At 33.3% G+C, this 71,899-nt stretch overlaps 8 protein-coding genes and 1 pseudogene across 11 annotated transcripts in view; 6 read left to right on the top strand and 3 right to left on the bottom strand.

Moving 5' to 3' along the window:
- LOC125853208 (vacuolar protein sorting-associated protein 51 homolog) overlaps positions 1-6,656 on the bottom strand; it is a 19,758-nt gene extending 13,102 nt beyond the window's left edge. Inside the window, exons 1-7 of the mRNA XM_049532881.1 lie at positions 6,363-6,656; positions 3,046-3,185; positions 2,695-2,749; positions 2,452-2,559; positions 1,330-1,428; positions 1,163-1,240; positions 847-924 (exon numbers count right to left, since the gene is read on the bottom strand). Coding sequence (XP_049388838.1) covers positions 847-924; positions 1,163-1,240; positions 1,330-1,428; positions 2,452-2,559; positions 2,695-2,749; positions 3,046-3,185; positions 6,363-6,542 — 738 coding nt within the window. The 5' untranslated portion in view covers positions 6,543-6,656. The remainder of the gene's footprint in view (positions 1-846; positions 925-1,162; positions 1,241-1,329; positions 1,429-2,451; positions 2,560-2,694; positions 2,750-3,045; positions 3,186-6,362) is intronic.
- A 6,452-nt stretch (positions 6,657-13,108) lies between these two features.
- LOC125866587 (protein FAR1-RELATED SEQUENCE 5-like) lies at positions 13,109-14,295 on the top strand (annotated as a pseudogene).
- Positions 14,296-25,957: 11,662 nt separating this feature from the next.
- Positions 25,958-27,686, top strand: LOC125853204 (bZIP transcription factor 53-like). The gene is made up of 2 exons (XM_049532877.1): positions 25,958-26,092; positions 26,564-27,686. Exon 2 carries the CDS (start codon positions 26,931-26,933, stop codon positions 27,363-27,365), a length of 435 nt encoding a protein of 144 aa, XP_049388834.1. The 5' UTR covers positions 25,958-26,092; positions 26,564-26,930; the 3' UTR covers positions 27,366-27,686.
- A 1,190-nt stretch (positions 27,687-28,876) lies between these two features.
- LOC125853205 (calvin cycle protein CP12-1, chloroplastic-like) lies at positions 28,877-29,480 on the bottom strand. Its single transcript, XM_049532878.1, has one exon. The coding sequence runs from the start codon at positions 29,393-29,395 to the stop codon at positions 29,021-29,023; it is 375 nt and encodes a 124-aa protein (XP_049388835.1). The 5' UTR covers positions 29,396-29,480; the 3' UTR covers positions 28,877-29,020.
- Positions 29,481-39,540: 10,060 nt separating this feature from the next.
- On the top strand, positions 39,541-40,787 carry LOC125853201 (uncharacterized). The gene is made up of 2 exons (XM_049532874.1): positions 39,541-39,734; positions 40,112-40,787. The coding sequence occupies exons 1-2, from the start codon at positions 39,683-39,685 to the stop codon at positions 40,714-40,716; spliced, it is 657 nt and encodes a 218-aa protein (XP_049388831.1). The 5' UTR covers positions 39,541-39,682; the 3' UTR covers positions 40,717-40,787.
- Positions 40,788-41,687: 900 nt separating this feature from the next.
- On the top strand, positions 41,688-51,969 carry LOC125853186 (probable glutamyl endopeptidase, chloroplastic). Its single transcript, XM_049532857.1, has 15 exons — positions 41,688-42,058; positions 43,388-43,607; positions 43,895-44,005; positions 44,135-44,180; positions 44,375-44,484; positions 44,580-45,083; positions 45,756-45,884; positions 46,638-46,937; positions 47,013-47,471; positions 47,591-47,656; positions 49,789-49,849; positions 49,933-50,082; positions 50,206-50,343; positions 50,564-50,868; positions 51,636-51,969. Coding segments are annotated over exons 1-15 (2,934 nt in total). The 5' UTR covers positions 41,688-41,724; the 3' UTR covers positions 51,637-51,969.
- Positions 51,970-55,225: 3,256 nt separating this feature from the next.
- Positions 55,226-58,927, top strand: LOC125853195 (protein WHAT'S THIS FACTOR 1 homolog, chloroplastic). Of its 4 annotated transcripts, none has more exons than XR_007445141.1 (3): positions 55,226-55,567; positions 55,695-57,799; positions 58,718-58,927. XR_007445141.1 is itself a non-coding variant. In XM_049532867.1 (2 exons), the coding sequence occupies exon 2, from the start codon at positions 55,912-55,914 to the stop codon at positions 57,250-57,252; it is 1,341 nt and encodes a 446-aa protein (XP_049388824.1). In that variant the 5' UTR covers positions 55,226-55,551; positions 55,695-55,911; the 3' UTR covers positions 57,253-58,211. The 4 variants fall into 4 exon arrangements, 1 of the variants encoding a protein (XP_049388824.1); XR_007445142.1 differs by having other exon boundaries at positions 55,695-57,962; XR_007445143.1 differs by having other exon boundaries at positions 55,695-57,967.
- Positions 58,928-59,626: 699 nt separating this feature from the next.
- LOC125853207 (cytochrome c oxidase subunit 5C-2) lies at positions 59,627-62,938 on the bottom strand. The gene is made up of 2 exons (XM_049532880.1): positions 62,842-62,938; positions 59,627-60,137 (listed from the first exon to the last, which is right to left on the bottom strand). The coding sequence occupies exon 2, from the start codon at positions 60,112-60,114 to the stop codon at positions 59,923-59,925; it is 192 nt and encodes a 63-aa protein (XP_049388837.1). The 5' UTR covers positions 60,115-60,137; positions 62,842-62,938; the 3' UTR covers positions 59,627-59,922.
- A 3,653-nt stretch (positions 62,939-66,591) lies between these two features.
- LOC125853198 (uncharacterized) overlaps positions 66,592-71,899 on the top strand; it is a 6,290-nt gene continuing 982 nt past the window's right edge. Inside the window, exon 1 of the mRNA XM_049532871.1 lies at positions 66,592-67,045. Coding sequence (XP_049388828.1) covers positions 66,610-67,045 — 436 coding nt within the window. The 5' untranslated portion in view covers positions 66,592-66,609. The remainder of the gene's footprint in view (positions 67,046-71,899) is intronic.

Here is a 71,899-nt window from a genome sequence, read left to right as displayed (position 1 = left end):
ATAAGAGAGCAAAGAGAAAACCCATATGGCAGGTAAAAAGGACTAGAAAATATGTCTCAGAATATCATATTGTAAAGAGCTCTTCTGAGATACTGTTCAAGAACACAAGAAAATAGAACTTTTCCACTTGGTTACTTCTTGTTTTTTCCCAGTCAACCATTCTTATATCAGTGTATAATGTGTCAAGTTGACGCATGCTACAAGTTTTCCACGATTGAGCACTTTTTGTTGATCGATAGTGAAACTAGGAAAAGAAGTTTTATGAAATTATGACAATTCGACACCACATAATTTACTCCATCTATCCTACATAATCTAACATAGGTACTTTAGGCGTTCAATTTGACCAATTTCTGCATGAAAAGACAACATTGATCTAACAAATGATTGTAGCAATACTGCAATATGATCTTAAATGTCATGATCAAAGAAATTAAATTTTCGAAAAAGGTAAAGGGACTGTGGCATATAGGGGGAACGAGGAAACTTTACAGTTACCCACTCAAAATTGAAAAATTCGTCTCAAATCAGTTAAAGACCAAATTGAACTATGCAAAAAAAGTAGATGGACCAAGAAGGAAGGGGTGATGCATGACAAGACCCAAAAATTTGTTTGTAGAGTATTGGAAGATGTTCGTGATTATCATGATCAAAGTAATTAAATTTTTGAAAAGATAAAGTGCCTCTGACAAAATGGGAATGAGGGAACATTTTACAATACATATTTGCTTCAATAGAAGGAGATGGAGAGTCTTGTGAAAAATCAAAGGATTTATCTCAAATCTGTTCAAGACAGAAGACAATAAGTAGATGAATCTGGGAGAAAGGGGGAGGCGTGATACAGACCGGAAAATCCAATTGCTTAAGGAGCATAACAGCCTCTGCCCTGGCTTGTATGGATTCAGAATCTGAGAATACCTTGCCCTGAAAAGCAAACGAAAAGTAATATGCATCATAAAGTCCAATTCACTAATTTCTTGACAGCAAATCTAAAGAAGCAGGATCTATGTCCAGAAAATTGCATTCCCTACTTATTTTTCCTCTGCTGCTTTAAAAGTAGTCACAAGGATCTACGTGGTGCGTAGAAATTATACAAACACTATAACTTCCTCCACCAAATAAAGTGTCCACCCCCAATCAAGTAATCGGAGCACTTACAGACCTGCAAGGCTTTGATAATGATAGCAATTGCTTCCTCTGAGGCTCGTTTGCAGTCTAGGAATGAAGAGTCCCCATATATCTAGCACAGATAAATACTGTCAGCAAAATTTATAGACGCAATTATATCATGAAAAGGGAAAAGGTGTGGACCCAAGGATACCTACAAACCTTGAAAATGGGCATGGCTCCTATATAGTATTTTACTGCATCAGCATAGGCTTCTGATTTGATGCACTTTGCTAACGTAGCAGGTAGATCGTATATGAACTGTTCTTCTCCAAAGAAGAGGGAATATGTGTCACTCAATCATGGAAAGGAAGTATACTTACATTGCACATAGCAGCATAAACATAAAACTGAATTTTATCTTGTCAGCAAAGCAAGTGATGTGACGAGACTGAATCAAAAGACTATACTGCTGCCAAATAATAATGCATTCTCTCCATCCCTATTTATATGATATTCTTGTAATTTTGGGGCATCCCAATGAAAAGATTGATGAAGTTGTAAACTGTACCTGATGGTCAGTAAATATGAATGGTCGATTATTGTGTTCCACTTTCTCAGCAGATACGAAATGGCATATTACTTTATTTTTTGCATACTTAAGGAAATGGACCTTGAAACAAACTGAACCACAAAAGCTAGCTAATAAGGTTAAAATTGTCCAAAACTATATAAGGAGACAACAACCCATTCCCCCAAATAATGTGGGAACATTCCCTTGCCCTCCCTGTACACGACATGCCCAGATCTGGCAAAACTAGAACGTGGATAACATGGGGAAAAAGACTTCTAGTTTAGTGGTATTAGTAGGATCTCCCATAAAATAGGGTGGGTTCGATTCTCACTACCCTTTCCTTGATCCCCTATGTAATTGGAAAAAAAAATATTAACAAAAGCATGTGGGTCCAACAATGGAAACACGACAACATGAATGTAGCTGCTTTGGTACCATGTTAAAAAAATGCACATTTAGTCTAACTCAACCGCAAAGCTAGATCATGAAGTGAGGAACTGAGGATTGACCAAGAGCATATGAGAAGGCACCAGTCCAATCTCTCAACCAATGTGGGAGACTCTATCATACAATTCACTGCCAGTCACCATCTAATGCCCTTCAATCATAAATATTCCATAATTAACCAGCCCAAATCAGTAGGGTAGAAATGGAAATGACTTCTTTCTTTTTTTCCATATTCAAAAAACAGCAAGATTCATTCAGTTCTGAAAAGTGCTTTAGAGATGCAGCGAATTAATTTTTTTTAGCTTAATACCTCACTTTAGTACCTGAACTTTCCGTAGAAGATTGCGGGTCCGATGCAATTTCTCAATGTGCTCTCTCTTCTCAAAAAGAGATGTATTAACCCCATCACTTCTAGATTGAACAGACATTATCTGCAAGTAATTAAAAGAAATCTAACACTTCCCACACAGTTCCTTTTCATCTTTTACTTCTTGGGTCAAAATTAAAACCAAATAAAGCAAATAACTTTTCGGACGACTAAACGATGAAAGAAAAAGACTACTAACCTTTTCAAGAAGCTGTTCCATACTTGTTTCCATGCCAACAATATTGTTCTTCATCCTGAAAAAGCAATCAGTAAGTGAGTTCGGAATCAACATGCCAAAGGAGAATACGACAAAATAAAACCCTGGCAAACGTGAAAGCAACATATGATCTGAAGCCAAGCATAACAAGTGCAAGAAACTGACAATGTTACTTCATTTCTTCTGAATTATTCAGGATCTATGAAACGTCTAATAATGTCATAACAAGCTCGCACACTAAGTTAGAATTTAGCTTCAATTGTACCCAAGTGTCTGCCACTAACTGGATGAAATAGCTCATATTTTACAGTTACTTTCAAAGAAAAGGTTTACCTTTTAATAGCATCTGTGGCACTTACAAACTTGTTGTAATTCTCATATACCAACATCTGCAGGTCGGTATCCAGATTCTTTATCTCAGCAGCCATATCAACATGCCTCTGAAGCAGACCTTCCAAATTGGACTTCTGCACCTATATATTCAGAAATATTATGCTGTCTAGTCAATCTTTTCAAAGACTTTAGCATCATTAAAAAGAATAGCTCACTCCAGGACAAAAAGGTAAGATTAGTGATAATCTTTCTGATAAATATTACGTAAGCATGAGGTGTGCACACCAGAAGTCTTTCAGAAGAGCACATAAAGTGAAAGGCAAATAACCATGCTATTCACATAAGGCTCTGTGAAGGAGCTTAGCAAGTGTGTTTCTGTACCTTGAGGTACAATCACAAGCAACAGCTTCCATTAGTTAGTTGTTTAGTGGTTAGGGAGCTAATTATTTCATAATTGTAATTAATTGTTAGGCTAAATTACCAAGAAACCTTATCACCAGCGGTCAAAAGGGCCACAGTCAGAGCAGTCATTTCAATTGTTACAGCTAAGCAATGGAAGTTCTACCAAATTGATGTTTACAATGTCTTCTTGCAAGGGAACTTGTATGAAGAAGTGTACATGACTGCCTTAGAAGGTTTTTGTGACAAGGGTGGCAAAAATGCACAAGGTTGCAGGCTATTGAAGTCGTAATATTGCTTAAAGCAAGCTTCCAGGCAATGGAATATCAAGCTTACTGCAGTCTTGACATCATAATGTTTTCACCAGAGCACAAGAGACTATTCTTTGTTCACAAAGAGGGAGGGTGACAAAACTGCCATAATTTTGGTGTATGTAGATGACTTGTTACTGACAAGGGATGATCATGCCATGACCCCTATGCCACAAAATCGAAAATTAAGGAAGCTTTACAAACAACTTTCAAGATCAAGGATATGAGAGAGCTCAGATACTTTCTTGGCATTGAATTTGCCAGAAGCAAGGATGGGATTTTGATGCACCAAAGAAAATATGATTTGCAGTTAGTGGCAGACATGGGGCTTGCAGGTGCTAAACCTGTCACTACTCCTATGCCACAGAATCGAAAACTCACAACTGCTGAGTTTGATCAGCATATACCACCAGCTCATGAGGATCAGTCCTTGGGATATCCTGCTAGAGATTGGTTATGAGGCTACTCTATCTTACTACAACCAGACCAGACATTGCATTTGTTGTGCAAAGTCTCAGTCTATTCATGCATTCTCCTAAGAGGCCACATATGGAAGCAGCATTGAGACTAGTAACATATGTGAAGGCTAGAGATTAGTAACAATTCATGAAGGCTAGAGATTGGTTATGAGGCTACTCTATCTTACTACAACCAGACCAGTCATTGCATTTGTTGTGCAAAGTCTCAGTCAATTCATGCATTCTCCTAAGAGGTCACATATGGAAGCAGCATTGAGACTAGTAACATATGTGAAGGCTAGAGATTAGTAACAATTCATGAAGGCTAGAGATTGGTTATGAGGCTACTCTATCTTACTACAACCAGACCAGACATTGCATTTGTTGTGCAAAGTCTCAGTCAATTCATGCAGTCAATTCATGCATTCTCCTAAGAGGTCACATATGGAAGCAGCATTGAGACTAGTAACATATGTGAAGCATGCAACAGGTTTAGGAATATTGATGTCAGCAATTAGTGATGATCACTTGAAAGTGTGTTGTGATGTTGATTGGGGAACCTGAATCAATGGAAGGAGGTCTATTACTGGTTATCTAGTGCAGTATGGGTCTTCCCCCATTTCGTGGAAGTCCAAGAAGAAGGCTACTGTGTCCAGGAGTTCGGCAGAAGCTACTGGACAATGGCATCTTCAGATGCAGAAATAGCATCGCTGGATTGTTTCAGGAGCTTGGTGTGGAGATCAAAGTTTCTGTTTCTTTATTTTCTTGAGTGTGAATCAGAACTATAGATAGCTGAAAATCATGTCTTTCATGAGAGGACTAAGCATATAGACATAGACTATCATTTCACTAGGGAGAAAATTCACGAGGGCCTAGTTACTACTGCCTACTTACTTTCAGCAGATCAGCCAGCGGATTCGTTCACTAAGGGTCTTGGCAGAGCTTCACATGTTCATCTGATGTCCAAACTAGGAATCAAGAATATCTACATACCTCCTAGCTTGAGGAGGAGTGTGAAGAAGCTTAGCAAGTGTGCTGATGTACCTTGAGGTACAATCACAAGCAACAGCTTCCATTAGTTAGTTGATTAGTGGTTAGGGAGCTAATTATTTCATAACTGTAAATAGTTGTTAGGCTAAATACACAGGATTAGTTTGTTAGCAGTTTGCACATAGTCGGTTAGAAGGTCTTAGCTGTCATTCGTTGTCAACGTGTATGTATCCAGAATTCTGCATTCAGTTAGAACTAATGCAAGATATTTGCACAAACAATGTGTTCTCTCTTTCTCCCTACGCCCAATTCTTCTTCTTCTTCTTGCATTGTTCGCTGTTAATTGCAGAGATTCAATTACTTCACATGTTCTATGACATTTCTTTAAAGAGTTACAACAGTTGTATTTCCAGATAGATTTTTTTTTTCAAAAGTAAAAGTATGTTTCCGGGTAGATATATGTCACAGCCTCTTTCTTCCTTTTTTTATAAGGTTACATAAATGTGACATTTAAATGCAGATAAGTACATCAAAAGACATCTATTCAATCGTAATAAAGGGATTAAACATTAGATCATAGAATGGCCGCCTGTAGTGCAGAGAACAATACTATATATATTATGAAAAAAGGATACACATTATTGAGAAAGGGGTCACTATAACCACCTTTCTCGGTACTCTTTCCTTTCTAATTTATACAACAGTTGTCCACTTTTGCAAAGGTGTACTATGAATCACAATAAATGGACTAGACATGAGATCATAACATACGCACAAAGTAGTACAGAAAACTCTAACCCAAAATAGGACAGTATAATCTACCTCTCATAGTACTTGCTCTAATCCAACTTATGCCACACTCTTCCATTTCAGAAGACTCTTACTACATCGAAAGAAAGACTCATTATGTGAGAGGACTCAACATTGATATAACATGGTAACGCATTTATAGGGAACTTATGTCATTGTGATCTCAAAAAGGTGCCACTATACACAATCTGTCATAGTACTCCCTCCATTCCAATTTATTTATCACTCCTCCACTCTGGATGTTCTTAGACAGTTTACAATAAAATGCATACATCAAATTACCATCTAAACTCACTATAAATCAAACACAGTCATATGAGAAGCAAAAATATAGATGTGAGAGGCATACAAGAAGGTTCATGTATTGATCGACATCAAATGTGGTGGTGTTGATGGTGTCCAATGTAGCGAATCTGGAAGAAGCATTGGGCGTCTTTGAAGGAGAACTGGGATCAGGAGAATAGAAGCTTGATAACAGATCTCTCATTCTCTTAGCTTTATCGTCCATCGGCACATCATCAACACCCATTTTTGTTTCGAATGTTTCAGAAATTGACAGTGAAAATTTTCAAACGCAATGTCAGTGTTCTTCGTCTGCCAATTGTGATTTTCGACTGAGAACTCCTTGTTCTGAATGTGAATTGATGCTGAAACTGATAATCTCTGATTTCCTAATTCATCGCCCCTTTAATTTATAGTTTACACGCACCATCGTTTTTTAGTATTGAAGAAATTTCACAAATAGTCACGCTAATAAATTAATTAGACTTTTTAGTTATACTCCCTACATTCAATAATAGTTGTCTATTCTATTAAAAAATAATTATTCAATAATATTTGTCCCATTTAGAAAATCAAGAGATAATTTATCTTATGTGTCTATTTTACTCTTGTTATTAAACACTCCCTATTTATCATCTAACACATTTCTCAAAACATTAAACTTAATAAAGTCAAATGATAAACTAGTAACATTACCCCTATTATTTATTATTTTTTAAGGGGTGTGTCAAGTCAATAGTGGACAACTATTGTTGGACAGAGGGAGTAGTTTGTATATTGACGTGTTGTAGCTATAATTTAAGTTACTAGGAACAACCTCATTTGTATAATATGTGTGTATTTGTATAATTGAGCTATTTTCATCCGTATTTATATAAACTGGTTAGTATTAATTGATTTGTATTTATTTATATATAAATTATTTTCTATTGATTGAATCGATTGATCATTGTAATTTTGGTATAATAAGAGTTTGTATAAATGAGTTATTTTCGTCCATGGTTGTTTAAACAAAGTAGTAACAACTGATTTGTACTTATATATTTTGTATAAATAAATTATGTTGGTGATTTTTGTACTTATATGTTTTGTATAAGTAAAATATAGAAATATACAATTAGAATAACTGCGTACAATTACGAATTTATACAAATATGGGTACAACTATGGATCTAAATTGAATATGTTTTTTTAGAGTAATACGAATTCTGAAATTATGCAAATATGATAAAATTTGAAATAACGAATTTGTACAAACACAAACATCTTAACTTTAAACAGTTATGCAAATTATACTATACAAATTTCAAAAATTATGCGTTTATATAACTCGACTTAATTGATGTATTCCTATCAATATTGAAATGTTTCAAATGTCCATTACCTCTCTTTATCTCTGCTATTAATTTTATTTTATAAAAATATATTTATAGTCTTCAGTTTTTTAATTATGGACGAGATATCTACCTATGTTGCAAATTAAAACAGTAAAAAAAAAACACTCAGACACTCATATTTTTAGAAGAATCTTGTGTAAGAGACTGATATATGAATCTTGAAGTAATAACCTTAGCAATACTTTTTAATTACGATATACTGAAAAGGTGTATGAATTTTGTCTGAAATGTTGATAAACTTATTTTTGGATGCTTGCATTAGTAATTAACTGTAACACCCTAGAAATTTTTTGAATTAAGACTCGAACCATTTTTCGTGGTGAGTAGGATTTTTTTGAGGAATTAAAAATTTCTTAAGTGTTAAGGTCACTAGATATAGCACCTTGAATTCCAAAAAGAATTAAATTCGAAATAGCAAAATCTGAAATTTTGCAAGTTAAGCTAAGCATGAGTTTTGGGTCTACTTCAAAAGACCATAACTCATAGCTCAGGATGAGTTAGGTGTGCTACCACATACTGTAGGAAAGATCTTTGCATTATCTTTCCAACGCCACCGAGTTTTCTCAGTTTTGAGTTCGTATGAGGAATATATGTCCATTCGAAGTTGGGTTGTCTAGATAAGGAAAGTCAAAACCGAATTTTAGAGGGGTATTTTAGTCTTTTCCTTACCCAATCAGATTTAATTCGTTTTTAGTAATATTTTAGGGGTCTAATCTGATTAGGTTCAGTTTTATAATCTTAGTTTACGCCTAGGGTTTTAGTTGAGAGTTCAAGAAGAAAAGAAGAAGAGAGAAGAGGAGAAAAGAGGAAAGGATGAAGGCGTTCGTCCACGTTCTTGAGAGTTGTTGCGGATTGTCGCCATGGGTTTGATCCCTAAGAGGTATGTAAACTTCCATAGTGTTGGGTTTGTTCACCCACACGCCAAACATATTATTTTCAGCGAAATTTCATTCTCAAAAAGTTGAAGGATTTAAGTTCTTGATAGGTGTTCTTGAAGTTCATTCTAAATCTTGTTTTGTTGGTATTTTGATGATTTCTTGAGATGAAAGTGATTGTTTTGAGTGGATTAGTGTGTACACTTAGGTTGGGTAATTGAATCTAAGGAAAATTTGAAAAAAGAAAGCGATTAAAAGCGATTTAGGATCAGAAAACGAGAGGCGAAATTCGTCGAAACTTTGCCTGGGGAGAGGCTGACACGATTTAGGATCGTTCTTCCGATCATTTTGAGAGAGTCCCTTTGAGTTCTTTTGAGGAGTCTTCTACAATTTCTAGTAACTTGTTTCAAGACTCAAGTAAGTGAGCATGAGAGTGAGGAAAATGTATTCATGAGTTTATACTATCACTTAGATCCTTCATATAATGAACCATAACTCTTGAATTCATAATTCACATTCAAGAGAGAGTTAAGAGTAGAGTTCAAGAAAGTCTTTGAGTTCGATTGTGAACCCTTTGAGATCAACTATTGATTTGAACTAAGTTATAAGGAAGTAAGTAAGAGAATGAGAAGAGTAGTATACATGAGTTCCATAATGTTATGTAGACCTACAAGTCAAGTCGTTCATTGCCCATAAATTCCGCACGAACTCCAGAAGTTAAGTATCTATAAGAGGAGCAATATCTTTATGTCCTAAGTCTTAAGTATTGAGTTTCTAACCCATTTGAGGTTATATTCCTAATCATGAGACTATTATATGTTACCCATGAAGTCCTTGAGTTGGGTTATTCATGTCCATAATTCTGCATGAACCCTATCAGTCGAGCAATCTTGAGATGAAAAATATCTTTGAGTCCTTGAGTTGAGTAGTTCATGTTCATAATTCCGCATGAACCCTCTGAGTTGAGCATTCTTGAAGTGAGTAGTATCATTGAAGTTCTTGAGTTCCAAGTATTGAGTTTTATCTATGGTTACTGAAAACCTTGCATTGAGTCGTTCACGTCCATAATTCGGCATGAACCACATTTTAAGAAGTCTTTTACAAATGTTTTAACTTTGTTTTAAGACTTAAGTTTTGAGTTCAGTAAAGAGTAAAGTTAAAGTTCTTTTCTTCAAAAAGTATATGGGGACTATGTATTCCCAAGGAGATTTAACATGTTTTCACATTTAAATAAGAAAGGAAACTGAGATTTCCAAAGAGCCTTCGGGCTAGTTTTCAAAAAAGAGTAATCGCTTTCTAAATGAAGCAAGAGAGGAAACTGAGATTTCCAAGATAGCTTTTGAGCTAAGTTTTTTAGCACTAATCTCAAATCACAGAGAAATATGTTTTTTACAAACATATGAGCTAAGTATATTTTGGGAGTAGTATTGAGCACCGATATGGGGATGCGAGTTCAAATAACTCAAGTCTCCATAAACCATGTAGCCATCATGGGCAAAAAAAGGATCATACTTTTTAGATGATTCTTTAGTGCTTTTTAGCATAGACTAGTGGATCCACTTACTAGTTCAAGTTCTATATCGATGGCAAGGTATAGGACGATCATTGGCAACGTGAGGTAAAATATTGTACCATCACTTAGTCTCATAGTGATGGTTGTCGGTTAGAGAATCTCCCACGTAAGTTATTGTATTCTTATATACAGAGTTAATTGTATTTTTACATACATTTTAGAGTTATGTTGTATCATTGCATACACACAGAGTTGACAATATGTTTTTAAACAATTTGTTTCTTTATATTGCTCTTGTTTTAAATTGTTTTATATTGAAATGAGTTCAGTCATAATGAGTTGAGTATCCAGAGTTGAGTACCCAGAGTCGAATATCATATCTTTGAGTTAAGTATCTAATCTTTAAGTTGAGTATCTTATCCTTGAATACTTCTGAGTTGAGTAAGTTGAGTAGTTTTGAATTCCTTGAGTTGAGTAAGTTTGAGAAGAGGTAAGTATGTTTCCTTTTTATCAAGGTTCAAGCTTATGTTTATGCTTTAGAATTCCTCTTACATTACATTACACGTACTGAGCCATTTGGCCTGCATCTTCTCATGATGCAGACACAGGTATTCAAAATCATCAACATGAGCTTCGTTGATACATTCGAGAGTTTGAGTTAGCTATAGTGAGCACCCTTGCTTTTGGAGGATTTCATTTACCTTTCAGTTATATCAGTTGTTAGAATGTCGTGGGTCTTGTCCCGACTTCCATCTTTATCAGTTAGAGACTTCATATATAGTCAGTATAGTTGAGAAGTCTGTATTATTCATTTATAGTCTTTAAATGTTTTAAAGACTTAAGTGTCTATTTATGGCGAGTTGAATATATTATTTTTATTCTAAGTTGTTCATTTGAGTTAAAGTTTTGAAAAATTGAGTTTATTTGAATTTTATTCAGTTTTAAGCTTTTGCATGCTTAAGTTAGTCTTTCGCTTGTAGTCAGCCAGGATGAGGGTTCGCTTGGGGACCAGCAATGGTTCTTAAGTGTCGGCCACGTCGTCCAGGGTGTAGACTTGGGTCGTGACATTAACTGGTTCATAGATAATGATTTTGATTGGATACTTGCAAAATGCAAAATTATTGGCTAGATTTGAGAGATTTTCGATGTGACAAGTCCTTGTTCGAAGGCAACATTTGAATTGATTTGAAGTCTTGTAAATGGGCTTCTTCAACGAAAATATAGTCAAGTGTCTTGATTTTACATGAACATTTCACTTTTTTTATTTTATATTAAAAGTTTCACGAGGAATTGAAATCTTTCGATTAGGTTGTTAGTATCTTTACTATAGAAGGTAAAGTATATATATCTGAAATTTGATAGTGGCATTGGAAAAAAAACACAAAAATTTGTGATTGAACTTTAAACTTATATAATATATGTAAGTATATCATTAAATTGCCTCCTGAACTTGACTGCAAAACTTACTTTAATACTTTAACTACACGGGCGTTCAAATACCCCCCTAAACAACTTTCAAGTGAATTAAATACCCCTTAATAGCTGATGTGGCAAATAAAAAAAAAGAATAGCGCATTAAAAATTAAAAATTAAAAATTAAAGAAAAAAAAATAATTGGGCTACTTTTATTTTCTCTTCAGCCAATAAGAATTTTTCTCTTCATCTTCCTCACACCCCACCACCCCTATCCACCAACAACCCTAGTCATTTTTCTTCCTCACACCCCACCACCCGTTGCCATCCTTAGCCACCACCTGCACCACTTCCTCATTTTCTTTTTCGAACTCTTCACTTTCGTTTTCTTTCTTCGAAATTCTTCACCCCCACCCTATTTCTCCTTCTTCGAACCCTCCATCCACACCCTTCTTTCTCTTTTTTCCGAACTCCACTATCTCAGCCACCACCTATCTCATCCCTTTCTTCTTCTTCGATGATGAACTTCTTTCTCCTTCTTCGGACTACTCATACACTCATTTATTTTTCATCACTAAATGAAAATAATTTCAAATTATTCTCACTTATTCTTTAGATGTGACGAACAACGAAAAAAATGAAAAAAAAAACCAACAACTTATTCTTGCTTCAAGATCACTACTTATGAAGGTGTTTATTGATTTGATGAACTTAAAACTCTTTTTAGTGAAAAAATTATAATTTTTTCATCTCAAATTAAATTTTTAGTTGTAATGAATTTTTTTATCATGGTAGAGGCCCAACCAACCAAAGTTGTGTGAGGCTCCATTCATTTTTTGACACGTGAATTGTGGGCCAATATGTGTACTTTGCAAATGAAATCAAATGAAACAAAATTAAAATAAAGATAAACTTTTATATAGTACAACAAAAATGGAGGGAAAGAGAGTACTATTTTCCCTCCTTAATTAGAATCTTTGCCTATCATATCTAAACCAAACAAAGTAAAAGCTCTAAAACAAAAATACACCATTATTGCTCTAAAACAAAAATACACCATTGTTGATCTTTTACTCTTCAGAGACATTCAAATTTTATTCAAGTAAAGTTACAAAATATATAGATCTATGAATTTGTTTCTTTTACTCTCTTTGTTTCTCAATATTCATTATATTTGTACAATGATATTTTCTTACTAAAATTTTAAATAAAATGAGAAGTTGTTTATTAATAATCCTCATTATACATATATATAAATATATTTTATACACATCTTGAAAGCAAAATATTGCATTAGTTGTGCAAAATGCTCAAGATTGTGTGACATAATTATCTATGTAAACTTTTGTGTATCATTCATTGTTGTCATAAATGATCTTTATGCTTGGTAGAAAGTTCCTGCCAATATAAGATATTACTTAGTATTGATAATTTCAAGAAATTTTGCATTCAAATTTAATGGTGATCACATATTTTAAATTAAATCTGAAATAAATTGTATAGTAAAACAAAAGGCATGTATTAATATTTTTATGTGCTAAGGTAATATTTGAAAAATACAATTTTTAATGATATAATTTGTTTCTTTTGCAGATTCTGCTTCAAAATTTAAAAAATGGAGGACGTACATGTTGATAAAGAGCCCGAGGATGCACATGTTGATAAAGGGTCTTCTCTTCAAGAAGGTAATACATTTCATTTGTATGATACTTTCTTAATTCGAGTATGAAGGTTCTCTATTAAATAAATTCTATCTATATTTTTTTTTATCTATTTCTTAAGTTTTGATACTCAGAAATTAAAATTATTATTGTAGATTCCAACGTTAACAATAACAAATATTCTACAAGAGCAAATAATGTTTATAACATTAGTAAGAACTTTGCTTTGGAGATTGGTATGAAATTTAATTCTGAAGAAGAATCATACAATGCATATAATTCATATGCTCTGGCAAAAGGTTTCGGTAGTCGAAAAAGTGCAAAGACTTACAACATAAATAAAGAAGTAACAAGACGGTTATTTCTTTGTTCTTGTGAAGGAAAATCTGATAAGCTTTCCTTTTTTCAAGAAAAAAAGCGACAAAGATTAGAATATAGATGTGGTTGTACGGCTCATATAAAATTTTAAAATTTCAAATGAGATATGAGAAGTATGTGATTCAATGATATGCATAGTCATCCCATGATAGAAGATAATTTGAAATATTTCATACAATTGGGTCGTAAGCTTACAAGTGCTACGAAAAGTATTCTTGGTTCTATGGTGGATGCCCGTATTCGTACAAAAAAAGTGGTTTGATACCTTCATAATGAAGCTGATGGAATTGAAAATGCGGGATTTATTGAACAAGATGCTCATAACTTTATACAAGCACATAAGAGGAATATGATTAGTAGTGGAGATGCTCAAACCATGATAAATCATTTTATGCATTTACAATCAGAGGATTCAAACTTCATTTATTCTTTTCAAGTTGATGAAGATGGTAGATTGTGTAATTTCTTTTGGAGAGATAGTATATCTAAATTGCACTACGAGCGTTTTGGGGATGTGATGATTTTTGACACTACTTATCGTACAAATATATATGACATGATTTGTGCTCTATTTGTTGGTGTGAATAACCATTGGAAAAATACTTTCTTTGGATGTGCATTTTTATGCAATGAAATAAGTTGTTCTTTTGTTTGGCTTTTTCAAACATTTTTGAAAGCAATGGGAGGAAAAACACCAAAAACAATCTTTACTGATCAAACTCTTGACATAGCTTTTGCTATTAAGGAATTGAACATGTCATAGATTGTGTGAATGGCACATTGATAGAAATGCTCAAAAAAATATACCACAACTTTACTTAAATCAGGATTTCGATACTGCTTTGATACTCTCTTGTGGAGGTGCAATTTAGAATCAGAATTTGAGTTAGTATGGAAAAAAATGATAGATGATTGGAATTGTGCAAGTAATATTTGGCTTTAAAAGTTGTATGATCTGAAAAAAAAATGATGTCATGTATTTAACCATTCTACTTTCTCAACAGATATCAAATCGACCCAAAGAAGTGAGAGCACAAATAGAGTCTTCACTGAAATGTCATGCAAGACAATGAGTATAACGGAGTTTGTAAAGAATTGTGAGCAACGGACAATTGAAATGCGTCATATTAAAGCTATAGAGAATTATAAATCTCGGGGTGATCCTTAAATTTTCATTAAAGATTGTGGGATATTAAAGCATGCTGCTAGGGTGTACACCAGGAGAATTTACACAAGATTTCAACATGAATTTCTATAAGGGACAACCAAAAGAGTAATCAATGTTGAAACTGAATGGAGTCTAACAAAATATACAATTTTAAAGGGTGAAAGTGAGACTAAAATTGTCCAGTTCAATGCTCTTGACAATTCTATTATTTGTAGTTGTCATATGTTTGATTCCATGGGTTGGTTATGTTGTCACGCACTAAAAATTTTGTTCTTTGACTTAAATTTTTCTTCTATTCCTGAGAAATACATTTTGAAAAGATGGTCTAAGAATGCTAAGTATGATAATGAATTTGCAGAGTACACCAAAAAGAAGGGAACAACAAAATCTTCTATGGCAATTCGTTTGAACGGATTAATGAAAGAAGCATTTATTGTCATGACTTTAGCTGCAAATGATATAGATTCGGAAGAAATTGCTAGAAGGTATTTGTACCAAGCAAGAGTTTAGATTACTAAGCATTAAAGTGAATTGTATGGTGGAAATTGTGACAAAAACAGACACAAATTTGATTCATATGTTGATCCTTTTATTGGGGCTAAAGATCGAATTTTGGATCCAATTAAGAAAAAAAAGAAGGAAAATGGATATTCAAGAATGAAGCCAAAAGGGTGAGAAGAAAAAGAAAAAGACATCACAGGTGACATTCAAAAGCAAAGCAGGACAAAAACATGTACATGAAAAAACAATGAATTTTGACATACGATTGCTTCAATGCAACAAATACAACATGAATCTATGGGATTGAGTTTTGAGGTTTGTTCTCTCTTTAACAAATTAAATAATTTTTTCATTGTTTGTTATTATATTCATACATTTACTAATCTTGATATGTTTTTTTTTTATATCAAATATGCAGTTACATGGAGATTCATCCAATATTTTTCCTCAATTTTTGACTCAAAATCTGAATTCACAATCTAAAGCTTGCAATTTGCATGCAGAGTCAACAATCAAACAAACAGATATTTGAAGAAAATTCAATTTGTTCTTCGGTGCAGATCTTAATTTTTGATATTTGAAGCATTAAAAATCAATGCAACAAATATTTTTTTTGTATTTTGACATTACAAGTGACATGCAAATCAAGAAAATTCATAGAGATCTATTGTCAAACATATATATATGTAATATGTTTTTGTTAATTTAATTGTGTTGATAGTATTAAAAAGTTCAAGAAAGATGAAGAATTCGTACATGAAAATCATATATAGATAAAAATCGTAGAAGAAGCTTTAAGGATAATCATCCATATCTTCACCCATTTTAAAAATCGTAGAAGAAGCTTTAAGGATAATCATCCATATCTTCACCCATTTTTTTTAATTCTCCTTTAGCATCAACGATAGTGTCAAGCAGCAATAATTTTTTGAGATCAACAACATTGTCTCAAAAAATTGAACACTAAATCTTCAATATAACTTGATATTAATGAAATTTCCGATCTAGAAGAAAGAACAAGAAGAAATTATTTGAATGTTAATCTTCTTTCTCCTTTGAAGAAGAGAAAAATAAACCCAGCTTGAATGCTAAACTTCTTTCTCCCTTGAAGAAGAGAAAAATAAACCCAGAACCTTGTCTCATCTTCTCTCTCTTAGATTTAAATGAACATTTAATATATGTAGACCCCACTATTTACTTTTGATATTTTTAGGCCTTTATTTTAAGAAAGGGTCCACAATCCACGTGTCAAAAAATAGATAGAGCCTCACACAACTCTGGTTGATTGGGCCTCTACCATGATACAAATTTTCAATTGTAACTATGTATTTACTTTGATAATGTGCCTTAAAGATTGAATGTTTTTAGTGAAAATGGTCTTGAGAATTTTGGATATGTGGAACTGATCTTTCTTGAGAATTTTTTACTTTTTATTTTTCTTTTTTTATAATCTTGGGATTAATTTCTTTTCTTTTTTCCTTTCTAAAATTGTGAATTAAGAAAACAAAAAAAGAATAAAAAATTCAAAATTTAAATAATTATCAATGTGGCACTGATGTGATAGTGATGTGATACTGACATGTTGATGACATGACGCGTGTGGAATGCACTTGCCATTGTGAGACTGGTCTTATAAGCTTAGAGTGGATTTAAATTCACTTGAAATGAAATTAGGGGGGTAAATATTTATTATTTTAATTACTTTGTGGAATGAGTGCTATATATTTCTTGCCGCTATGTATTGACATTTTAGATTTGATGTGTGTTATCCCAAATTTTATTCTTTAGTTCTTTGGTAAATCTAAGTACTAAACATTTTCCTCAAGTCATATCTCATGATTTTCCGATGATCAGAAACTCAACTAATAGTTATCATTAGGAGCGGATCTATGTGTACGGATAGGGTGCTACAACACCCAGTAACCTCGATTAAAACTTTGTATATATATGCGTGGTATGACAAATCTATTATATATTATGCTTGCCACTCACTAACCCAAATGGCAAATGGTGTAATTGGCCAAAGACTTTATGTTGTTAAAGACCCTTGAAAACTTTAAGAAACTTTGCTTTGACTTGCTTCATTAACTTTTAGACTTTGACTTTTAACTTTTTTGACTTTGAACTTAACTTTCCTTGAATTGAATTATGGATTCAAGGTTCATGATTTCATGTTTATGGATGATTTCATGGTGTTTAGATGTACTTTAGAGTGTTGGAATTGACTAGGAAACATAGGTACATCACTTAGAAACTAGTACGAAAAGATGGGGGAAGAATGAGGTGAACTGGCGTCCTTGGCGCTCTGAGAGGCGTGGGGAGCCAGAGCACAAACTTCAGAGTTGAAGTTGTGGCGCGTCGCCCCAGAGGCCAAACTTCAGACTCTGAAGTGGGGCGCTCTGAGAGGCGCGTCGCCCCAACCCCTTGCCTAGCAAACTCCGACTTTTCTCCTTCGTTTTTCATCTCTAAACCCTCTAAACTTCTATGGTTCTTTCCCCAAACACTTGGGATCATTAGTTCCCTCAATACCCAATAGATTTAACTCGAAAAACAACCCGGAAACACAAATCAAATCAACACTGGGCATTCAACAATCAACCAACAAGAATTTAACAATGTTCTTCAAGAACTTCACTTCTTAACATGTAAACAACTCCAAATCGCTGAATTGAAACAAGTTGGTGTGTGGTTGAACTAACCCAACACGAAAAGATCTCACATACCTTAATAGGGATCACCCCGACAAATTCCACTCCAAACGTTTGACGTTCTTGGCGAAATCTTGGTTTTTCTCCCTTTATTTCTTTTTTCCTCTTTTCTCCAAGCCCTAGTGTGTGAATTTAATTTTTCTAATCTGACAAAAATAAGTTTTTACCCCAATAAATCCCTAAAACGAATTAGGAAATAAATTAGAGAAAAGACTACTTTGCCCTTCCTTAATTCCGGATTGGGACTTTCCTCAATCTAACAACCCAACTTCCGAAAGGCATATCTCACTCATATGATGTCGAAATTGCGCAAACTTGGCGGCGTTGGAAAGATATCTCCAAGGTCTTTCCAACCATATAAAGAGCTGCTTCTAAATCATCCTGAGCTAGGATTTATGGCCATTTGAAAATGGCCAAAACTCACTTTATTAACTTAGACAAAATTTCCAGATTTCCTTATTCTTTCCAAAAATCAATATTTTCATATTTTAAACTCTTTATAGTCGTTTCTAGGTGCGAGATGACAATTGAAAAGATTCTGGCAATATATGAGAACGATTCATCACCATCTTCGCGTATTAAAACAAGAATTTACACTATGCTTGCTCTTTCTGCGTATTCAACATCACCCTTATCATTCCTCAAACTAAAGGCATAGGAATTGAGACCCGAATTTCCCCGAGAAGCTTCATCTATATTGTATTTCACCCACCCATTTGGTGGGAATTTCCATAAGACTCTTTTTACCCTCATTTTAGGTCTGTAATTTGTCTATTTTATCAGCATATCAGATGAATTAACAAGACAGGACATACAAGGGTTCTTTAGTCTTACCAGCATATACATATTTCTAGTGACATTGTGAATAATTCGTGCTACTGATATTTTCTTCCCTTATTACAAAGCTGGGTAAAGCTCTAAAGAAAGGTCTCATATTCTTTCCAACATTTGTCCCCCCACCATAACATTATTCTTTCCTTAATTGAAGTCCCTCTATGTTTAGACTTGCAAAAGAGCAAAAATAGGCCCTGGTCATGTTATCGAGAAACTACCTCTTGTTTCTCAATAAAATCTGTTTGGCACTATATCAGACATAAGGAAGAGCAGAACAAAACTTACAAGTGGATGTAGGCAAAGAGTATTCCTTTTTAAATGTCTTTCATAATTTGGAGATTGTGGAAATTTAAAATCCATGATGATAGAATGAGAAGATGGGATCTAGAGGGCCCATCCAAATGTTGGTGTTATGAAAAACCTCAACAAGAGACACTAGCTCATGTGTTTCTAAGATCTGATTCAGCTAACGAGACTTAGTCCTATACTTTGTTGACATCTATTTACCCAAACATTTTAGACAAAATATCATGCAAATCTGTACTTATCGATTGTATAGGCTGGTATAGACAAGTTAGTCCAAACATCAATGAATTTATATTATCTTGTGGTGCAAGAAAATATTCAAAGAAAAAAAAAATTGTCCAAAGAACTAGAGGAGGAAGTAAGTATTTTGATATAGCGTATTGAGAAATTTAAAATTGTTGAGGCAAATATAATGATCATAGTTGAAAGAAATACAAAGTGAACATGTAAAAAAATATTTGTTTAATGTTTTTATTATTGACGTATATTTTGATGTTGTACTTATTGTCTAATTTATACTCATAATTTTGTCAGAAATTTCTTTTGCACACATGAATTTTGCGCTTAATGCAGGTACTATCTCTTTATCATTTAGTATATAAACATCAACGTAACTACCAATCAAATATTTTATCATCTTCATCAATAGAATTGTCACTGTGAAATGAAATATTGCATTCTGCTATTGATTCACTTGTAATATTGCATTCTACAAAATCAATCATATTTAACACCATAATGTAATGCAATATTCTATTCTACATTGATACTTCTATTGATGAAGAGGATAAAGATAATTGATTGAAAAATGGTGTTTATATGGTAAATTATGTTGAAGTGTAAGATTCATGGGTGCGAAAAAAAATTTCTTTCAAAATTAAGAGTAATGAGTTAGACAATAAGTACAGTACCAAAATATATGCCAAGGATAGAAATATTAAATAAATATTATAATCACTTATCTGTTCATTTAGTACTTTTTCTTAACTGTGATACAAGAGTTATTCTATCTGTCTCAATAATTTTAAGTTTTTCAATACATTGTTTCAAAATATTTTCTTCCTCCTTCAGTTCTTGAACAAAATTTTCTCTTTGAATATTTTGCTGCAACACTAGTGATATGCTCTCAATTTACAAGTAATGAATTTTGCGAGAATAAAACTAAAAAAAATTTCTGATCTATCCGTCTGTCAAGGACTAAATCGTATAATTTTATTAATTTCACTGGTGTTTGAGCTAACGTATCTATACTAGCCTACACAACTGAAAAATACAAATTTCTATGATATGCTGTCCAAAAAGCTGAGGTAAAATAGGAGTCAGGAGTCGAAAGGGCAAAAAAAATTGTCAAAAATTTCAAAAGGGCACATCAAATTTTCTTAAAATCAAAAGGGCAAAATCGCTCCTGACGAAGCGATTTCCCTCTGACACAATGACAAAATCGTTGCTTTTTTTTTATTATTAAAAATCGCTGCTGTAATCAGAAAAAAAATTTCCCTTACACGCTGCAGGGGCAACGTTTTTCATGCCTAGTACTATTATTTTCATGCCTATTGTTAATTATTAATAATATAAAAATGATAAACAAGACGGACAGGATACTCAATAAAATTGTTAAAGCATGAGGAAAATTGAATTATATATCATAAATAATAATAAAAGAATATTAAATTTTACTGTTGTCGTACGATTTTCAAGAGCGATTTTCTTTTGACAAAAGTTGTCGTACGATTTTCAGGAATGATTTTCTTCTGACAAAAGTTGTCGTACGTTAAAAAAAATAAAAATCACTGCTCTCAAAAAAAAATATTGTTTCTTCAAAATCGCTGTTATTTTCTCAAAAAAAATTATTTTTTTTCTTGATTTTGGTTAAGAATTAAAAAAAAAAAATTCATTAATTTAATATTCTTTTATTATTATTTATGATATATAATTCAATTTTCCTCATGCTTCAACAATTTTATTGAGTATACTGTCCGTCTTGTTTATCATTTTTATATTATTAATAATTAACAATAGGTATGAAAATAATAGTACTAGACATGAAAAACGCTGCCCCTGCAACGATGTGTAAGGGAAAAAAAATTATGATTTAAAATTGCTGCTGTGGCAGCGATTTTTAATAATAATAATAATAAAAAAAATATATATATATATATTACAAATTAATAAAAAAAAACAATAATTTATTTTTACAAAATTGCTGCCCTAGCAGCGATTTTTAATAAAAATATATATATATTTTTTTTTGCAGCGATTTTGTCATTGTGTCAGAGGGAAATCGCTTCGTCAGGAGCGATTTTGCCTTTTTGGTTTTAAAAAAATTGATGTGCCCTTTTGAAATTTTTGACAATTTTTTTTGCTCTTTTGGCTCCGAACTCGGTAAAATAGATGCGAACAAATTATGTCAATTCAAATTTAAATTCAAAATCTTCATATTGTTAAACTAATACCTCAAACACTAAGCATCCCCTGGGATAAAATTTTGGTGTCTTGTTTGGTTGTCATGTTTGGGATAACTTATCCTATAATTTATATCATAATGATGGATAAGTTATCCATATATATGGTGGGATAAGTTAATCCAGGATAACTATCCCAGGATAATTAATCTTGAGATAACTTGTTTCCAACCAAACGACTCCTAAGTAGTTCTGTCAGGAGCGCTTTAACTTGGATCCGGCTCCTCTCCATTTCTCTTCTCTCCATTTTCCCCAAGTTCTAGCTTGGATTGGAGACACATGTCATAGTTTAGAATTAATGATTGAGATTTAATTGATTAAAGTAAAGTTCTAACCATAATTATTGAATTCCATATATTTGCTTCTTAAATATTTTTGCAATCCATTATATTTTCCCTAAATATATCTTAAAAAAATTCTTTACTGCCCTGCATACATATTTAAAACTTTTACTAAATATTTTTATTTTTTTTGAAAAAATTATAATACAGTTGAACGTTTTTAATATTCTAATAGAGTATTAAGAGCTACAATGTTTATAGAGCAAATATGGACTCCATTTAGGGGAAAAGAAAGAATTTAAAGTTGAGTGACAAAATTTATTTTACTCTTAAATTTTTTTAAAAAGTCAGGTCACAATTCTTAATTTTTTTATTTGGCAAATATTATTTGAGAAATGGAAAACATTTGGAAAAAAAAAGTAAAATATTAGCAAAAAAATTTACTCAAGTAATTGAGAAAAGAAATTCTTTTAATTCTATTTAAGAAAAATATAATGTAAATCTAAAATTGTTGGATTGCAAAAATATTTAAGAAGCAAATATATGAAAGTAAATAACTATATAGGACTTTGCTTTAATTAATTAGATCTCAATCATTAATTTTAAACTATGACATGTGTCTCCAATCCAAGCTAGAACTTGGGGAAAATGGAGAGGAGCCGGATCCCTTTAACTTAGTACGTCTCTATATAATCAAAGAAATGTTGTAACGAGGATCATTGATGAAGTTGTCTTTTTGTCTTTTGATCTTTTTTAAGCTTTGTAAGTACTCCCTCCGTCCCTATTTACTTGTCCATATTTCCCCTTTTAGATGTTCCTATTTACTTGTCCATTTTGACAAATCAAGAAAGAACAAAAAAAACTTTCCTATTATACCCTCATTTAAACTTCTTGAAAATTTAAACTTCCCCCATCATTGATTAGTTATCTTGAATAAATTTATTTTGGAATCATAATTAATAAGGGCAAAATTGTAACTTCACTATGCTAATCATTGTTATCTTAATATGTGTGCCATTTCNATTTAAGAAGCAAATATATGAAAGTAAATAACTATATAGGACTTTGCTTTAATTAATTAGATCTCAATCATTAATTTTAAACTATGACATGTGTCTCCAATCCAAGCTAGAACTTGGGGAAAATGGAGAGGAGTCGGATCCCTTTAACTTAGTACGTCTCTATATAATCAAAGAAATGTTGTAACGAGGATCATTGATGAAGTTGTCTTTTTGTCTTTTGATCTTTTTTAAGCTTTGTAAGTACTCCCTCCGTCCCTATTTACTTGTCCATATTTCCCCTTTTAGATGTTCCTATTTACTTGTCCATTTTGACAAATCAAGAAAGAACAAAAAAAACTTTCCTATTATACCCTCATTTAAACTTCTTGAAAATTTAAACTTCCCCCATCATTGATTAGTTATCTTGAATAAATTTATTTTGGAATCATAATTAATAAGGGCAAAATTGTAACTTCACTATGCTAATCATTATTGCCTTAATATGTGTGTCATTTCTAAAGTGGACAAATAAATAGGGACGGAGGGAGTAATAGTTAAAACCTCCTCTCATTTTTGTTTTCCCCCTTTTTGTAAGTTTATCTACATTTTTCAGTAAATTGTTTGTACCTATGTATTTTTCACTACAAGTTAAATTTGTTTTATATATCAAATTATATTATAAAATAAAAGTGACACAGAAAGCGTGCTATCATGAAAGAAAAGCAAAATAAAAAATTAAAAAGAGAATCAATGAGAAAAGAAAGTTTTATATACAAATTGAACTCAATTGATCATCGAAAAATCAAGTGGATAAAAGAAATGTAAAATAATTGTGTTAATTAATATTAAACGACTCGTTTTGTCGTGGTTTTTTTTTTTTTTTTTTTGAATTCTCAAGAAATTCAAGAAAAAACTTATATTTCTCCATCTCAACAAGAACTAAATTGATCCACAATAGAGAAGCTCTAAGAAAATGAAATCTAGTTTAACACCTTCTGCACAAATCCTTCGGGCGAGAAAAATGTTGCCTCGAGACTTGGTGCTTTCTGAATTAAAGGAAAATTTCTTAAAAAATTCACAATGACATGACTATCCAACCATATATGCTATGAATCTGAAAGATACTTACGATGCAAAAGAGTATTTTCACATAACGTTAAAATGTAAAATTTGTTTCACTCTATAACTCAAAGAATAGAGGGATATGTTGGCATAACGTTATTAGCAAAATTAAGAAAAATAAAAGTTGAAAGGACAAAAATCATTAGAAAGTTATAGATTTTTCATCTTTTAAACTTGTTTTGGAACATAAATGTAGGTTGACAAAGATATAATTCTTCCTTGAATTTGTTCTGAAAAGTCGAATACACTCTCACACTATCATGACGATATATTAGACACTTATATTACTTAATAAATGAATTTAATATCATCCTTAAAGTTGACGTGATAAAAAATTAAATATAAAATAAATACTCCTTATGTCCCTAATTACTTGTCCACTTTTGAATTGACACACCTATTAAGAAAACAATGATTGACATAGTGAATTTACCATTTACCCCTATTAATTATGAAATTGATGAATTAAAAACTTAAGAGTTTCAAGAAGTTTTACATTTTTCAAAGTAATTAATTAAGGGTATAATAGGTAAAAAAATTGTTCCTTGTCAAAATAGACAAGTAATTAGGAACAACTAAAAAAGAAAAAGTGGACAAATAATTAGGGACGAGTAATATTTTTGAGTCTAATTTAAAGCCAAAAATAAATAAAAATGGTCTTAGTTTCCGCCCTTTTTGTTGTCCAACTTTAGCCCTTCTCTTCATCTTCTTCACCAATTTTCAATGAATTATACTGCATAGTAATTACCAAAAGTAATTGATGATTGTTGACTTGTTGTGGCAATGATGATTGATGGTGATAATTATAAATTGTGACTTGTGACAGTTATACTTCCTCCGTCCACAATTATTTGGCAGGTATACTAAAAATAGATGTCCAAGATTAATTGTCAATTTAAACAATCAAGAAATAATTAGTCACTTTTTCCAATTCTGCCCTTAATGATAGTGTAGTTCAATTAAAAAATTATGTGGACTTTTGATATTCTTGGTATTGTAGGGTTATATTAGTCAAATTACACCTTGTATTAAATTTTCCTTGAGGGATGTGCATGACCTTACCCTGACAAACAATTGTGGACGGACGAAATAGTAGTTCGACAATATATATTGATGAATGGTGATAACGATTATTGTGGTTATAATGATTAATGGTGATGATTATACTTAAGTAAATGATTAATTGTGATGCTACAATCGATTGGTTGTTGGAAATGAATAGTGATAATAGATAATGATGGACGATGAAAATAATTAAGAATAAATGAAACTGATATTAAAATTTTGATCATTTGTACTTCAAGACTCATTAAGTTATTCAGGGGCGGCTCAACGTAATTCGGGGCCTAAAGTGAAATTTTAATTCAATACCTAAAATATAAACAAACTTCGTATACATATTTATTCAAATTTTATTTCTATAAATAATAAGTTGACAAATATTGAATAAAGATAACAGGTAGAACCATAGAATCTCAAAAAGTTGATGACTTGGTATACCTCATTTTAATATGTTTGACGTAATGCTTGAAACTAAAATTTAAAAATAAATAAAAAAGAATTTGTAATACACTTTGTTCAACACTTTTCACTATTAATTCTTATTTTTAACAAAGTACAAATGATGTTCAAGTTGGTAAAATAATATATTTTTAAAATATTATACTTTTAATCATAAAAAATCAATTTTTTCTATAAAATTTTTAACACGTAATTTATTCTTGATAAAAATTTGAGGCCCCCTCAATTTGGGGGCCTAAGGCGTAAGCCTTATTTTATAAAGCATAGAGCCGCCCCTGAAGTTATTGTAACATTAAAATAATTTTATTTAACTTGAGTAATAATTAAGAAAAAAAAAAGAATAATTAAGTAAATGAGATGGTCAAAAAAATAAAAAATATCGCCCACAGAAAAGAGAAGATCCGTGGAAGATTCCTTTGTCTTTTAGGATATACCGACGAGACAATTTTTCCTTTTGCTTAGCTGTCATCATTACCTTTTCAATTTACACGCCAACCACCTTCCTGATTACGTCAATCGCACTAACTTTTGCTTTATAAAAAATTACAAACATATGCCAATATTTACCAAAATACCTACCTCCTCTTCCTATATAAACCCTCTTTTTGCCTTCGTTTAGACCTTCTTTCGCCCACAATTGGTTCTTCATTTGATTGGTATGTCTCAATTATTTTCTCCTCTTATCTTATCTTTTCATTTTTTGTTTTCTTTTTAGTTTTTTTTTTTTGAGCTTTTTAATTTTTGCTTGCATGTGCTTTTTAATTTGATGATGAATTGGGTTGGCTTTGGGGATGTTTGGTAGGCGGACTAAATTATCTCGAGATTATAATAGAATTATAATTCCGGCCTAATTTATCCCACTTCCCAAATGGATATCCATGATTGGGTTGTATAAATTTAATTTCAAACATAATAATTGCCCTACCTTATCCAGCTTAGCGAAGAACTTTAGGGGTTGTGTAGAACTAATTTAATTATGAGTAATTCTGAATTTATTTAGACATGCAGAGGATCGAGGATCTTAATTTAATTGTGATTGTGTTGGGTTGATTGATTTTTATACACCTGGATTGTTGAATTTGTTTTATTTTTTTCTGATAGTTTATGTTGTGTTTTGCGTTTTGCAGATTGATTTGCGTTTGATTGCTGAAGGCACTGTTTGGATTTGGATTTACACAACAACCATTGAATTGTTACTAATTTGATATAATCGTTTATTGTTTCTTTGATTGAGGTTTTTATAAACAGTTTCTCTATGTTAGTTTCAAATTCTTCATGATCCACCTGCGTCGGGTTCGCATTATGCACTCTTTCTCTGTTGTCTTCCTGTACTGGTTCTATGTGTTTTCATGAATTAGCCCACCTCAAACCCTTGAACCCTCTTTCTGTTTGATCTAGAAATTACAATTACCAAATCCAGAAACCGAACAAGAAAAAAGTAGTTACCTCCCCTTTTTTGAATTCATATTTTTGTTGAACAAACTACACAAAGACATGGCTTCGACTCAGCAACCAGCTAGTTCAGGTTCTGATGGTCAGCGATATGCTACTAATGATGAGAGAAAACGAAAGAGAATGGAGTCTAACCGTGAATCTGCAAGGCGGTCACGGCAGAGGAAGCAGCAGCATTTGGAAGAGTTGATGAGCCAATTGACGCAGCTGCAGAATCAGAGCACTAGCTGGCGTGAGAAGATCGAATCTGTTGGAAGAAACTTCCACACCCTTGATGCGGAGAACAATGTCTTGAGGGCTCAAATGGCTGAACTGACTGAACGCTTAGATTCGCTGAATTCCCTCACTCGTTTCTGGGCTGATGCTAATGGACTTGCTGTGGACATCCCTGAAATTCCAGACACTTTGCTTGAGCCCTGGCAGCTCCCTTGCCCAATTCAACCCATTACTGCCTCTGCTGATATGTTTCAGTTTTGAGCAACCTCTTTGCATTATTGGACTACCATGATCCTAGCTCTCGGGTTCTTTCTTAACGGGGTGCTCCTTGGATTCAATTTACATGCAACAGTTGCAGCGGAAGAGAACCTTGTCACTGGTTGCTGAAGTCTTCCTTTATGCAGTCACTACATCTTGTGTATCTGTAATGTGAGTTAGTAGCTTTTCTTGTGCTCGCTTTGTGTCAGTTTATGACTATAGATTCTCTACTGTAATGTTTAGCTTTGATGGATTAGCAATTTCTAGTACTTTGTCAATGATCTTTAGTCTCTAGTTTTATAAATAAAAATCTCAAGTTGTGTGTGAACGAGATGACCCTTTTTTGTTTCTGCAAGATTGCTCTTTTCATTCAGCTAGTTGTGAGTCATTGTGTTTCTGTTTGTCACAATGTTTGTGGGAAGTGTTGATTGTTTGGATCTTTTGAATGTTGAATGCTACAGGCCGTTCAAGAATTAGAACATGGAGGTTACTCCAAAATTACCATAGTCCAAGCTTTCCATGTCGCTGTGTATAATTTCATGATCTCGTTGATATTTACATGTCAAAATACGCAATTGCCAACATATATCTTCTGTTTCTTAAAGAAATAGGTTTGCCATTTCAGTACTTCGTGTGCCCTGGCCTGAGGTAAACCATCATGTTAAGTTTCATGCAAAGACAACCTTTTACCATGTCAAAGATCTGGCAAATATCCGCGGAATGACTAGGCTTATCCATCATCGACTAACGAGTACGAATTGTAAATGAAAATTACTGTTCATCAACTTCTTGCCTAAAACCTCCAATAATGAATGATTAGACGGTAGAAAGTGGATGCCAAATGATTTTTTTCTTTCTCCATGGATTAGGTACGGGGGAGTTGGAAATGTTGCGTCAAAAGGGATTTCGAGCATGAAAGTAGCTATTGAATACTATATATAGCTTTTGATTTAAAGTTAAAAGTAAGATGGTATTGATTGTAAAAGCACAAAAGATGATTCTCTACATGTGCAAGGTCTTAGTGGGTAGAATTATGCGCTCAGATAATACCATTATTAGAAAAAGCATAAAACCCAGTAGTAAGTTTCAATTTCTCGTCACTGTTTTATTAGTCTCGATTACATTGATGAATGGACTAAAATATACAACTCGTATTAGTTTAATAGTTTATTGAATAATTGAAATTATGGGTTCGATAGGTCATATATATTACAAATAATGAATCAATTTCTTTTATGTCTGCCATTTTTCTGATTAGTCTCTCCAAGTATTTTAAATTATCTCTTCGGACCATCTAAGAGCTACTGATAGGTTCAAGCAATAGACAAAAGATTCTGCTTCAGACAAAGCAGATCAAGGCTTTTAGGCTGGGGCTGATCATCTAGGAGGACCGGAGGATATTAACCTGAACTCCTTCGGAAAAAAAATTATGTACACATATAAATTTTGACTAAAGAAAATGCACCCCAAGGTCTAAGGTTCGATTCTCAAGGATTGTAATTCTGGATCCGCTGTTACCACAACATCAAAATGTTTGTATAGTATTTTGAGAGAGGAAGAATCCTTTCATTATACATATCAATAGTCTAATTCATAGCATTCAAGATTCAAATTGGGAATAAAATAAAGCATAATGCTTAAATAACACAAAACTTGTATCAACTATCATATGTACGGCACTCATCAGTCTCTGGATTTTCCTTGCAATAATTTTCCAAAACATCTTCCTGCTTCTTCTTGTCCCTTGCATGACTAGCCGCTGCACTTGCCTCTTCCACAACATCCCAAGCCGCCGCACATTCTCCACTAGCTGGATTCTCATTGCACGCTTCCTCTGCCCCCTTTACACTATCAGCCACAAGGTCAGAAAGCTTGTTATCTGGTGTTGCTGCACACACAAGCCCAAATTTTGTTGATGATTTTTTCCATGGATTGTTAAGGCATGGGAACTTAAATGGCTTAAAATTGGGAGAGTTGGAATTTTTGGCCAAGAATTTTGGACTAGTGAGACTAACACCAGCAATTGTTGCCATTTTTTGTGTGTGTGTGTGTGGTTACTCTGTTATGATATGTTTTACGTGTGTGATAAGGTTATGGTTATATAAGCAGAGGATGGAATGACTAATGAGCACACATTTCTTATCATTTTTATAACCAAAGAAAGATATGCACGTCTTGAAAGATAGTATTGTGGTAAAATATCTACTCTTAAGATCTTTTATGGTATAAAAATACAAAATCTAAAGCATCAAGCTTGATATTATTCCGTGTGTTAATTGAATTGTAGATGATGGTCCAGTTCAGCCATGGATTTTTTATTGTTCACAGAAACTCAAGGTTGATTGAATCAAACAATTAGGCTTAGTTAAGTTGAATATACAGTCCTTGTTAATCAGTTGTTCAAAATGAAGTACGAGCAAAAGGTTCAAGCACTAGAGTTCAACTTTTATCACTATTCACTACTAAAAAAATCATTATTTTGTCGTTCAAAAATGTTCAACGGCTATTTCTACATATATTTTGATTGAATTGGTGAGGAAAACATTTGAAAAAATTACGAAGTTTCTCACTATTTCAGTGAGAATTTTTTTTTCACTCAATGAATGAGCTGGTTCGGTGAAAAATGAATGAGAAATTAAAAATTCACTAACTGGCGATGAGAGAATTCTTTGTTTATAGTAGTATATACATATTAATATATTTTTAAAAATTATAGTAATAACTTAAATTTAAAATAATTATATATAATTAATTGCTCATAATTATAATATGTTAAAGTAAATTGATAATATAAAGTTTCTTTATATTGTATAATAAGTTAAATCCGAGTGGTTATAACTAGCTCAAACTTCTGATATTTCAGCACTAAGAAGTTCAAAGTTTCGAAAAAATCAAAGGAGTTGCTTGTTTTTTTCTTATAGGGCACCACACACTTGTTATTCCATGTCATTCATGATGTCGACATAGGTACTTTAGGGAAATATAAATGACACGATCTATTCTTGTAATCACAGAAAAAGAGAAAAGGAAAAGAAAGAAATTAGTTTGCTACATGTGACGTTCCATGAAGATACAAATAGTTGAGTGACTTTTTAAAAGGCGGAATGACCTGGAAGACCTCTGTACTTGGCTCTTTTTGTCAATTGGACCCTCCTACTCATCACTTTGCCAATCAAACCCTTAAACTCATCAAAACACAATATTTTAAACCCCTCTGACCATTGACCGAGCTTATGTGGCATTAATATTGGTGAGTTGAAAATATGCGTGATTACACAAGCTTAAAAGCGAGTTAAAACAATATTTTTCTTTTAAAAAAAAATAATTTAACAAAATTTTAAAAAAAATCATCTTCTTCAACCCTCCTTCACCCACACCCACCCTTTCTTCTTCTCCACCAGCCCTCTCTCCTCTACCCCTCACCACATCCCTCACCTTTCTTCTTTCTCCAGCCCATTCTTCTTTCTCCACCCCCACATTCACTCTTCTCCGCCTCTTCTCCGCCTCTTCTTCTTCTTTTTTTTAATACAAATCAGTAGCCTCAACTTCTTCTAAAATTTTCGTTTTTTAGGTTTGAAAAATATTAGTATCATTCTTTTATTAGTTGGTTTCAACGAGGAGATGCAGATAATGTGAAGAATGATTGTGACTATTGAAAATTTTAAAACTCCATTGATAAGTTTGAAAAAGCTTAAAAAATAATAAATGGGTCTTGTGAATTTGTAAAATTACTTAAATTTTTTGATTGGGGTTCATTGAGTTTGTGTTGGTGAACTTGTAGTTGAATTTACAAGTTAAATCAAGAAGAATTTGATCTGATGGGTATGAATCTAGTGCTCAATTTGTGACCAAATATGAAGAAGATGACTATTTGAAAGGTTAAAGAAATTAAAAAATTGATTTATTTGATTTTTAAAAATTTTTTAGCACTTAATTTCGCATGTGGCACTAAAAATGATGTGGAATTTCACGTGTAATCGCGTCCATTACACGCACTCTGACCGGAGTAGAAAAGGGTTTAAAATGTTGTTTTCTGATGGGTTTAAGGGTCTAGTTGGCAAAGTGATGAGTATGAGGGTTCAACTGACAAAATGAGCCAAGTACAAGAGCCTTTCAGGTCATTCCGCCCTTTTTAAAATAACAATTCATAGTTGAGTGACTTTCTAAGATAACTACACATAGTTGAGTGACTTTTGGGTTTTAAAATAAAATTGAGTGAATTTCTAAGAAAACTATTCATAGTTGAGTAACTTTTTGAGAAAGTTATTCATAGTTGAGGAATCATTTGAGATATTATCTCTTTAATTATTGATCAGTTTTTGAGCATCATTTTAAGAAATAATCTAGCCAAGTTTTGGATGTTCTCCTAAATATCTACTAGCCTATATTTTTATTTTATTTTATTGGTTCAGAGAATGAATGTGGATTGAAAAGAAAAAAATAGACTTTCTTGGCTATTGAATTTTGGCTACCTCCCATAGAGACCACCAAAGCATAAAAACAAATGTCTCAATACTGAATACATGAGGAATTAAGAAATTATTTAATGAGTTATTTTCTGTTTTAATTTTTTTATGTTCAATACGTAAGCAAAAAATAACATCTTGAAAAAATGCATATATAATTAAAACAAATACTATAAAATGCGAGAATGAATGGTAAGTGTGTGGGCGGTGGGGATGTGGGCGTGTTGAAGGCAGTGGATTTGGCCATGGGGAGAATTGAACCTCAGAGTCAAACAAACTCTTGCACACTATTGCCACTAAGCTACCACTCTATATACAACAAAGTATTTTATTTTTTAATTAATTAACCATTTTAAAGCAAATTACATTAAACAATATATAACAAAGTATTTCGTTTTTTAATTAATTAACCATTTTAAAGTAGACCACATTAAACAAAATATACAAAATGTAGATGCGGTGATTTAAACTTGGGTATTGTGTACGTATTGGGCACACCTTGGCCACTGAGCTACGACTCATTATTGTTGTTGTTGAGGGTGTCCAAAATGCTTAATATATCAATATAAAGTAAGATTTAGTCAATATAATGTAATTTTCCGGTGAATGGTGTCCAATTGGACACCCTGAAGCAACTGTTGTTATCTCCAGTATTCAGGTTAGTCAAAAATACAGAAACAGAAAAAAGATGAAATTGACAGAATGAATTTTAATCCGAATCCACAGAAACCACTGTGTTTCCTTAAGAAATTTAATCCCCTCACTGTACCCGAGGTTGTAGATTAATTCCTCCCAAGATAAAACGGATTAACCTGTTAAAGAAGTTGCGGTACCTCAAACTTCAATAACTTCAGCGAACTCAAGAACAGCAACAAGAGCACACACAGACTCAGTCGATCGACAATTTTATTTATGTAAGAAAATGTATGCATTGAGGAAAAATTTTAGTGTTGAAAAAATGAAAAAGACCTCTTAGTTATAGCCATTTGTAGCAAGGAACGCGTCTGTTCAGAAAATCTGTTCAGACCCGTTTTTTCCAGAACATTGTGTTCTTTGGGAAAAGTAACGACTTTTCGAAAGGAATACCATTTGGGAAAAGTAACGACTTTTTGGAAGGATTACCGTTACACTTGAATTTCAAATAAATTCAGTTGCGCCAAATTAATTATGTTATTTAATTAACATTCTGAATTAATTTATAAGAGAAAGGAAATGATTTAACAAAATTGATTAAATAAATTTTGTCCAAAAATATTATCAATCAATCACATCATTTGCCAAATCCAAATCCAAATCCAAATCCGAAGCCGAAGCCGAAGCCGAGGCCGAGGCCGAGCGAGCGACGACGACGGCGCGAGGGGGCACCTTCTTCTTAACCCTTTAAGAACTAAAGGAAGTGTTTCCTAATATAAGGACAACAATTTCCTTTCTTCTACCGATATGGTAAAAATGACCTTTCATTTGCACTTTTGCAATGATGACTTTTCATTTTCCCTCCAAAATTGGTTCCCCCACTTTCATTGGTTCTTCCACTTTCCATTTTCTCTTTTTTTATTTCCCATTCACACCTTGCTAAACCCAACAATCCCCCACATGAATGGGGAATGACTATTGTTAAAACATATGCATGAAAAACTTGTGTGTCTTGTAAGTAAGGGTTAATCGCATCAGGATAAGTAGGTTTTCCTTTAAACTTTCCGTAGTGAACATATATCGGATATACTCGGTCAATCGGTAGATTTGATATCTTTGAACTGTCGAGCTTTAATGTATACCTAGACAACATAAGTCACACAATCAACCCTTGAACTGTTTTTGGTTCTCATTGTTTTGTTCGTTTCAGCCATAAACACATCTCGATTAATAAGTGCTTAGAGAACTGGCCTTACCGGATTCTCCTTGAAGCGGCTTTCACTTCATACTTACATAGGTGGTTTATAATTGTGTTATCCTGTAGATACACTATTTGATATACCATGTATCAAACTTAAAAACCATTAAAAAGTCCTTATGCCTTTATCCTGGTTACTGAACATTGTCTCATCATGAGAATGGACCATCAAATATGTTTTGACAATGTTGAACCGTCATCTATGACTTTGTTTTATCTCCTTGAACCTAGATCTTGGGATCTCCAGTCTTCTAGGTAGAGTTACTGCCACAATGACTTGTTCTCGGCCATAATCCCATTCCTGTCGATGATCTCTCAACTCCCTCTTTAGTTAGGCTTTTTGTAAGTGGATCCGACACATTATCCTTTGACTTTACATAGTCAATTGTGATAATTCCACTAGAGAGTAGTTGTCTAACAGAGTTATGTCGTCGTCTTATGTGACGAGACTTCCCCTTATACATAACACTTCCAGCCCTTCCTATTGCAGCTTGACTATCGCAATGTATGCATATAGGGGCCATTGGTTTGGGCCAAAACGAAATATCTTCTAAGAAATTTCGGAGCGATTCAGCTTCTTCACCTGCCTTGTCTAAGGCGATAAATTCTGACTCCATTGTAGAGCGAGCTATACATGTTTGTTTGGATGATTTCCAAGAAATTGCTCCTCCACCAATAGTGAAAACATATCCACTTGTGGATTTCGTTTCAGTTAACCCAGTAATCCAATTTGCATCACTATATCCTTCAAGAACTGTTGGATATTTGTTGTAATGCAAATCATAGTTTTGAGTATCTTCTAAGTACCCCAAAACTCTCTTCATTGCCAACCAATGATTTGATTGGGATTACTTGTGTATCGACTCAGTTTACTTATAGCGCAGGCTATGTCTGGTCGTGTACAATTCATGACATACATCAAACTTCTTAATACTCTGGAGTAATCCAATTGAGACTGACTTTCACCTTTATTCTTAGCAAGATTAAGGTTCACATCAATTGGGGTCTTTGCCTTTTTGAAATTCAAATACTTGAACTTTTCAAGTACCTTTTGAATATAATGAGATTGAGACAATGCTAGACCGTTAGGAGTTTTGTGAATCTTTATTCCCAATATCAAATCGGCTACTCCTAGATCTTTTATATCAAACTTACTAGCAAACATACGCTTAGTAGCTTTTATATTGGCAATGTCCTTGCTCATTATCAGCATGTCATCCACATATAGGCATACAATGACTTCCTGACCCATAGTGTCTTTAATGTAAACACATTTATCACATTCATTGATCTTAAATCCATTTGACAACATGGTTTGATCAAACTTTGCATGCCATTATTTCGGTGCTTGTTTTAGTCCATAAAGTGACTTAACAAGTTTGCATTCTTTCTTTTCTTTGCCGGGAACTACGAAGCCCTCAGGCTGTTCCATGTAAATTTCTTCCTCCAACTCTCCATTTAAGAATACGGTTTTCACATCCATTTGATGGATTTCAAGACCGTATACTGCAGCTAGGGCAATTAACATCCGAATTGATGTAATCCTAGTCACTGGCGAGTATGTGTCAAAATAATCAAGACCTTCTTTCATTCTAAAGCCTTTGACAACAAGTCTTGCTTTATATTTGTCAATAGTTCCATCATCTTTCATCTTCTTTTTGAAGATCCATTTAGAACCCAAAGGTTTGTTCCCTGGAGGAAGATCAACCAACTCCCAGGTATGATTGCTTAAGATTGATTCAATCTCACTATTGACAGCCTCCTTCCAAGAGGTTGAGTCGCTAGACAACATCGCTTCCTTGAATGTTTGAGGTTCACTTTCAAGAAGGAATGTTACAAAATCAGATCCAAATGAAGTAGTTGTCCTTTGACGTTTACTGCGCCTTGGACTCTCTTAATTGATTTCATTCTCTTTTGGTTCTTCTCGAGGTTGTTTAGACCCCCCACTAGATGACTCAAGTCTAGTTTTATACGGATAGATATGTTCAAAAAATTCAGCATTATCTGATTCCATTACCGTATTATTATGAATATCCGGATGTTCGGACTTATGAACCAAAAATCGACATGCCTTACTATTTGTGGCATATCCAATGAATACACAATCCACAGTCTTAGGCCCTATTTTCACCCTCTTAGGTATAGGAACCTGGACCTTGGCAAGACACCCCCACACTTTGAAATATTTCAAGTTGGGTTTTCTACCTTTCCATTTCTCATATGGAATAACATGTGTCTTCGTATGAGGTACTCTATTGAGTATTCGATTTGCTGTAAGGATAGCCTCCCCCCACAAGTTTTGTGGTAAACCTGAACTTATAAGTAAGGCATTCATCATTTCCTTTAAAGTTCGGTTTTTTCTTTCTGCAATTCCATTAGATTGTGGAGAGTAAGGAGCAGTAGTTTGATGGATTATTCCATTTTCCAAACATATTTCTGCAAATGGAGATTCATATTCTCCACCTCTATCACTTCTGATCATTTTGATCTTTCTATCCAACTGATTTTCAACTTCAGTCTTATATTGCCTAAATGCATCTATTGCTTCATCCTTACCATTTAGCAAATAGACATAACAATATTTAGTGCAATCGTCAATAAAAGTTATGAAATACTTTTTCCCACCACGTGTTGGTGTTGACTTCATGTCACAAATGTCAGTGTGAATCAGTTCTAAGGGATATGAACTCCTTGCAACAGATTTATAAGGATGCTTAGCATACTTAGATTCAACGCAAACTTGACATTTTGATTTATTGCACTCAAATTTAGGCAAAACATTTAAGTTAATCAGTTTTCGCAAGGTTTTGTTATTAACGTGTCCCAAACGTTCATGCCATAAACATTTAGACTCAAGCAAGTAAGAAGAAGCAGAATCTTTATTCATATCAACTGCAATTACATTGAGTTTAAAAAGGCCCTCAGTGAGGTAACCTTTTCCTACATACATCTCATTCTTACTTACTACAACTTTATCAGAAACAAATACACATTTGAATCCATTCTTAGTCAGAACTGGTATAGAAACTAGGTTCTTTCGCAATTCCGGAACATACGAGACCCTGTTCAAAGTCACCACCTTGCCTGATGTCATCTTTAGGAGGATCTTGCCAGTTCCTTCCACCTTTGCAACAGCGGAATTTGCCATAAACAACTTCTCGTCTGTAGGTGCTGGAGTATATGATGAAAATAATTCTTTGTTGGCACAAACATGGCATGAGGCACCAGAATCTATCCACCATTCTCTTGGATTTCCAACCAAGTTGCATTCTGAAAGCATTGCACAAAGATCGTCCATCTCTCCTTTGGATTCAGCCAAATTTGCTTGATCCTTCTTCTTGTCCTTTTTGGGACCCCTACATTCAGTAGCCTTATGACCACGTTTGCCACAGTTGAAGCAGCTTCCATTGAATTTCTTCTTAGGAGGATTGCTCTTTGGACCAGATGCTTTCTTTCTTTTCTTTGATTTTGTGGGATCTTCTTCAACAATATTTACTCCAGATATTGCTGAATTACCACGCGATCTCTTTTCTGCGGCCTTGTTATCCTCTTCGATTCTCAGCCTTACCATGAGATCTTCAACAGTCATCTCCTTGCGTTTATGTTTCAAGTAGTTTTTGAAGTCCTTCCACAATGGAGGTAACTTCTCAATAATTGCAGCCACTTGAAACGCATCATTCACAACCAATCCTACATTAAAGATTATGTGAGTATTAAGAATAAACTTAATATTTCCAACATAGGTATTAAATAAATTTATACCTTCAGCAAGGAGATCATGGATTATGACCTGCAATTCTTGAACTTGGGTGACGACGGTCTTACTGTCTATCATCTTATAGTCCAGAAACTTTGCCACAATAAACTTCTTCATTCCGGCATCCTCTGTTTTGTACTTCTTTTCTAAAGCATCCCAGAGTTCTTTTGAGGTTTTCATATTACTGTACACATTGTACAGATCATCCTGCAGGCCACTCAGAATATAATTTTTACACAAAAAATCAGAATGTGTCCATGCTTCTGTTACCAAGAATCGTTCTTCAGGCGGAGTTTCATCCGACATAACAGGAACGTTCTCATTAATGAACCTCTGCAGACTCAACGTAGTCAGATAGAAGAACATCTTTTGCTGCCATCTCTTGAAGTCGACTCCAGAAAACTTTGCAGGTTTCTCAGCCGGTGCTAGGGCAGCATTTGAACGATTGTGTGCAACCGATGTTGTTGCAGCACTTACTGTTCCAGCATTTACTTGACTTGAATTAGTCATTTTTCTGTCACAAATGGCAGACAATTTAGTATGTGAAATACTACCAGTAAAGACTAAATCCTTACACAGACTGTTTCTGATTTAACGATAAAGTTTTTATGTTCTTTTAATCGTTAACCGAATGAATTTTAAAAATTCAAACAGAGTAGAAAACCATAAAGGTTTTAATCTCCAGAAACCTCAAATACAGAAACTATTAAATTTCTTAAGATTGTTATCTCCTGTATTCAGGTTAGTCAAAAATACAGAAACAGAAAAAAGATGAAATTGACAGAATGATTTTTAATCCGAGTCCACAGAAACCACTGTGTTTCCTTAAGAAATTTAATCCCCTCACTGTACCCGAGGTTGCAGATTAATTCCTCCCAAGATAAAACGGATTAACCTGTTAAAGAAGTAGCGGTACCTCAAACTTCAATAACTTCAGCGAACGCAAGAACAGCAACAAGAGCACACACAGACTCAGTCGATCGACAATTTTATTTATGTAAGAAAATGTATGCAGAGAGGAAAAATTTCAGTGTTTGAAAAAACGAAAAAGACCTCTTATTTATAGCCATTTGCAGCAAGGAACGCGTCTGTTCAGAAAATCTGTTCAGACCCGTTTTTTCCAGAACATTGTGTCCTTTGGGAAAAGTAACAACTTTTTGGAAGGAATACCGTTTGGGAAAAGTAACGACTTTTTGGAAGGATTACCGGTACACGTGAATTTAAAATAAATTCAGTTGCGCCACTGTTATTTAATTAACATTCTGAATTAATTTATAAGAGAAAGGAAATGATTTAACAAGATTGATTAAATAAATTTTGTCCAAAAATATTATCAATCAATCACATCATTTGCCAAATCCAAATCCAAATCCAAATCCAAATCCGAAGCCGAAGCCAATCCAAATCCGAAGCCGAAGCCCCAAATCCGAAGCCGAAGCCGAAGCCGAAGCCGAGGCCGAGGCCGAGCGAGCAACAACGACACGAGGGGGCACCTTCTTCTTAACCCTTTAAGAACTAAAGGAAGTGTTTCCTAATATAAGGACAACAATTTCCTTTCTTCTACCGATATGATAAAAATGACCTTTCATTTGCACTTTTGCAATGATGACTCCCCCACTTTCATTGGTTCTTCCACTTTTCATTTTCTCTTTTTATTTCCCATTCACACCTTGCTAAACCTAACAACTGTAGCTCCACCCCTGGTTGAAGGGTGGAGAGGCCACTGTCAATATAGAACGATACTTGTAATACTTGATTACTTGATTTTTATTAAGAAAATCATGTTCCTTATTTCTAGAGAATATTTTTCAATTTTTTTAATGAAATGAACATAAGAAAATTGGAAACTCTGTACCGAACATGCTGTAAGTGTTGTGAAAAAAAGCTAGAACTAGGATGGGGTATCTGTGGAAGGAGGAAACATGGAAATTCTAATTAAACATTGAAATGAATGTGCTTAATTTTGAACTCAAGTTTCCTGTTTCCTTGGCATCTTTGCTACCTTTCCTTTACCTGAACACTTTTACTTGCATTCCTTTTCCTTTAGGACAAATGATTTATGGATATTCCTTTCCCTCTAGCAACTATATCCAATTAACATCTTAAAACTGATAAATATATCCCTTCCCTGTTCCTCCTCATACACAAAATTAATTAGGTCCTTGAGTTTTGAGACAAGAAAAAAGTAGGACAAATTTCTGCAAAGATGAGGGCACAGTTGCTCTCTTTGACAGCAATTTTGGTTCTGAGTTTCATAGGTATATATCTACGTACACTCGCCTCCTAATTTATGAACTCGAATTCATATAGTCAACTCCAACTTGCTTGGAATTGAGACGTAATTATTGTTGTAAACATAATCTTGTCATATTTTCCTCTTGGTAGAGGCGGAGCTAGGGGAGGTTTGTGGGTTCAGATGAATCCAGTAGCTTTTCTGAAGATCCTATATTTGTATTAGAAAATTAATTAAATATATGTATATTAATTTGTGACCCCCTAACAAAATTGATTATGGCTCTAAAGGAAATTTAGAACCCAAAATCTTAATCCTGGCTTCGTCTGGCTCTTGGTATTTATCTTTATGTTCTTGTGAGTTGATCATCAGCAAATATATTCTCATGTTTGCCTTCTGCAGCTGAAAAATGTAGACAGTTAGTCGGAGAAGAATCAGCTTCGAGAAGCAGGACAGAAAGATTCACATTCATAAACTGCTTCGACATGAGTTATGGAACCATAGGCTGCATACTCAAGGAATTGGTCAAGATTTATTTACACTACATTAGAGCAACTCATGTGCACAAGGTCAGAAATGAAGCAACTAAAGAAGCAGTTCAAGAAAGCTTGTCCAAAGGACTAAGTCTTGAAGATGCAGTGAAAACAGGGCAACAAGTTGGAAATGCTGTGGCAAAAAGAGCATCTTTACAAGCAAAACACATTATGGGGCCAATGGTGTCATCAGGATGGGACTTTTTTGAGACTATATATGTTGGTGGCACATTGTATGAGGCAATTATTAGAAGTGTTGGCACATTGTTGGGGTCATATATTGGAGGAATTATTGGGGAAGGGAAAACTAGATGGTTGGGTTTTCTTTTGGGAAGCCAATTTGGTAGTTGGATTGGTGGGAGGTTGGGTCTAATATTGTATGATGTGGGAAATGGGCTGCAGTTTCTACTTCAACTCACCAAGACTAATAAGAGTGATGGAGAAAGCAACTCACTCTTATTAATTTCTAGTTAGTGAAAGAAAGACCTTCCCTATGTAAATCTTAATAATCATTTGATTATGTCAAGGTTTAAACTTGTTGTAAATCCATTACTTATAGTTATTTTTAAAAAATTGAGAAACTTACCAAGAGCTATTTACTTGGATACATTCTAACTTGCAATATTATGTATTTTACCAGATTTTGGTGCGTCCAGATACATGTATCTCAAGATACATAAAGTCAAAATTAGGTGTAATTTGTTTTAGATACACTGTATTCAAGTGGATTTGCATGTACATGAGATACATAACAAATCTCTCTTTCCTCCATCCTATCTAGCTCATCATTCTCCTATGTATTTGGTACCCCAGATACAGTAAATCACACCAGATACATATAAATACATGTATCTAGGATGCATAACAAATCTCGCTCGCATCCCTCTCCATCTCGCTCGCCTCTCTCCCTATTTTAGTATATCTAATAGGAAAAGTATATGTATCTAGGTGTATTTTCCTCATTATATAATATGAAACATTTAATTAGTTATAATATATGTAATATTTTGAAAGTATAGATAATCATAATATATATGGTAGTGGAGTATGTCTAATTAGGTAGTTTCTCCTTTAAAAATTGCGTTACATTAGAAAATCATGAAAGGGAAGAAGTGAGAATCGAACTCACACTTATTGTACGAGGGACTTTCACTAATATCATTAGATAACAAGCCCTTTCATCAAAAGTTTTATCTCCTCTTAATTGAGTTTTAGCCATTCTTTTTTGGTATAGTGGGAGTGGCTAATGTCTAATATTTTTTTCACAATATAAAGGAATCTTGACTAACATTCACCAAATAGTGATAAAAGAATTCGAATTTCAATACTACTTTTTTTTTCCTTTTAATTTTGAGTATTTTCCACTCCCACTAAAAAATAAATATCTTTGACAAAACAAGGCATCTCATGCCTTGTTGAATAAAAAAGGAAAAAACATTTTAACTTTGGAATCTGTCAAAGGGATTTGATTGAATAATTGAAATGTATGAAGCGTTCGCCATGACCCTTCCCAAAGTCTATCATCGTTTCTCTCTACTCTCTCTACACTCTACTACTTCTCCCTTTCTTCCCAAAACCTTCTTCTTCTCATCTTCTTCTCTCCCTCTCGCCGTCAAACGCCTCCATTCGCCGCCGTTGCTCCGTGCGCAATCTAGAAGATTCGTCGCCGGCAAGCAATTCAAGGCGAAATCCACTATGGCTTCCTCTAGATTTCACCATCTTATCCCCGTCAACGCCCTTACTGCTGAGGACGGTGGAAATGGCACTGTCTCTAATGGCGCTGCTGATGCTACTGCTTCTGTTGCTTATGATGACGGTACTTTGGACTAACTCCTCTTTTTTTCCTTAGTGCTGCGAGTTAACCTTAATTCGTGATACTAACTACTTCGGCTAAGCTAGTTATCTGTGTATAGATAGTATTTGATTCAGATAACTATCACTTTGTTTTGAAATATAATTTTTATAGGACTGGAATGAAATGGAGCCTGAATAATCTGTTAGTAAATGATGTATTCCATTCTTCCGATGATAGATTAGGTTAAGTCCTTAACTTGATGGAGATTAGGAGGAGCTTTGATGAATAAAAGGAGAAGAGTTGGTAGAATTCTCATAGGTGATGTCAATGAATCCTGTTTTAGTAAAAAAATGGATAAAGTAAGAGAACCACTGCAGTACCGCTATTTAGCCGTTTAGTTGATATATTGGAGTTTAACTAGTTGTTTTCTATTAGAATAGAAATTCATAAAAAAATTTAGAGAAGTGTGGGATTTACGGTTTGTCTAGTTTGGTTTAAAAACCAATTCTCTTTTATTGGAATGGAAAGGATCTGATTGAGCGGAATCAATGAAAGGGGATTTGTGTAACCAATCTTACTGGTTTGGATTGTGGATTGTGGATTGTTGAATGTTGATTGATTGATTTATATCAACCACTTAATTCTTGAAGAATTTTATGGGATTTGGGTCTGATACTCTTTGATTTTCATTCCTGCAAGTTGTTAGCATCTAAAAGTTCTTTGAATGTGCTACTGAAGAATGATTTCCTTACATGCTAAAATGAGAAACACAGAGAAAGAAGAATCTTTGCCAAAGTACACATGCACTTATTCCAGATCTTAGGCCGTAAGGCAACTCGCATTTAAACGAACTCCTTAGTATGAAATGATGTGCTTTTTGTTCCTCATCTCTGAGGCAATTTAACTTCCTATTGAAGTAGCATAGCTAAAGCCTCCTTCAGTGGATTTTATAAGCTGGAAAGCTTTGAATCATGGATGAAAATTATCCTCACTGTTTTAGTTCTTGAAGACAATAATAAAGTCATTTGCTTTTCTCCATGCCCATCCGTTAAGCCTCTTCCTTTGCTTCATGTTTTTTCTCCCCTATCACTGCACAAGCTTTATGTTTACATATGGGTATTTACCTTCTGTAGATTAAACTGGATAGGCTAATTACGATTTTTTTTGGGTGGGGTGGGGTGTGTGGTAATGTATATTTCATAAGTTCATTTATTTTCCCATTCTTTTTATTGCCCTGGTTTCCATGTTTAGAGACTCTTTAACTCTTTTTTTTTTAACTTTCTTTGAATAGAATTAGCATAGTTCACAAATGGTGATTAAATCTTCTTCTTTTCTCATAAACTTTACCAGATGTAGAATCAGCATCAGTCACGGGATATCGTCTTCCTCCCTTTGAGATTAGAGATATTGTTGATGCTCCACCACTTCCAGCACTGTCATTCTCTCCATTAAGGGATAAAATACTTTTTCTTAAGCGGAGATCCTTGCCACCTTTGTCAGATTTAGCAAGACCCGAGGAGAAGCTTGCTGGAATCCGCATCGACGGGAAATGTAATACCAGGAGTCGCATGTGAGTAATGATGAAGTTTCTCATGATCTTTCCTTCAAGCACTCAAGTGCTGGAGACGCTATGTTAGGTTATTTTATTTCCTCTGGCTGTATAGTTGGTGTCTCTTATGTTCTTTACATAGATTAAGCTCTCCTTGCTGGTATAGTTCGTCTTCCTTTTTTTAAAAAAAATCTTAGAAAGAAGTGTTTTCTTGTTTTAAAAATAGTAAGATTGATGCCTTGATGGTTGTAGTACTTCAATCGTCAATAAGCAGCACCCGTACAAGATCTTATGATGTTCTTTCTCAGGTCTTTCTATACTGGTATAGCCATCCATCAGTTAATGGAAGATGGTAGCCTAGGACCGGAAAAAGAGATCCAGGGTCTCCCCGAAGGTGCTAAAATTAATTTCGTGACATGGTAATCTCTTTTCCTTGCATATTCTCCTTTATATATAGATGCTTTCTTCATATAGAGACCTAATTTACCTCTATATTTGGATCAATTATTATGATTTCTCTTCATCTGATTGTTTATTCGTTTATGAAGGTCAAACAATGGTCAGCATTTAGCCTTCAGTGTCCGCCTTGATGAGGTAGTTTGATATATATGCAAAGCGTGTCTATGTGTATGTGTATAAAACTTGCATGTTGATGTTATGGAAAACTTAATCGTAGATTTTCCTTTAGCTGTTTCACTTTGTATAATTCTGACATTTTTATGCCTAGTTTCACACAAGGTCCTTGTCCTTTGTCACAAGGTAGATCTGATTTTTGATTGTTGTATCAGGATGATGGCAGTAGCAGCAAACTGAGAGTATGGGTTGCTAATGTGGATACTGGGAAAGCCAGACCTCTTTTCAAGTCACCAGATGTATATGTAAATGCTGTTTTTGACAAGTATGTCATTTTCCATTCTGTCATTAAGAGGAAAGTTTGCTGATTCCATGCTACTATCCCCCCTGTACTGACAACTCTGTTTCTGTTATTATCAGCTTTGTTTGGGTGAATGACTCAACTCTTTTGGTATGTACCATCCCGTTATCTCGTGGAGATCCACCAAGGAAACCTTTGGTACCCTCTGGCCCCAAGATTCAATCTAATGAGCAAAAGAATGTTATTCAAGCTAGAACTTATCAGGATCTGCTCAAAGATGAATATGATGAAGATCTGTTTGAGTATTATGCTACCACACAGCTGGTTTTGGCTTCTTTAGATGGGGAAATGAAGTTCTTTGGTCCACCAGCTATATACACTTCAATGGACCCCTCCCCAGACCAAACATACATTTTGATCTCCTCAACTCACAAGCCGTTTTCATTTGTTGTACCATGCGGAAGGTTTCCCAAAAAGGTTGAACTGTGGAAAGCCAATGGAGAATTTGTGAGAGAACTTTGTGATTTACCCCTTGCCGAAGATATTCCTATTGCATTCAATAGTGTGAGGAAAGGGATGCGATCAATCAATTGGAGAGCAGATAAACCGTCGACTCTCTATTGGTATGCATACAGAAATCTATTCTAGTATTTTTTCTTTTGACTGAAAAATCCACTTGGAGCCAACCATTGTTCTTTTTGAAATTAATTTGGAGCCAACCACAATCTGTGATACTCGGGGATGTTTGACCCGCTCCTCTACTCAAATGCTGAACTTAGTATGTTTGTCCTGGGGTTGAACTTGTGATCTAAAACACAAGTTCCCCAACCTTTTCCAGTTTAGCTAACTCCTGAAGGCACTGGTTACCAAACCCTGCCTCGTTTCCCTGGTTTTGGGTGGAGTGGGGTTGAATAACAGTCTTATAACTTGTCCTGATTTTGTAACTGATTTTTAACTTCATATTATAGGCTTATGATTCCTCAGATCAGAAAAAACACATACAATATGTATATATGTTTTATTTTTGATGGAAATAAGCATAAAAGAAATATGGAATGATTACAGGTCTATAAAGAAGGGATAAGAAAGGTAGGTGTTCTCTCATGTGAATGACTTGTTTCTTTTATCCACTAATATCTCGATGCTAATACTAATCTAGTACTTATTACCCCTTTGAAGTGGCAATTTATGATAGTTGCACATTGAATTGTGGAATTGTCTGTATCATCGTTTATTTGATGCTTTATTGTCGGTATTGTCAATAATTTGATGTGTTTCTCCTGAAACTGTTTCAGGGTTGAGACACAAGATGGTGGTGATGCTAAAGTCGACGTTTCTCCACGTGACATAGTTTATACACAATCTCCTGCACCACATGACAATGAACAACCTAAAATTTTACATAAACTGGACCTTCGTTATGGGTATGTACAAACTTGTACCTGCTGTGTTTTGTACGATTGTTGCTCAACAGATGTGATTTATACCTGTGGAGTTCATATGTGTGTTGAAACAACTTCTTTTTCATTTATTTTTAATACATGCTTGAAGATAATTAATATTTTTTGGTAGGAAGATATTACTTGTGGTGTATTAGATTGCAAATTATACTTTGTATTAGTGTATGGAAATCATCAATGGTTCAGTTTTTTGATGCCACTATGCCAATTGAAGTATTTGGCCAACTTCGTTTTAATTGATTCCCGCTTTGTGATAACATTTATTGTAATACTACTCAGAAGCAGTTGAATTTTCAATTCATATTGGTGGAAGGGTGCAATAACATAATTCGAAGTCCTTAGAACATACCATTTAAAAAAACATATTTCAAAATCCTCAAGTGAACTTTTACTTGGTAAAAAAACCATATTTGACTTGAGTTTCCATGTTTAAAAAGAATTGATAACTTTTCCTTTTTCATTTTGCAAAATAATTGGATATAAGCTTTATTAGTGATACTTGAAAGCATGTATTACTTGTTATATAGGGTTGTATGAGAATACATGCTCCTTGATAGTATTGCTATCAATGATTGCCTTTACAAGAAACAGGTGTGATTTATCCTCTATTTTTGACAAGGGGATTCACTTGTCAAGTAAACAACCGAGAATTATGAACAAAGATTATTGTCCAATTAATTATGTTGTTCTTATATTGGGATCTTCCTACACGTACAGAGGGATTTCCTGGTGTGATGATACACTTGCATTGGTTTACGAATCGTGGTACAAAACAAGGAAGGTGAGGACATGGGTTATATCTCCCGGATCAGAGGATGTAAATCCCCGGATACTATTTGATCGATCATCAGAAGATGTGTATTCTGATCCTGGTTCTCCCATGTCTCGGAGAACTCCTGCTGGAACATATGTTATTGCGAAGGTGAAGAAGGAAGATGATGGGGACACTTATATATTGTTAAATGGAAGTGGCGCTACCCCAGAAGGGAACATTCCGTTTCTCGATTTGTTTGCCATGTAGGTTTGGTGGTATATGCTTGTTCCCATATTTTTCATTTGCCAAAGAAAATGACCTGACATGAATTATTTCAGAAATACAGGGAGTAAGGAACGAATATGGCAGAGTGACAAGGAAAAATATTTTGAGACTGTTGTTGCTTTGATGTCTGATCAGAAGGAAGGGGAGTTGTCAATAAATGAGTTGAAGATACTCACTTCTAAAGAATCCAAAACTGAAAACACTCAGTACTACCTTCTGAGCTGGCCTGAGAAAAGAGCATGTCAGATTACAAACTTCCCTCATCCATACCCACAGTTGGAATCGTTGCAAAAAGAAATGATCAGGTATCAGAGGAAAGATGGAGTTCAACTTACTGCAACCCTATATCTTCCACCAGGTTATGATCCCTCAAGAGATGGACCCCTTCCATGCCTTGTATGGTCATACCCTGGAGAATTTAAGAGTAAAGAGGCAGCTAGCCAAGTTCGAGGTTCCCCAAATGAGTTTGCTGGAATTGGGCCAACATCCCCCCTCCTATGGTTAGCAAGGAGGTGTGTCTCTGTTCTCTGTATTATCCATAATAATTTTGTTCATTATATCTGTTATTTTGCTTGTGTGGGCGTATTAATCTTTGTTGGGGATCTGTTTGGTTCGGAACCATAAATTTCAGGTTTGCTGTCTTGTCAGGGCCGACAATTCCAATTATTGGAGAGGGTGATGAAGAGGCCAATGACAGGTAAATTCTACAGATCTTCCATCTTGTAAATAAGGCATATCTTGTCTAGGCAAATTTTGGAAATGATACCATAATTTTCATGTGTTCCAGCTACTACNNCCCCCCCCCCCCCCCCCCCCAAACAAAAAAAATGCTGTCTTTCAGGCCTTTGAACTGACGATATTTGATACAACCCCGGAGAGACACTTTTGCTAAAAACTCAAGCATTTTCTTGAAAATCGCTTGTGGATTAATTTGGAAAGTCGGAGACCAAACAAACAATAGTGGAGCTGGGGGAATTGAGATAATAAAGTCCATCTGGCTCACGCCCTTCACCAATCATCCTTCCCGTACTAAGGTCTTGTATTAAAAATAAGTCACTAAAGAATGAGATGAAACAGTTTAAAGTCTTAGCTAAATGACTGATTGACAGAAGGCTGAAAGGATCAGTGACAAAAAGAACATTATTCAGAGTCAAAGAAGGTAAAGGATTGACTTGATCGAACCCATAGAGCCATTAGCTAACATAATAGTGGGAAGAGACCAAGGAGAATAAGTTACATCAGGAAATGTCTATTTCTTACTAGAAATGTCGTCAGAAGCGTCTGAGTCCATGACCTAAGGACAAAGTGTTGTGGATTGTGAGATACAAGCAACAAGATTATCCTTCTGAGCAACAAAAGCTATTGATGGAAATGTCTGCTTATTTGCTTGATACTGAAGATAGCCGTTGTATTCTTTCTTCCTCATATATAGAGAACATCTGATTGGTTAGATTACCATTGGATTCAGTCTGAGCAACATGAGCATTTTTTGGTTTATCGTGGAAAGATGAATTGTCTCGCTGGGGAGTGCTCGGAATCTGATGGTCTCGAATAAGGAGGCGAGGCGATATGGAAAAAAGAACTCACCAGAAAGTGGCGACAGCAGTGCTCACGCTTAGGCGTGTGTGCAGATCTTGTCAGAAAGTGCATTGGTCTGATTGATGTACGAGGTGCGTGGAAGGTCAGACGGTGACGGAGCTGTCTAGGATTTGCTCGCGCTGTTCTTCCGCTTCTCGTGGTGATTTCGTTTGGTCGCAACACCTAGGGAAATGAATCTCATCAGACAGCCAAGAAAAGTTACCTTAAATTTTTTCCGAGTTTAGAACTTTCTCTTCCTATGTCATTGGCCTTAACTAGACTCTAATATCGTGTGAAGCGGATGAGAAATGAGAGGAACTCGGTTTGATTATTCCCTCAAGCTATGGGGTTGAAATAACTATGTTTATCTCTAAAAAGGAAAGAAAATCAATACAAATCAATACCTAAGTACAGTAGGAGTAAATTAAGTTACCTACTATATTTACATATCTTCTAGAATATTCACAAGGATTCTGACAAGGGTTCTAACAGTTTATCTGGTAAAACTTACAGTACAATGAGCATCCAGAAGTGAAATCCTGCTCTCCTTGGTTCTTCCGTTCTTTTTAATTGCTCTATTGGAAAATGATGTGACTAGCTACTGCCTTTCATTTTAGATTTCCTTTCTTTTGCATGTTTTTCTTTCAGTTGCATCTTGATCAGTTACTCCTGTGTTTTGAGCTGATTGGTGCTCTAGTTGTTTTTTATGAAATGAGTTGAACTTCATAGTGCTTGCTGAAAGTTTGATCTTTATACTGTTCTTATGAATCAGAGCCTGTGCTTTGTTTTTAGATGGGTAAGCCCACCCTAAGCTAATTTACTAAAAAATTGGTCCCTCTGAAAGTTGTTTGTTGGAGCGCATATTGGACTTCTCCATCAAAACCACGAACTCAATTCTTCTCAAAAAACTTCACTTTGTATGAGTATCGTGCTGACTACCATGCCGCGTGTACCTATTCTACTGAAGTTTTCCTCCATAAAATTTTACGTCTGTCTCATTACTGACGAGGGATGAAGCATTATTACACCCTTTTACTCTCTTTTTTGCTTTTCTTTGGGGTGGGGAACAGAGGGTGTCGTGGGATGTTGAGTGGACTTGCTTCCTCTGCTCCTCCTTGTAGACTATTGATGTTCTGGAGCTAATTTTAAGGATAATTTATGTCTACATCTTGTGCTGAAGTGAATTCTTTTACTTTTCTATCTTGAACTTGGAGATTTGGGTGTTTATTGAATAAATGCTGGTTTAACCAGGTACATAGAACAACTTGTTGCAAGCGCTGAGGCTGCAGTGGAAGAAGTTATACGCCGTGGAGTAAGTTTTTCTTCTTCTTGCTAAACATATGTTGCATGAAACTTAGAAATTACGGCTGAGTTTTCTGGTGCTTTGTTTTTTAGGTGGCTGATCCAAACAAAATTGCTGTTGGTGGTCATTCATATGGGGCATTCATGACAGCAAACCTCCTTGCGCATGCACCTCATCTTTTCTGTTGTGGAATTGCTCGTTCTGGTGCTTATAACAGAACACTAACACCTTTTGGGTTCCAGGTAGTCCTCCCCAGTCATGTGTATGACCAACCAGTCTAAAGTCCTTATGAGTTGGTGTGTCTCTCTGCATTCTAGGAGGATTTAGTTCATTCACTCGCATTGCTAAGAACTTTTTTTTCCCAGAACGAGGAGAGAACACTTTGGCAGGCGACCAGTACTTATGTTGAGATGAGCCCTTTTATGTCAGCCAATAAGATTAAAAAGCCTATCTTGCTTATCCATGGGGAGGAGGACAACAATCCAGGAACCTTGACAATGCAGGTAAAATGATGGTCCTCTTATTCTTATTTCAGTATCACGTTTTAAGATACCCATATCTTCCTTGAATATTTCCCGTCAACTAACATACGCAACATAGTAGCAGAGGTTCTTGGTTTACTCCGTACATTTTCTGGTTCTTCCAAGATTTATTTAATGAGTTTGCTAGCTTTCAATAGTCTTGATCCTTAAAACCCTTTTTCTTTTTGCATAAAATATACAGTCAGATCGTTTCTTCAATGCACTGAAAGGCCATGGTGCACTTTGTCGCCTTGTAATTCTACCATATGAGAGTCATGGTTATGGAGCACGGGAGAGTATAATGCATACACTCTGGGAGACTGATAGGTGGCTCCAAAAGCATTGTGTCTATTCTTCAGATGTCAAGGCAGATGTTAGCGCGTGCAAGGACAATGCAGAAGGCACAGTAGATTCACAAAGCAAAGCTGTTGGTGCTGCTGGAGGTGTTCAAGAACTTGCCAATTTGGATGATGACCAATTTCACTCTATCAGAAGGTCTTTATTGTGGTAAATTCCTATTTCATGAATATATAATCCCATGTTCTAAAATTTCTCATATCAAGAAGTTGTTCTTCTGTCATGGAAGTCAAGTTGATTGATTGTTTGCTTGAATAAAGTTTAACGTCTGGATTCCCCACAGCTCATGTGGAGAATTTCTATCCAAAGTTACGCGCTTTGTGCTTCTCATTTTATTCATATTATCCAAGTTAATTAACACCAAAAATTTGAACTACTTTTCTCTGCACTTTATCGATCCATAATGGCAAATTCACACACAGCGTTGTTATTCCTTATCATTGTGATAGTCATAGACCTTTATCCTTGAACACCTTGAGTAGATCTATATTCTAATAGGTAATATGTTTGTGGTTGGAAACCTCCTCAAATTCATTGGTTCACTCGGTCCATGTTCAGTATAGAGAGTGATGCCTTGCTTTCTGCATTAAGGATGCAAGGTGTTGACTGGTTTGAAGTATAGGAAAGGAAAGCATTAATGCCGTTTTTAATTTTGTAGATTTACATAGAGATATATGTTTTCTTTTATGCGAAAAAAATACACATCATTTACTAATGCTCCTTTCTATTTTTCCTCCCATTCTTAGCTACTTACCATTAGACCCTCTCAAATACCTCTCTTTTCCTTTTTCCAAATTGTCCCAATGCAAGTGCGTTGAATGACCAAAACACTATTTCTAGTTACCTTAATTCACACAAATTTATATTCTTGTTCCTCTCTTTTCTCAAATTGTCCATATTTGTTTCTTGACCTGTAGATTTTGAGGGTGACAAGCTACCTTGGAGATGAAGCCAGGCATCCCCAGTTAGGTCCGTGTGCTGACGACATATACAACAATTCTATTCAACAAATAAGAACCCTTATAAAGGAGTGCAGGTTGTGTATTTTCGTAAAACGTTGTGCTTCTTTAATGTCATGGGTGACAATACAGCGCTGTGCTTTGCGCGATTACATTTTGGAAGTGTAAAGCTATTGTTCATTAATTAGAAGGGAAAGTTCATATTGGATATGCTAAACATCTTTGCTCTGTACAACGATTAGAAATTGTTGATTCAGTACTCAATGTATTGCTAGGTTATGATTTCGTCCAACTTTTTATGTTGTGTTCTTATTTGGTTCTACTTTGACATTTACCTCTGGGAGATGTAATAACTTTAGTGGTAAAATAAAAACAAAATATGAAAGTGTAAATTAAAGAGGTAGTAGAGGAAAAGAGACGAATAGAAAAATATCCGATGGAAATTTAACGTATTTCTTATTGAGTTATCATTCTTTTTAAACTCTCTTCAAAAACAACCATATTTATATATAAAAAGCGAAAATTTTATAATTGACATATATAGGACTAATAATTATAAGTTATGACATTATTCTTTATCTTTCAAATTAGAACAATAAAAAATTGCAGGTTTTAACATTTTAGTGAAATAAAAAATGATTTAAAATAATAGTAAAAATTAATTAGTGTGAAAAATAAATAAGGTAAAAATGGATATATTAGTAGTAAATGATTTGAAAAATTAATGATAATTAATAGGAGACATAAAAATAGGAGATTCATAAAATAAAAAAAAAGTGTTTTCTTTGTTTAGCTCAAAGCAGTTAAAATTCATTCAAAATATATTTCTTTTCTTTTGTTTGAGTGTTTCTCTCTCTTCTCAATTTTTTCTCTAGTTAGTCGTCACCCTCATCTAATTCCTATTTGTTTTTATTCAATAATCTTCATTTTCTTGTAATGGACGGCTTCTTATTAGTGTTAATAAAGCATGGTGATAGATGTGATCCTTCGAGTTAGTGTTCTTTGTAATTTTTTATTTGTTATTGATATACAAACCAAACGTAAAAAATAAATAAATTATGAACAATAAACTTTTATTAAGCACTCGGATGAATGTGCGATCATTTAATTTAACTAAGCATCCTTGTAAATGAGTTGTAATAAAATTTCTTATCTAAAAAAAATTAAGATATTAATGTATCTTGTCAATAGTAAACGGCAAATATAGTTTTAAAGAAGCTTATCAGCAAAAAATAATTCCTCTATAATAAGAATACACTAAAATGGTGCTAGTCGTATATATTTTCAAGATAGTTTTGAGGGACAATTGGATTTTATTTTCTTATAATGAGTTCAATTCACAAATGTTAAACTGAACCATATAGAGTCTGATCCAAAATATGCTATCTATTTACTTATTTGGGTATAATTGTTTCATGTCGTTTGATAAAAAAAAGTAATGACTATTACATTTTCAAATTATAGGGAGATGATAGTTATTCATGAAATTATCAAAAAATATGAGATGATTGAATTAATAACTCAACATACTTTGTAATTATTTTATCTTTCATTGAAGAAGAAAAAAATTCTAACAACATTAGATAAACATGCTATTGACATAACTCAATAAAAGGGAAGATACATAAAAGGGATCAAATAAATTAACATTTTACTTAAGCTTTTTCTACACATAATGTTCAACAAATAGTAAGATAGATACTCAACGTAGTCAATTAATTAATAATATGGCATACCTAGTGACTAAGATATTAATAACATTGACTTTTAAAAAGTTAAACCATAAAATTAAAATGCATTATCTTCGAGATACAAATAATATATTTACTAAGGGAGTCAAATATACATTGCACTCTTTTCATTTTTTTTCTTAATCAAGATTTGTATCAATTAAATTTTTTTCTAGTAAGTTTTTTAGTGAATCAGCATTCAATGTGTATACATTTTTTCCTTTACTAATTTTTCTTAATAAGTTCAAATCTGGCTTTTCATGAATACGGAACCACATCCACTAGATTTAAGTGCGTTGAATAATTGTCCTTTTCTCGTACGCATTTGAGTACTCAAGGACCCCTTTCTTTTGGCGGGTATTGCCACGTGGCTTAATCCCGGATCATTCCTTAAGGAATATGACACAATAATATAGTGCATATCAGAGAAGAGAGTACCCCTTTATTATAAGACAGGCCCCTCGCATCCTATGGAGCAATCGTCACTCGACAAATCAAAACTGACCAATACAAAACCATGTGATCTGTCCTCGTTTATGTACCCCACTGACACTAGCCTAACGCCTTGCCTACTCGTCTTTATTTGTACCTGTGAGAAATATATGGGAAATAATCTAACAGTACCCAACTACATGATGAAATTCTCCCCGGCCTTTAATGAAACAGATTGTTTATGAACATTTAAGGAGAGTTTTATTAGTCCTCTTATATGAATGTCCACTAAATAAACTTTCTTAGTTATTCATGTGTCAATTGAATGAGTTCATCAATTTGTTATAGTGTGAAGAATGTCTTTATACTAAAGGTATATTTAGAAGAGCAACTTTCACATATAGCAAATACAAAAATTATATTTGTATGTTATAACTATAGTTTGCATAATTGCATTTCATAGCAAACATAAATATGTATATTTCACTATACATATACAAAAGAAAGTAGTTGTATAAAATCTATTTCTGTTTCGGTATACATATACAAAAGATCAATTGTATAATATGTGTTTGTATAAAGCGAGAAAGAGAAAAAGGCAAAAGAGAACTGAGCAGGGGAATATTTGTATTGTATAATTATAAGTGTATAGGACGAAAATATATGTATTTGCATGTGTATATACAATTTTCTCTCGCTTTATACAAACAGAAACGCAATTTATACATTTTTGTTTGTATAAGCGAGAGAGGCGAGGGAGAGACTGGCGAGCAAGATCTGGGAGAGTGGCGAGCGAGATCTGGGAGAGGGGAGAGAGGGAAACGAAAATATATGTATATATACAATTTTCTCTCGCTTTATTACAAACACATTTTATACATTTGCGTTTGTATAAAAAGCGAGAGAGACGAGGGAGAGAACGAGAGTGGCGAGCGAGATTCACCAGGAGAGAGACGAAATAACAACACAATTTGCTATGGGGTACAATTAAATCAAACTATGTTTATAGCATTTAATTTAAATTAATAGTTTGCTATTATATATACAATTTTCCCTATATAGAAAGCATCTCTTAACTGAATTTGATATAATTATTAGCATAGCAGGTATATAATTGGATAATTACACAATAAATTAATTATAAATGTAATGTTTAGTTGCATATTATAACTACATTAAATTTTTTAATTTTAAAAATAAAAATTAATTAATAAAAAATTAAATGTCCATATATGACAAATAAGTATTATTAGAAAAATATTACTAAGTATTTATCTGTCACTAGATATTCAATAATACATAGTATTATTTTTATAATATAGAATTAAGTATAAACTCAACTTACGCATCAAAATTAATTAACTACACTCAAAAAAAAAAAAACATGCCCTAGATGTGATGTTATACTTGACCACCTTGCACCACCAGCCACCGTTGCACCACCACAGGTCCACTGAGCTCAGCCACCGTCAATCCCTTTGCCGAAAACAGAGAGCTCCTCGCCTCTTCACTGTCCGTCGACCAGTTCTGCCCCATAACTACCGGAGCTCCAGCCAATTTCACACCGTCAATCATAGCTCCAGAAGACAGCTCCACATTCACCTCCTTCTCATTGATTCACACTCGCAGACACAAAAGATTTCAGCAAGAGCTTGAGGTCCAGTCGCCGCTCTGATTAAGTTACAGTCCTCTGTTTCTTCTTCCCAAAAATCGTAAGAAGCAGTTGAGGTTCATTTCTTTCAACCTTGTCCTATTCAATTAATATACTCATGAATATGTGATTTTTCTAGTATAATTTGTGAGATTAGAGTGAACTAGCAGTCTTAACAGAGTTCTTTTTCGATATTCCCTCAAGGTACTTTGCCTGAGAACTCACTTGGGCCAATTTGGTTTCATTGGGAGGCCTATTTTGCTGCTACAATGTGTTAAAACTTGCCATGCCGCATCGTGGCGTTGGTCGGAGAAGCTAGTACATCGATCATTCAGTGCTCTGTTTAGTATTTGGACTAACAACTGCAATACCCTCTTTGTTCTTCTGGGAGAATCCTTTCTGGTTATTGTGGTCTGACACAATGCTCAACCTTATTGGTAGACGTCGATGTTTATCTGCTGAACTAAATTCATCAAATGTGTTGTTGTTCATAGATTCTTCAGCAATCATGCAATGGCACCGATCAATGACCACTAGTAAAAGAGTCCAAGACAGAAGCAAGAAGAAGCGGGTGCATGACCTTGAAATAGTCACAGAGAAGCACAAAATACTCTCCAAAGTCCTATTAATATTTGAAGTCCTTAAGCAGGAGCCTCAACAAATCATATCGATTAGGGAACTTGATGATTATAGAAGACAACTAAACCTCCCAAAACCCCATAAACTCTCTGCCTTCCTACGGAAATCCCCCAAGCTTTTTGAGCTGTACAAGGATGATAGAGGGATCTTGTGGTGTGGTCTGACAAAGGAGGCTGAGGATTTAGTCCAGGAAGAGGAGGCTATTATTGAACAACACAGTGATAAAGCTGCAGAGCTTGTGACTAGGATGCTGATGATGTCTGTAGACAAGTGCCTTGCCTTAGATAAAATTGTTCATTTCAGAAGAGATTTGGGGTTGCCAATGGATTTTAGGAACCATTGGGTGCGGAGGTTTCCTGATCACTTTAGAGTTGTTCAGCCATTCAAGCCTTATGATGAAAGTGAGTACTTAGAGCTTGCAAATTGGAAATCAAGTTGGGCTATGACAGAGTTAGAAAGAAAGGCGTTGGGGGTTATGCATGCACCAGATGATCACATACCTGGTCCTCTTTCCTTGTCTTTCCCCATGAAATTTCCACCTGATTATAAACAAGTGTTGTCCAGATATAAGGGGAAAATAGAGGATTTTCAGAAGCGGGAATACTTGTCACCTTATGCAGATGCCAGTGAATTAAAGGCTGGAACACTGGAATTCAATAAGAGGGCAGTTGCGGTGATGCATGAGCTGCTGAGTTTTACAGTCGGAAAGAGGTTGGTGACAGATTACTTGACTCATTTTAGAAAGGAGTTTGTAATGCCTCAGAAACTGATGAGACTGCTGCTTAAACATTTTGGGATCTTTTATGTTTCAGAAAGAGGCAAAAGGTTTCATGTATTTATCAACAGTGCTTATGAAGGTTCTGAGTTGATCGAGAAACATCCTTTGATTGTTTGGAGGGAAAAAGTTCTAAGCTTTGTTGGTTACAGAAAGAAGAAGGAAACAATGGACACTCTTACAGATTTGCAGGAATATGAAGGTGATGATATGTTTGAGAGTGAGTCAGAAGATGAAAATGTTCAAGTGGAAAACAACAAGCTGACTATGGGTAGTTTAGAGGGAGATTTTCTGGAAAATGAATCCGAGATGGAGATAGATGAAGTTTGTAGTGCATACAGGGAATGAGAAGTTAGCAATTCATAGTAGCATGAAGAATCTTGAAGTCGGGAATCTCCTTTCACTGCATACTGTAGTCACAGTTTGATCCTAATTGACATGTGTTTATTTGCACATTCATTGATTGCATAAAGTAGCAGACGTTCTTGGTTTACTCCGTGTTCTTCCAAGATTTATTTAATGAGTTTGCTAGCCTCGACTTCAAGAGTCCTGATCTTAAAACCGTTTTTCTTTTTGCATAAAATATAGAGTCAGATAATTTCTTCAATGCACTGAAAGGTCACGGTGCCCTTTGTTGCCTTGTAATTCTTCCATATGAGAGTCACGGTTATGGAGCACGTGAGAGTAATATGCATGTACTCTGGGAGACTGATAGGTGGCTTCCAAATCATTGTGTATATACTTCAGATGTCAAGGCAGATCTTAGAGTGTGCAAGGACAATGCAGAAGGGACAGTAGATTTACAGAGCAAAGCTGGAGGTGCAGCTGGAGGTGTTTAAAAGCTTGCCAATATGGGTGACGACAAATTTCACTGTATCAGAAAGTCTTTGTTTTGGTAAATTCATATTTCATGAAAATATCTTAGTATGCTCTAAAATTTCTCATATCAAGAACTTGATTCTTCTGTCATGGAAGTTTAGTCAAGTTGTTGATTGTTTGCTTGAATTAAGTTTAACTTATGGATTCCCCACAGCACATGTGGAGAATTTCTATTCAAAGTTAGGTGTATTGTGTTTTAGCATGGATAAATGTAGTCTCATTTTATTTATATTATGCATGCCAATTAATTTAACCAACTACTTGAAATTATTTTTCTGCACTTAATCGCTCAATGGTGGCAGATACACACATAGTTTTGCCATTCCTTATTATCATGATAGTTGGGCCTCGGGACCTTAATGCTTGAACACCTTGAGGAATTTTGATCTATAGCTAATAAGTTGATATGGTGGGGATCTTCTCCTCAGATTCGTTGGGTACAGTTCGTCCATGTCAGTATGGGAGTTAGATTTTGTTAGATATTTTGTTGTCTCACTTTCTGTATTTAAATATGCGAGTGGTTGATTGCTTAAAAGGATCGGAAGGAAAGAATTAATGCCATTAATCTAATATTTGTAGGTTTACATAGAGGAGTGTGTCTTCTTTTATTTGGAAATACACTCTCATTTACTAATGCTCCTTTTTACTCTTCCTTTCATTCTTACCAACCAACCAGTAGACTTTTGCAGATACCTCTTTTTTTGCTTTTGACAAATTGTTCTTATGCTAGTGTGTTGGCCGTTGAATGACCAAAGCACTATTTGCAGTAACCTTCTTGAATCTTGAGTAACAAGGCATGAGTAGCAGCAATGCCTATCTGCTGCATCTTTATATTCTAGTAATGTCCATACTTAGTTGGTGGTCATTTTATTCACTGGTATTTATACTGTTATCACTCTCCTCTGATTTCCCATCTTTGTTTCTTGAACTGTAGATTCTAAGGGTGACAGCTACCTGGAGATGAAGCCAGGAGTATCTGGTAAGGTCCGCCTGCTGACCACTTATACAAAAATCTATATCTATAGCAACAATTAGAACCCTCGTAAAACACTCTGTTTCTTTATGACATGGCCTCATTGGTGACTATACTGCGTTCTGCTTTGTGCGGTTACAATTTAGATGTGTAAAGCCATTGTTCATTAATTAAAGGTCATATTGGTTATGGTTAACATCTTTGTACTGTGTATAACGATTACAAATTGAGATTTAGACAAATGTATATCTAGGTTCTAACTTTTTATGTCTTTGCCATTTGGTTCTGGGAAAGTAACTTAGTTGACACTCGAATTGAAGTTGACTTTCATCGCATATATGGAAAATTGGTAATGAATTTTTTCTTGTTGAGCATGAGCTTATTCTAATTGAAAGAATGATCTTACCTTCGAGCCTCAATTTTCTACGTCTACTACATCATTTGCAAGCTAATTGAGGTTGCTTATTACTCAACAAATAGTTCAAAATTGGAAGGAAAAAGAGTCAGGGAAATACAAATTTGATTGTGTGAGAAGATTTTAGGATTGAAAAACTAACTTTGTAGATGTTTAATTACTAAAATCTGCTCGTGTGTAGATAAAAACATGTTATTTCACCAGCTTTAATCTGTGTGAAACAACACTCATGATAATTCCAAACATGAGTGATAAAAGTTGCTAAATGCTTCACGATTGGAACTCAAAATATGATTCCAACGGTTTAAGTGTTTTTCCCAGCAATAATTAGGCATAAATCAACAGAACAGTGCCATCTCTTTACCGACCTGCAGGCACACATCTACATCCATTTAATCACTAATAATGAACAGAGACCTAGATTTAGACTAAGCAAATACAGTCCCGTATTGATTGGGGATAAATTTTCTGGTGAATCTTTTATTAAAAAGAACCTATTAGAGTAGAAATAATATACTTTTAACATGGACACGAGTTTGCCTGTTGAATGGCACACTTCAAACTGATGAAAGAAAATTCATTCTAGCCTGTCCCAAGCAGGTCAATAAAAATCAAAAACTTCGAAGTCAAACATGGAGCAACAACAAATAGACGGAGAAATACTTGGTTTTCAAACTTATTTTTTTTTCGATATAAGAGTATGTCCATGTTTAATTGAAGAGCCAAATCACAGGAGATGATCCCCGAGAAACTATTCTTCCGCAACTATACTTATTTCACCCTTCTCCAGCAAGTCATAAAATGACCTAACTTTTCTTTGCTCATTCCAGTGGTGCATCTTCCACAAGCTTCCACAAGCCAAACCAAGTACACTTGCGATAACTATTTCCTTGACGACACTAGGTCCTTTCAATGTGGCATGTGCAATCCGATGGCCAGCCATTTGATTCCAAATGTAGCAAACTTCTGCAAAAACACCACGGAATAAAAGTTAATTCCCCTCACCCACATTAACCAACAGAACAACTAAATGGTCTCAAAAAGAGCATGAAAAGTAGTTAGAAGCAAGTTATACGCAACCATACAACAAGATAAATGATGCAACTACATTGAAACAAATATTAAACAACTGGAAGAATGACTTCCTCAAACAGTTAACTAAAACATTGAGTTGATGGCAATTAAACTTTTGAGGTAATCTTTTTACAAGTAATTAAACTCTGAGGTAACAGTAATGTAACATGAAACAACCAGACCTCATCATAGGAATGGAAGTAAACTAAGTCCCATCAAACATTTGGGGGTCTAGTACTATGCTATTGTTCCACCAGCGCACAGCAGTGTAAGTACTAATGCCAACCACACTAGATATACTATAAATAGTACATCCTAGTTCGAGAATTAAGTGATTAGATTATCTTAAGTTCTGAGTACCTACACATACGATTCATACTTGGTCCATCTACACTGCAACTCCCTGAGCAGTCCATTAATTTGTTTGGCCTCTAATTACACTGACATGAAATTTGAATTGACCATAGCTTGCACTTTTTACCGTGATATCATTCTTTCTCTTCCTATCTCCCTCCATCCTTCCTGAATTCCATCACTTCTCCTTCTACTATTATAAATTGCTCTCTAACCCAAAACATCTTCTTCCCAACCCATGGAGAAAATATTCTCTGCTGAATCCATCCTTGCACTTCTGCCCCAACAACAACATACCCGGTGTAATTCCACATGTAGGGTCTGGGGATGATAAGATGTACACAAACATTACCCCTACCTTTGTGGGGTAAAGAGGCTTGCACTTCTTCCCCCATAAAGCAATAAATCCTTTCCATTTGGCTACATCTTGTAAATGATTTGTGGAATATTTCAACTGATGAATGGCAAAATTTCATCAATAACCCAAGACCACATGTCATGCTGCACTGAGAGTCGCTGCTTACTTCACCTTTATCCCTACCCCTAATTCCCACCAGGGTACTTTTTCTAAATGTAACTCTTTAGTCTCTTATTCAAGGAAAAGTAAAATAAATTTTACGTTTTTGCTACAAGTGAATCTTATGTGCCTAGTGTTAATGACATTTTTAAAATCCTGAATTTTTCTTATTTACACAACACCACCGCCTCCCTCTTTGAAATCCCATACACCAACCACCGATGTTGTTGGATTAATTGCAAAATCTCATCCACTAGTTCAAAAATATTCTCCACAAATAGAAAAACAGTGTCCGTAGATGATGAAACACAAAAAGAGAAGGAGGAAAACGATGAAAAGGAAGATAAAAGAAGGGACCAAAATTTGATTTCCTCTCCTCTCCATCTCCATCTTCTTCTATGTTTCGTCATCTTCAGTTTCCTTTTCTTCATTTTCTTTTTATTATTAGACAATTTGTTTTTGCTTTAGACATGAATATTTTGTGTAGAAAATTTGTGTATAAAAATTTCTAACTAGGGGAAGATAGCTTGCAGCAAATTCAACAAGTTGTTGCAACAAATTCTAAAGTTGCTGCAAGAACTAAAGCTGTAGCAACTTTTTTCATAGTTGTTACGACATTTTCAGTAGTTATTGCTACATATTTTGAATTTGTTGCAACAACTATCAAACTTGTAGCAGCAACTACTAAAAACTGTTTTATAGTAGAATTGTAAAGTGTAGTTTTTTGTAGTTGTTATTGTGATAGGGTTTCAAAAAGAAAGGAGGTGGTGGCAAGGTTGAGGAGGAAGGGGCAAATGGGAAGGTAGGACCTATGTGCAAGTAAAAAAAAACTTAAAGGCTTTAAAAATGTGCCATTAGCACCAAACTCCAAAGAGTCACTTCTAAAAAAAGACTAAACTTGAGTCACTAAATAAGAGACTCAAAGGTATATTTTAATTTAGGGACTGCTTTAACAACCTCTTGGTTGTCTGGTTTGGTTCAAACAAGCAATACATTGTTTAAGGGTAATATTTTGAATTTTATATCTATGGGCCTTTGTATAAATATAATTATTTTTAAAGGTATTAGTTTTAAATAAGGTTAAATGTTATTAACCACTAATCCAAAAGAAATTCTTTTTACCTGAGGTTGAAAACATGAATCACTCGTCTTAAAAGAAGACTCGAAGGTCTCTTTAAACTGAAGGATCCATTTTTGTGTGGCTCGGATAATTCTACCAAGTATAAAACACGCATATAAAGAGAGATGCTAGTTAAATACAGAAAAATCAAAAAATCCAAAGACTGCAACATTCTCCGCTTCCCAGCAACTCCTTCTAAATCCTTGGCTAAGTTTTAGTAGTCCTTTCACCTTAAGCCCTAAGGTAGCTAAACATCAAGTATGCAGTTTAAATCCTAGTAAAGCTCCTTATTTCGATTAATTCAACAGATATACAGCAAAACTATTCAACAATCCAGATTGAAAAATAAGCCTTTTCAAGTCAAACAAAAGAAATAGCATAGTTCGCTCTAGATCTGAGTTAGTGCACACAAACAAAACAAATTACAGCACAATCTATCAGATCTATGAAAAAAAAAATAATAAGAAAAACTCCCAACGCAAAACAGATAAGTTGATCTTATAAAACTTTGACGGATAAAATTGCAGATCAGAAAACTAGTATAAAACGAATCTTAAGAAACTTTACAAATTGCAGTGAGTATAAAGTAAAAGCTAGGGTTTTACCTGATAGGAAAGAGCTCGGACGAAGACGATGAAGTATTAGAGAGAAGAAATGGAGCCCTTTCCAATAGCTATTACACAATTTGCTTTTTTTTTTTTGTTTTTAGGCCAAAACGATGTTCACGGGGACCACTTACGAGTATATAGGATTATTTGGACCGAATGGGCCAATCCGATATAATCGTGGCCCAGTTACTAGTCTACGGGTAATCAATTTGGTCTTCATAATTTCATCTCATAATTTGGTATTTATATTTTTTTTAATCTAAATTATCATCAATTATTTATTAAAAATACACCAAGAACCTAATTAGTTTAAATATTTGAATATAATTTCCAAAAGAAGTACGACAAGTTTATATGCCAATAAAATTTTGTAATATGATACTATAGTTGATGATGATTTAGATAGAAAATGTAAATACTTGATAATTCAGATAGAAAACTTGCAAAAGAATGATATTTTATGTGTTTTTTATTATTATCTTTTTAAAACAGAAAATCAATTAATTCATTTAATTATTCATGTGAATTGTTATTTGACACTATTTTTAATTAATCAAAAAATAGTGGGGAGAGGGGAAGGAGGCTCTTTTAGAATCAAATTTCAAATTATTTGATAGAGGTTATAACAATTCAAACGATCTCACTACTTAAGGATCAGAGTGTACACCATACATCATCAAATATTAGTCAATGTGTGTTTAATCAAGACAGTAGTTGGTAATAATCCTGATAAAAAAATATAAATACTTGATAGCTTAAGTAAAAAATTCAGAAAAAAAAAAAGGATTTCATATGTATTTTTTACCGTTATCTATTGTGTGATATTTAAATGATAAAGATCCATATTTGAAATATTAAATTACAAATAACAGTACAGTAAAAGAAGCTAGAACAGACATGTCTTCATTGATATGTGTGCGTTTTGAAATTAAAATTGCATTTAAAAAACACTTTGTCTTTTAAATATTAAATTATCAAAAGGAAGTTCCAATAATTTACATAACTAAAAATTATGTAAAATATCTACAAATAGAGTTAACAATTTAAAATTTTAAAATGTATTAACAACAAATATGATAAAAAAAAATTCATCGACTCTCCAAATTTCATTTACATATACCATATGTTTGGGACAAAGAAAGCAAAGACACTTTCAATAATTTATATTTTTGGTATTTAATGTGTCAAATATATAATTTTTTTAGAATTTTTGTGATGACAATATAAAGTAGACTAAAATTTGGCATATCCTCGTGCTCAAAATTATAAATTATCATTCTTTTTCTCCTTTGCTATATTCATTTGTATATTTTCATGTGTTCGTAATCAACAATAACTTGAATCTTGATTTTGAGATTTATTTGATCCGTTATTTCGATAAACTTGCTATTAATAACTTTTAAGTCTATACATGCATGCAATGCACATATGCTAAATTAGCTATTAAATCGTCCTATTATTTAGGTCTTTGAAATTATTTAAAAGCTATAGTTCATAATATTTATTGGTTTGTAATAGGTAAGAAGTAAGAACTCATAATATTTAGTACTTCAAAATTGAAAACAAATTTGTTCATTAAAATTTTCCTTATTTAAACTATATATGGAAAGTCTTAGCATTTAAGACTTTAAAATAAATATTTTAAATTTATATAAATCTTACTTAAATTATGATAAATAAATTAACTAATTAAATAAATAAAAGCATTAAAAATATTGAAGAGAGAGGTTATGTTTTTTTAAAATAACTTTTTATCCTTCAAATATGAAATTCTTATAATTTAGATATATATAACATTTATTTTAACGTCAATTTAAATGATTTTATTTTCCTTAAAATATAGTTTTATTAATTAACGCGAGATACACGTACAAAGCGCGTAGACTAAATTACTTATATTAAAATACTTATAAATGTCGATTAATTTTTTTGACAATTATTAAAAGAGTGTACAATAAACAAATATCATTTACTATAATTTATTAGTTAATTATCTTTATACATTGACTCCTAATATATATGGAATACGTGCAAAGCTAAAGACTCCTAAATATATGAAGAAAAAAAACAAAATAAATACATTTTCTCACGTCTTGATTTGAATGGAATATAATAGAAGTACATAAAAAAAATTAAGTCGAACATAAAAACAAAATTAAGGAAAATTTTGAAACTATCCCTATTTTGTAATTAATCATAATTGAGTTATTTTTTGTACGAAATTTAACTTAATGCACATTTCATTTAATTCTTTTCGCCAATTTATGTGACAAATATAAAAAAATAAAATAAAGTCAAATTAATGATAATTGAGTTTTTCTTTTGTACGAAATTCGACTTAATGCACATTTCATTTAATTCTTGTCCCCAATTTATTGTGACAAATATAAAATTTCTAAAGTCAATTAAATTTTTGTTGACCATAATTTTATTTTTTAAAAATATTTTAAATTGTTAGTTATTGTGATTTATAATTCTTTTAACATAATTTTTAAATGTGAATTTTTCTATATATGCCAAATTTTAGGCCGCATTACGATGACAAAATTTCTAATTTTTCCTAATGTAATTTTATTTTATTTAATTTTTTTTTTTGTGAGGCATCTTGTTTAAAATATATTTTCCTCTTACCATTTATTTAAGGATGTGTTCCTTAATTTTTAAAATACATTTTCCTCTTACCTTGTATGTAGATTTCTTATTTTTAAATATTATAAAGATAATTAAATAATAATTTAAAAAATAGTAACAACAATTTTGTTAATTACAAAATCTTTTAGTGAAAGACACTAAGTCAAATAGGCATAATACATAAACATGACCTTTAATTTGATTTCAGCGAATAATTATGTCCTCCAACTTTGAGTGTGCAGCAGTAGACACTAAAAATTGTAAAAAATTGAACAAGTAGACATACATGTTCTACATGACATTATACACATAGGATGCCACGTAGGATACAAAATTGTCATGTAGAACGAATGTGTCAATTTGTTCAATTTTATATAAGTTTAAGTGTCTACTTGTATACTTTCAAAGGAAAAGATCATAGTTATCAACTGGCGTCAAGTTAAGGGTTAGATTTATTTATTATGCCAAGTCATATTTATGTCTTTAAAGAACTTTTTTTTTTTTTTACGAATATACAAAGTTCAAAGCGAACAAATTAAAAAAAGAATACGGAGAGTAGCAAATGAGGGTAGAGATTCTGGCAAATTTGGTAATGCCAAGGATAATTTTATGAACAAATTTTAACGAAGGGCGGCAAAAAGAACACTACTCCTTCCATTCTTTTTATTCATGTGGTGTTTTTTGATGGTCAATTTAATTAATTTTTAAAATTAAATTATATTATATTAATTTGATATTTTAAAATAAAAAATTAGATATTTAAAGATTATATAAAAAGTACTTTAAGTTGTAATTTTTTTTCATATTAGTATGATTAAAAATATATCTTAAAATGTTAGTCAAAGTTTATGTCATTTGACATTTTAAAAAAAATTATGACAACTAAAAAGGAATGAGGGAAAATAGTATAGTTTTATTTTTATAAATTATTGGGAAAACATTTCAAAACCTTTTTCAATTAATATTTTTCCTTAAAAAATAGGAAAATTTTAATTAACACGTTTGAAACAAACGCCACCAAATTTGGTGACGCCCCCTCCCCCCATCTTCTTTCCAATTTTCACCTAACTATATACTTTCACTCTCACCTTATATACCCTCAAAAAAAAGCATCAAAATACCACACGCAAAAATATGGCTTCTTTCTTCTGTTCAACCAAGTTCCTTCTACTCCTATTTTTTGTATCTGCAATTCCAATCGCCTTTATTATCCATCTAGAAACTTCTTCTCCGACGACTCACGTTTACCATTATCACAGTACCGGCTGGTTACGTGAGTGTTCTAAATGGGACGATGCAAACCGCCGGTTCATTGTCAGTTTTTTCGAAGGCGGTTTGGGTGTGATTCCGGTTGAGGCCGATTATTCTCCCGGCGACGTGCTACAGGAAATTCCGGTAGTGAAAGACGCTGATTTGACCGGTAATGCGTCGCTCGGTTTTACTATAGACCGGGAAAGGAACCGGGTTTTAGTCGCCGTCGCTGATGTGTTGGGGAATCGGTATAGCGCTTTGGCTGCCTATGATTTAACGTCGTGGAACCGGGTTTTTCTCACCAAACTTAGCGGTCCAGGTGTTTTTTTTTTTTCTTTACATTAATTACTATTTATTATTATAGTAGTCTGATGGCCTTTCCAAATTAATTACCAATCGTACATTAAATAACATATGAATGAATTAATTGACTTGTTACAAAGAAAGTTACTCTCCCAGTTCCTAATTACTTGTTCATTTTTTAATTAACACATTAATTAAAAAAATAATTATTGATATAGTAAGTTTATCATTTTACTCTTATTAATTATAAAGTGGATGAAAAGTTCTACATTTTTCAAAGTAATTAATCATTTAATTGAGGATATAATAGGCAAAAAAATTTATTTTTTCTTAATTTGTCAAAATGGACAAGTAATTAGAAACAACTATAAAATGAAAAATGGACAAGTAATTAGGAACATATGGAGTATAAGCCTACACATTTTTATTGATTACTACTTTTTCTCCACTTTTAATTTTGCATTTCTCGAAAATTAATTTGAGTAAATTTTAAAGTTAAATTAGATTCTATTAATTTAATGTTTTAAACAAAAAAAATTATATATTAAAAAACTATACGAAAAGTACTATAAATTAAATTTTTTTTCATATATATATGATAAGAATACATCTAAAATGTTAGTCAAAATTATTATTGTTTGACTAAAAAAACTATGATAATTAAAATTGGAGAGAAATAATATAATTATTGGTACACAATATAATAAATTGAATATTAGTGTTATGAATTGGAAGTGAGTTTTTGTCTTGACTTTTTTCTATACACTTGTGACCGGCTTTGATGGCGACCATTTTGCCTCGAGATTCGTGATGTTGTTTTGCTCCTATGATGTAGGTCACCAAATAGAAAAAGGAAAAAGAAACAAGCCTCTCTGTTGATCATCTTATTAAAATAATTATTTTATACTTTAGTCATCCACCTTTTCAGAAATATTTATTAAAATTTTGCTATAATTTTTTTATAAAAGTATTTACATTTGTTTATAAAATTTTCAAAATGTTATTAAGGGATGAATTGGTAAAATTATCTTTTTATTTATAATTTCTTAATATGTATGTAAAAAGAAAAGTGATTAACTAATATGAAAGAGAGGGAGTAATAACTGGAAATAGTTAGTACTCTCATGTCCTAACTACTAGTACTGTTTATTCAACACAAAATTTAAGAATAAAAATACAAGAATAAGAATTTTGAAGTTTGTGGTAAAAAAAACAAAATCTATATATTTATGTAATTATAAAATATTTGGTTAGGAGTAGAAAATGAATTTTAAAGTTAAGTTTAATTATAGAAATCTATTAATTTTTAGAAACACACTAAAAATAATGTATCTCGTAAATTGAAATTTCCAACTTGTAGATTGACATATTGATATTTAACATATTTTTTTCTTTATAAAATAAACTTATAAGTGGGGTAGAGTCAGAGATAGGTTCAAATTTTATCAATAAATTATATATATATAAAATCAAAATTACAAAATACTTTGATGTGCTTCAGTTGTGTGGTCCTTTGTTGCCGGCCAATGAAAGCAGCAAAGTTCACTACCGGATCTTCCTTAGCTTTAATTAATACTCACTTCTTTTTGGGTGGGTAGGAAACCACTTAAGGCTCGTTTTGGGTGAAGTATAACATTAAATAATTTTGAAATTAAATTATAGTGTTATTTAATTTGTTGTTTGATTGGTAAGTTTGGAATAACTTATTATGAAATTAATAATTTGTATCAGAATAAGCTATTATTCTTCTTGGGTGGTATAGTAATCATGGAATAACTTATTTTGGGATAAAATAAATAAATGACAAAGATATCCCTTTAAACTTTTTTTAATGCATCACTTTTCACCTTTGTGAACTGTATTTTTATAAACAAATAACTTGTTTTTAAAATTTATGCAATGCATATTATTTTGAAGGGCTAAAAGACAAATATACTCCGAACTATCGTAAATGGTATGCATATACCCTCCATCATACTTTTGGGACATTGATACTCATGCCGTCTAAAAACTAGAGCATATATACCCTTTATATTAACGGTAACATACACGTGTCATAATCTTATCCACAGACCCGACATTTATTAAATATCGGATTGGCGGATAAGATTGCGCCGCGTGTCCCTATTTAGTCTTCCGTTAGAGTGAAAGGCATATATGCTCTAGTTTTTGGATGGTAGGAGCACCAATGTTCCAAACGTATGACAAAGGGTATCTGCATACCATTTACGATAGTTTGGAGGTATTTTTATCCTTTTTCCCTATTTTAAATATAACAAATCAAACACTCAATAAGAAATAATCTTAGCATAATTTATTCCATCATTCAAACCTAACGACTCCTTAAGGTCTCAATTATTCCTATCTTTGAGTGAAATAGTAATATCGAGATAATTTATCACAGGATAAAAAGACAAAATAATCCCTTTAAACTTTTTTAATACATTACTTTTTATAACTATGAATATTCACATTATTTTTAATACCATGTATAATATTTACAACCTTCACTACGATTTATTTTTATGATAATTCTTCATTTTTTTTTATTGAAAGATTACAATATATAAATATAATTTTTATTAAAAAATATAATTGACTAATTTTTATGTTTATTTATATTTTGATTTCTCTACTACTGAATTACATATTTTTAATTATACTTTTTTTAATCACTTGAGAGTTTGTATTTTATCAACTAAAATGAAGATAACTTTAATATTTTACAATTTAAGAGTGATATATGCTTAAATAATGTGATATAAATAATAAATCATTTTTACTTAACAAACTTAAGATGTAAATTTCATTTTAAAGCTAAATAAGATGAATGCTTTATTCTTAAACACATATCGTACAATCATGAAAATGCACACATAAAAAAATCTAAGTTACATAAAATGAAAATTTTATTTTTAAGAATGAATAATTAAAGCTTACAAATAAAATTTAAAAAATTAAACAAAGTGAAAGGTATTTCTGTAAACAAACAACTTATTCTTAAAATCTATGCAATGTATATTATATTGAATACAACAAATCAAACAGTCAATAATAAAATAATTCCAACATAATTAATCTCCAATATAATTTATTCCTATATAACGTATCCCATGATAACTAAACCTATCCTAACTTATATCTGATTACGTACTTTTATTTTTCCATATACGTTTGCAATTTAGTCAAAGCCAGATTGCATTTATTTCATCACATTTGATATTTTTGAAAAATAAGAAACTTTTGTTACTTTTCTTCTTCTTCTTTAGTTCATCACTTTTAATTTGAAATTTGTTCTTCTTCTTTAGTTCATCACTTTTAATGACCAGCGGCGGAGCTAAGGATTGTAGTAAAAAAATAATTATGAGGCTAGGGCTAGAACACGTAACCTCAAGGAGTTTATCACAATCCTTTAACTACTAAACAAAAATTTAACTTGTATATATATTTATTAAATCAAAATTTAACCTCTATATACAATGTAATTTTCCGGCAAAGGAATGTCGCTTGACACCCCTTGAGCAAGGGTGGCTCTGACCTGGCTCGGACATGGATTTCATGACTTGAAGTACTAAATAAACTTGTATTCAATTATTGTAAGTTTGAAGTTGAAATAATAGATTATTATCACTTGTCCATGGTTTGATTGAAATTTTAAAAAAATGTTTGAAGTTCAAGTTGAAAAATGATATTTATAAGTTTCAGTGGTGTTTGAACATGAATTTCACCGGGAAAGTAATTGAACTTTTATGAGTGAACATTTGACAAGAGAATATGAAGTTTGAAATACTCCTCACACTTGTTTTTCAAACTTCAATTTGTTTATTTCAAATTGAAGTGAATTAATTAATCAAATTCATAGCCAAATAAATGGTTGTTTGAAAACTTGTTCAAAATTGTGAAGTTCTATTCGTGGAAAAAATGCATAATATGAACAATTATTTGAAATAATCTCCATATATTATTTCAATATCTATGCTAAATGGATTTGTCACGACGTTTAAATGCGATGTTTAAGAAAGACAAAATGATTGGAAGTAATATGATTTCCCCTGATTGCCTTTTGATCTTATATATGCTGGACTAGCATGTGGTGTTACGGTAGAAGATAAGATAAAATAAGTGAAAGCATAAAAGCTTAAAAAATGTGCCTTACTTTACATAAAGGAACAACTAGTACCATTCTTCCTGCCATAGGATCTCTTGAAAGATTTATTTATTCAGTTGCTTTGTGGATCTTCTTTCTAGTTGTGCGGCTAAAGGCCCCTCAATGTTTGAAAGATCAGTTGTTAAAGAATTGTTCTGAAGCTATGTTGCTTAGGCTCTCTAAAAATACTGTCACACGTGTGTTGAGTCCTTCAAAAATACACTACTTCTGAAGGATCCAACACACTTTTAAAGAGTCCGAGCAACATAGTTAAAGGGAACAAAATAAGGAGCTCATCTAACAATATTTTTTTATATTAAAGATTTTTTATTGTGTTATATCATGCCCTTCAAAGTTCCATTCCCTTTAGAATTCAATATTCTTCCAGCAAAGAAACTTGAGACGTACTGCAAGTTTTGCATTTGCATGTGACAACTGAGATGAGCCTATTGAGACAGCTAAGCCTTTTGAATTTGAAGTTCTAACGTTGTTTTTATATATATCACTCTATGTGACCTGTAATAATTTTTCTGTTATCTGTTCTTGTATAGCTTTGCAAATTTCATTTTGACCAACTATTGAACCTCAGACATATGCAGATATTATTATATTAAGACTTAAATGACTAGATATCACTTGGAATTGAGTTAGGGCCATTAAATGGTTAACAATAAACAAGGCACTGAAAGCTGGCATCTTGTGCTATTGTAGTCAAATTGTTGT

Source organism: Solanum stenotomum, chromosome 1 (genome assembly GCF_019186545.1).
Source record: "Solanum stenotomum isolate F172 chromosome 1, ASM1918654v1, whole genome shotgun sequence".
Classification (NCBI taxonomy): Eukaryota; Viridiplantae; Streptophyta; class Magnoliopsida; order Solanales; family Solanaceae; genus Solanum; species Solanum stenotomum.
This window is presented reverse-complemented; position numbering and strand designations above follow the sequence as displayed.

Bases quoted from the DNA above. Each gene is read 5' to 3' on its own strand.
- LOC125853186 (XM_049532857.1), top strand. From the start codon at position 41,725: ATGTATGAAGCGTTCGCCATGACCCTTCCCAAAGTCTATCATCGTTTC. The intron at 46,938-47,012 runs GTAGGTTTGGTG...GAATTATTTCAG, and splicing joins TTTCTCGATTTGTTTGCCAT to AAATACAGGGAGTAAGGAAC. The intron at 50,344-50,563 runs GTAAAATGATGG...TAAAATATACAG, and splicing joins CAGGAACCTTGACAATGCAG to TCAGATCGTTTCTTCAATGC.
- LOC125853207 (XM_049532880.1), bottom strand. From the start codon at position 60,114: ATGGCTGGCCATCGGATTGCACATGCCACATTGAAAGGACCTAGTGTC.
- LOC125853195 (XM_049532867.1), top strand. From the start codon at position 55,912: ATGCTCAACCTTATTGGTAGACGTCGATGTTTATCTGCTGAACTAAAT.
- LOC125853201 (XM_049532874.1), top strand. From the start codon at position 39,683: ATGAGGGCACAGTTGCTCTCTTTGACAGCAATTTTGGTTCTGAGTTTC. The intron at 39,735-40,111 runs GTATATATCTAC...TGCCTTCTGCAG, and splicing joins TTTGGTTCTGAGTTTCATAG to CTGAAAAATGTAGACAGTTA.
- LOC125853204 (XM_049532877.1), top strand. From the start codon at position 26,931: ATGGCTTCGACTCAGCAACCAGCTAGTTCAGGTTCTGATGGTCAGCGA.
- LOC125853205 (XM_049532878.1), bottom strand. From the start codon at position 29,395: ATGGCAACAATTGCTGGTGTTAGTCTCACTAGTCCAAAATTCTTGGCC.